Source organism: Stegodyphus dumicola, chromosome 9 (assembly GCF_044657685.1).
Source record: "Stegodyphus dumicola isolate Sdum_Otavi_A_Nest chromosome 9, ASM4465768v1".
In the NCBI taxonomy this organism is placed as follows: Eukaryota; Metazoa; Arthropoda; class Arachnida; order Araneae; family Eresidae; genus Stegodyphus; species Stegodyphus dumicola.
In genome coordinates this window covers 185,027,774-185,099,862 of record NC_140776.1, presented here as the reverse complement: position 1 = coordinate 185,099,862, position 72,089 = coordinate 185,027,774, and positions in this window count along the sequence as shown.

Below are 72,089 nucleotides of genomic sequence, written 5' to 3'. Positions count from 1 at the left end.
CAAACGAAAATACATTTATATACGTTTATAATTGTATACACGTCTATTCTTGGAATATTTTAATTTTATCATTCGGTTTAGTTTTAACGCAGACTATGAAGAAAGATTAAAAGGTCATGTAAAATCTGAAATTTTACCTCGGATGTATTCACATTTTGAATGAACTTGAAAAATCCAAAACAGAATACATTTAATTGCTGTCATTCTGAACGTATAGTAATAAAATGAAAACAAAATTATGTTTTACAATTACAAACAATTTATGTTTCTATACATTTATAAACATAAGAACGAGTATTAGTTTCTGAATAAGACCATTTTACCAAATTAAAGATATAACAAAAACTCATTTAGAAAGAACACGTTATAAAATACCTCTCTGATAAGAGCTGTTATTCAATATTTGAGAAGCATAAATGCTGAAAGAAACTAACGTCTGATGCTAAAGGTCATACTAATATTCTTAAAACCCTTCATCCTGAATGTTTTGCATAGATGAGGTAATCAGATTCAATTTCCGTAAGAATTGGCAGGAACCTTTGCATATTATATGTCTAACTTAAACAACCGACTGCAGGGAAGACTTTACGGATTCAGAAAACATTCTGTGAGAACTTAAGTTAGCATTTGGAAGCAGAAAATAAGAGAGATATTGTGTATTGAAAACCAGAAAGTTAAAAATAACTATAAATATTAAGATCTTTATGGCAATTAATTTTTTGTTTTCTTAGACAATTGCCTATCTTCTTCAGAATAAGATAGTATTTAAAGTTTCAAATCTGAAATTTTGTGATATGACACAATTTCATGCACTCATAAAAACCTGTTAATTTTACATGACAATAACTATACTCAAATATAACATCGAGGGTAAAATATAAAAATTACTCCCTAAGAATTTGCTGAATTTTGTGAAAGCTGGGACGTAATGAGATCGACAAAGTAGCTTCGCCAGAGATGACGAATCGTTTCGGATTAGTGTGCCAGTTAAATTAAAATTCATTATTATCACATGTATAGTGTGCCGCTTGTTACATTTCTTTTTAAAAAATCATGATTAAACCCTGGTGTGAATTCAATAACCAGTAATGATTTCAATAATAATTTCATTTCAATAATCTTTTAAAAGACCGGAAATTTCAAACTCCGAATTCTTTCTCATATTGACAAGGAGAATTGAATATACGTAAAAATGTTTAATTATCAAAATTATTCTTTGTCTCCTTGGGACAGTGTGAAAATTACAGCACTAATATAAAGGTTTTCGGAGACATTTAATTAAAAATTCATGTTTTATATCGTCTAGAACTCTTTTATCTTGTCATTTTTTCTGATTGTTATATTTAAGGAGATGATAGCGTTCATAGGTATTTCGAAAACGATCCATACGCGAAACATTTATCCGTTCTATCTAGAAAGGTCAGGTTTGTTGCATACTACCTTCATTGCCAAATTTAAGTAACCCAGCGCAAAATGCCGCTTCGAATCTAACAGCCTTTCCAGGCTACCGTCCCTTTGCGCTAATAAATTAAATTAACAGTAAATAAAAAAAAATCTTATGCAGAACTAAAAATAAATTAAAAAAATAATCGCTATAAAATACAAGCAAAATTAATTATTACTGTTAAATACAATTTTAATATTAGAATTAAATGTATAAAAATCTTTAAGGAGTCAAAAGTGTTTATCAGTATGATGTATTGTAAAATATAATTGAAATAAAATTCCTTTATAGAAATTGTGCTATAATACTCATCTATAATTTTAAAAAGAAGCACAATTTAGAATTTTAAACAAAAGTTTCAAAAATTCGTTTCTAAATATTTTAGTATTTTTTACTTATTTACACCAATAAAAAGCATAAAAATTGCAAGAGAAATTTGCTTGTTTGAAATTTTCTATTAGTTCAGATTTACAATATTATTTTCTAAAAGAAGTAGCTACAAATCTACTTTCAGTATAGGAAAAGTTAAAAAAATGCCCAGCCCTGAAAGCATGCACTAGCTTTATAATTATATGGAACGTTAATTATGCTTGATAAATATGCTAAATTTTCAAAAATCAATCTCAATTTCAAAAATAAAAATATGTAGAAATTCTAATTTGTGAAATGAGGCGCTACAACCAGCTTTTTCTTGACAATTATACACGCTGTGATAGGCAACCACTGTTAAATTTCTGCAAGTCGTCCCTACTCCTCCGGATGTGATCAAGGTGACAGCCGCCAACGCCTCAGACGAAGGAGAAAACCCGTTTGGGTTAGTCTATTTCTTATAAGGTCCATGGGTATTTTACAGTATAATTCGGTTCTTTCTTTACAATTCATCCCACTCACTTACTTTCTCAAGACAAAGTCAGCCTCACCTACAGCGCTTCCATGGTGGAAGGGGCAGTAGTCACCTTTCCGTTCTGGAAAATGTCATAAAGACGTCCATGATCACGCTCGTCTCTGAATCCGCCTTTGATGGCCGCTACACTTGAAAATGGTGTTTTTTTTTTAAGTATTTTTTTTTTTTTTTTTTTTTTTTTTTTAGTGAATGTAAGTTAACAAAAGTAATTTAATGCTTAGAAATTTGATAATAAATAGTAAAAACATTAATATATGAATAATAATATAAACACTGTAAATAGTTATGTTATGTTATGTAGAAGTGAGGGGGATACCTAATATTTACCCTAAGTAAGCAGGTACTATAAATAGTATTAATAGTATAAATATTAAAAGCATGAATAATAGTAAATAATAATAAAAAGCAATTCAACAATTTAATAAATTAAGCACTTGTGGCGTGCCACGGAAATACCTAGTGTCCCGCGCGTCATTGGCTTGTCATCCCTGTTCTAGGCAGACTGATCACATTGTTTGCCTGACAAGCCCCTTTGGATGATGCGATCAATGGGACCGAAATCAACAGTTCTCACTAATACTGAACTGCCGTGACAAACAGTTAATTTTTTAGCTGTGGTCATCTGAAATGCTCTTTACTTTCTACGTATCTTAGCCAACTGGAAAATAGACCATCTGCGTGCTGTTATAACTATCGATTCTGAAAGAGAAAGAATGCATTAGTTTAAGGAAATGATAATGTATACATTTCACATTTTCAGAAATAGTTTTTGTGCTATTGAAAACAGGCGAAAGAATGTTACTTTGTCAATGAACGTGAACATTACAAGGGAATAAAATTCGTTGGACTTGAATGTAAGGATTCAGTTTCCTTAGGGCAGCTCGTTGTGGCGTAATATTACTTGCAGGAAAATTCAAAATTCTCGCGTATTCAACGTTGGATATCAAGAAATGAACGTTATTTAAAAGAAACCAAAAACATAAATAAAAGTGTATTTGAATAAATTAATTAAAATATTAAATTAAAAAATAATGTAAAAAGATAAAAATTTGCGGTAGAAACATTTTAATATTTTCTAGACAGATTACTATCAAACATATGAAATTTTTATTTTAATAGTAAAGTTAATTAACCATTAAAATTTAAAAATTAAAATATTTTAATTTTAAATGTTAAAAAGTGTGCATGAACTGCATATTTTATGTTTACGGTTTGAGCTTGTATTTATTAGGAAAAAAAAAAAAAAAAACTTATAACCAGTTTGTTACTCATTAGTTTTTCCCTACATTCTCGCGCTATATAAATTTTAGAAACTTCAGAGCCTCATTGTTTTCTTTATAATAATTAGAGGTCTTAAATCAAACTGCTCAGCGTAATTTAGTCAGAGCGGTGGATTTCGCTTAAATTGAAATTCTGCTATTTCCTTTTTATCCGTGGGCTTGTTCATCGAAAAATCTTTTAGGATTTTAGTTAAGGAATTCGATTTAAAGTGTGTGTCAAAAATTTAACATCTAACATGAAATCAAAATAGGTTTGTAGAAATTCTATAATCTTTATCTAGGGATACATTCATTGATGTTTCATTCAGGGTCGCTTTTCTAAAGCCCCGAAGTAAAGTTTAAACAATTAAAATATTTAAATAACAGTTTAGGCTTCCTACTAAACTTTCAAACCTTAACACATATATTGTAAGCCTAACTTGGTATGTATTAATATAGATATGTTAGCAAAGTTTCGTACATTTTATCATCACGAAAATCTATTCTATTTCTTTCTGTGATTCGACCTGAATCAAACTATCAGTTTTCAGCAAATTTAAACCTCTGCTACTGGTGCGTTCGCGTCTATAAGCAGAAAAATACCAAATATTTAATTTTGCACTTGGTCTAATAATAATACACGAAACTGCATATTTACCCAAGCAAATAAACAAACGGACAGAAACCAGACTCGGACACTCCGTTGAATACAGGCATTCAGCAGACAGAGCATATAGAGTTTTTTTCTGTTTGATGATTTGGAGCAGAGACGTTCGAGCATTTAGCCGCCAAGGACCGCACTGGGAAAAGATAATATAGTTTCGAATATAAGTGCCAACTCGTGAGCTTCGAAATAAGCAAATCAGATTACTTGCATATGTTTCATTTAAAATTCTCCAGTTTGCTCAGGTTTGACTGCTGAAAGAATTTTTTTAACTTTCCCTCTAAGAGAGAAATGTAGGAATTTGACTGTGTTATTTATAGTTTGCTTAATGAATGCTTTATATAAGAAAGGCGCATATAACATATCACAGATATAGGAAATGTAAGTGAATCTCTCATTTACGTGACCGATTCGGCGAGTCGACCCCGCGCAATACTAATGATGGCTGATGACATAAAATAACTTAAAACCATATATAATAAATTAAATAATATTTTCAATTTATGATTTTTTAATATAGTGATAGCGAAAGGGAATTATTTTCTTATTTTACTTGACATTTTACGTATAAAATTTCATTGTAAATGTTGGTTGTAATTACAGCAAATCATAAAGTTAAGGTACTATTCGACCTTAAATTTGAGATATTAATACTTTAACTTCTGGTTCGAGTGAAGTGGCTAAATTCTTAGAGATTTCTTAAAACGTTTATCTGATGTTTTGGTTCTAATTTTACTCTTAGTTTGCTTCCCTATTCAAAATATTTGCTCACAAACATGCGTACTGCCAAATAGTGGTGACAAAGAATATCTCGTGACTATGCCTTGAGGCAGATTTATCTCTTCCTAGTCATAATTTATAAAATCCAACAAAGAGATGGCATCCATTTTTCCTTAAATTGAATATCAGATAGCAAATCTGTCCATTATATTCGAAGATTGTTTAAAATACCAATATCGATTTTAAATAGAATCGAAAGATAAAAAAAAAAAAAAAAAATATTTGTTTGTTAAGACATTAGGTATTTTTGTAGCAGGATATGTGAAAAATGAGCAGTGCCCTCGCCGGGAGTCGAACCACGAACGTCTCGAATACCCGCCGGGAGTGCTGACCACTGCACCGAAGGCACGCTAAGAAGGCGGGGGAGAAATACCTTATACAGTCTCCCCTTTTAAAGGGCGAGGGCGATGAGGGGACCCAATCGTCAAATCCTGGTAGTGGAGAATTATCCGCCAACGCTTTTAGTTCAGGCGCCACTGTAGGGTCATTAGGTATTTTTTATAAAGCAGGAGAGATAAAAAATTAGCAATACCCTCACCGGGACTCGAACCACGGACCTCTCGAATACGCACCGAGCGTACTGACCACTACACTACGAAGGCATGCTAAGAATGCGGGAGAAATACCTTATGTCTTTTGATAAAATCTTGAAATTTTTATTATATTCATGTGCAAAATCAAAAAGAAAGGCTGCACATTTCTTACCATTTTTACGGTTACGTTTATCAAACGTGTTGATATGTAAATAATTATACGTGTTTATTTAAGCTTGCTTTACCTGGCCATTATGAATTCATATTTTTTAATCCATTTCGGCGCGCCGAACAGCCATTCTATCAAGTTAGGGTTTTGATATTTCCCTCCGCTTCCTTCTCATTCATACTTTTGATCCGCCAATTACGCGCTCTTCTTTTGTTAGTCAAAAGAAGCGCTGTTAACGCTGTTATCGTTGTTAACGCAGTTTTTGAGTGGGAATCTATGCACCTCTTATTGATCAATGTCTATATCAGGATGATATGGCTTTATTTTAAATTCTAGCTGCCCCTAATTTTAATATAATCTTTAAAATATGTTGAACCAGAGGAAAATCTAACAAATAAAAGAACAATTTTATTGAAAAAAAAAATTTCCAAATTCTCTCCGAAGCAATTTAAAATGTCAGGAGAATTCCTATTAAACTGAATTTTGTTAGCGGCTACCCAGTGAATTAACAAATTTCAGATATATTTTTACTTATTTTTTAATTTCCGCTACACATGATGCCTAATGATTCATGTTTTAATATATTTATAAGTTATGTTAACTAAATTTACAGGGATAATATATTTCAGTGTCTTTTTATTCCAGTCTGAGCCTTAAATCTGATAAAACATTACCTTAACTTTGAATCATAGAAATTAAACTCTACTTACCTCAACTCTCATCAACCTTTAATTTTGGATAACAATTGTGCTGAATTGTTAAACGATCTCCATAATTTTATACGTACTTAGACATTTGTTCAAGTTCATATTATGCGACCCATTGATTCTTCAAAGAAGTGAAGTCTAAGTAGAACGTTTACTTCGGTTGCCTGCGAGTGAAGTCTATCAGAAGGCGGATCTGCCCATTTGTTGACGAATAAATGCTAAGCATTCATTTAGTAAATTAATTGTGTAAATCTTGTCATGTAGATTAAAATCTCTTCGAAGCATATCGTTACTGATTTAAGTGACTGAGCTTTTTAAAAAACAAAAACATTCGTTTCTTTCCGGCTGAAACCTTGCGTTAAAAAATTAAAACTAATACCTATAATATGTTAAACTTTTAGTGGAGCTTTTCATTTAAGTATTTCAAGTATTTGAAACTTAAATACAAGCGTAAACACCCTCCTCCTTGACATACTTCTTTTATTACCTGTCATAGTTTTGAATTTGTGTTATGTTTTTGGTTATAAACCATAGGAATGGCTTAATATCCATAGTTCTTTTACTACTTAGATTGATATTGTGTCTTTGCAAATGTATGAGTTCTGGGAGAACACAAGCATCGACATCGAGCAGTCTCCAGACCTACCCGGTCTTCAATTTTTAGAAGCAAAACCCTTCAACCGTTCTCTCCCCGTCAGGTACTTATCTATTTTGGAGAATACTCTTTACGGTTGTATCACAAGTCAGGCCTTAATGGGACTCTTTTAATAACTGACAAGAGTAGGGATCACTATCACCTGCTCCAAGCCAGTAAACTGACCATGCATCAAAGAATCGAATGACATAATCATTTTTTGTTTGGATTTTCACCAAACTTGCATTGTGATTACATTTAGCAGTTGTTAATTTGCCTAATATTGCAAAAGGTTAGGATAATTTTTAATTTTAACCCGTTATGTTGTGTGTTTACAGTTTCACAGAATTTATTTTCATTGTAAAAACTAATGTAAACTTTCATTGTAAACGCTTGAGTTGTTTTACCCGACTCAAGCGAATATGGTTTGCAATTAGACTCCCTTACATTTTCTGCTATCTGAGGTTAAAAATAGAATGTGATTTCCGAGCTGATCATGCAACTTATTAGACTGAAACTTTCCTAAAAATTAGCATTTCATAGGACGTGTAAAGATCATGACTTATAAAGATCGAGACTTAAAGAGAACGTGAAATATAAATAATAGGACAAGAACTTGCATTTTACGGTGTGGCAACAAGAAGAGGATTCGAAAGATTTTGATATATTTTGTTTTAGAGAGTATTTTTGAATAGTTGTAAGAGTTTTAACTGCAGTAATTAAGAGTTTAAAGTTTTGACAGTTTAGAACTGCAGTATTTATTTTTTTGGTTCTGTTTTAAAATTTAAATAAAGGTATTTTGTTTATTCTAAAAAATTAGCTTTATTCTTCCTACAAGATTCAATATTCATTATATTGAAATAAGGAAAGGATTTTTACTGGCGCAGTCGACAGGATCGGAGTTTCCCCGCATATAATTACGAACCAAAATAACTCAGGTGAGAGCTCAATTTACCTTGGAAACGTAAAATAGTTAATTAAGATTATGGAAAGTTAATTATTGTTTCCGTCATGGAATCTTAGTTTATTTACTTTTCAAAGTAATGAATACGCCAGTGTTCAAATGTAATTTACAAAGTAATGAATACGCCAGTGTTCAAATGTAATTTTCAAAGTAATGAATACGCCAGTGTTCAAATGTAATTTTCAAAGTAATGAATACGCCAGTGTTCAAATGTAATTTCGTTTGACTCGCCAGAGTAGGTGAACAACACATTAAGTATTGATTCTACTGATTGATTTTCGTGTCGAATAAAATTAAATTCATTGTGAATTATATTTAAATAGAAAAAGAAAAGAAAAAAAATAGCTTTTCATAAAACTAAGAGTCTATTGGCTGAATAAAATCGAGACATGGCTTTTATGGGACGTGGGAAAAAAGAGGATTTGCTGGCTTTAGCTGCTGAATTAGAAATTCAAGTAGATCCAAGTATGAAAATCGTGGCGATAAAAAATGAAATAATTCAAAGTGATACATATGATGAAGCATTTGCTAAAGAAGTGTTTTTAACGATTATTGAAGAGAGGAAAAGAAAAGAAGAGGAACAGCGAAGAAAGGAGAAAGAAGAGATTGAGGAACAGCGAAGAAAGGAAAAAGAAGAGATTGAGGAACAGCGAAGAAAGGAGAAAGAAGAGCTTGAGGAAAGGCGAAGGAAAGAAGAATTAGAAGCACAGCAGAAAAGAGAGCAAATGGAGTTTGAATTGAGGAAACTCGAAATTGAATCTCGTGTTCGACTAACACAAACTCCACCAACAAATGAAAATGGACATCATAATTTTGATTTAATTAAGCTTATTCCCAAATTCAATTTAAGACACGATGATATTGTGATTTATTTATCCTTATTTGAAAGACAAGCTAAAAGGACAAAGATTAATCCTAAAGATTGGGTTTCATGTTTATTGACTTTAATGCCATCTGAAATCATTCAATTAATTGGTAGGGAATCTGAAGAAAATTTTGAAGATTATGAGTACATTAAGGCCATTTTATTGAAGAGATTTAAATTAAATCCTGAAAGCTTTAGAAAAAAATTTGTGATGCACCAAAAGAGCGCTGAAAAATCATGGAGAGATTTTTGCTACGAAATTACAAGTTATTTTGAAGAATGGATCAATGGTCTTGAAATCACAAATTTTGCCGCGTTAAAAGACTTGATTATTACTGACCAAATTAAGAAAAGAGTACCCTATGAAGTAAGAGACCATCTTCTGGACGACTGGGCGAAATTCGTTTCTCCAACCAAATTAGCTGATAAACTTGACGAATATGACAGTGTTCGTAATATCTCAAAACAGAATGGTGGTAATCCATCAGCAGACAGAACTAATAAAAAATGGCAACCTCGTTCTCCACTTCCAGAAAGAGCTTTCAGAAATAAATCGCTGTACGCTGAAAACACGCCAAGAGTGTACCCATCCCGTAAGAGTGACGAACCACAAAAGACTAATTTCAAATTAACTTGCTATAATTGTGGAAAAGAAGGTCATACATCTAAGTTATGTACCAAAAATCGGATACCAAGAAGTGCTTCTGCAACAGCACAAAACAACTTAATACAAACACAAGCACCCCTAGCAGAAAAAGAAAAACCAGAAGTGCTAACTGCCAAGATCTCTATTCCTGTCTCAAAATCAGTAGACGTATCTAGAAACATAGATGAATTAAAACTGGTCAAAGTTAAATGTGGAGATATTATTCTAAATGGAATCGTAGACACGGGAGCACAAATTTCAGTAGTCCGTGAGAAATTGGTTGACAACATACCTTGCGAAGGAGAAAGTAAAATAGAGATATCTTCTGCTTTTGGTGAAAACGAAATTACTCCACTAAAGATTTTCCAGATGAAAATTGACGATGATTTTCACGGTAGAGTGTCCATTACGTGTGCTGTTTCAAAAAAGCTAGTTACCGACTTGCTATTGAGTTCTTCAGCTTATGAAACACTCTGTGGAAATATCGAACTGTGGAACTGTGATCGTCATTGGGATGCATCCCCCTTAGAGTACAAAGAGACAGATGATAAACCCTCACCAGTTGAAGACATTACTACAAATTTGGCTGTTGTTAATCAGCTTTCCCAAGAAAACATAGAGTCTGGGAAAACAACGAATAGAGTAAGACTAGAATTCAAGACACATCAAGAACAAGACGAAACTCTGAAAAAATGCTTTGAATGGGCAAATAAAAATCAAAATTCATATACTTTCGATGATGGCATATTACTTCATTCCGAATATATCTGTGGTGAAAACATTAAGCAAGTTGTGTTACCTTTAGAAAAAAGAAGGAAAGTCCTAAGAATGGCACATGAAATCCCTCTTGCCGGCCACCTCGGTGAGAAAAAGACAATTCAACGAATCAAGTACTCATTCTTTTGGCCTACTATTAAGCAAGATGTTAAAAAATTATGTGAAAGTTGTAAAGAACTGCCCTTTACAGAAATAGAGAAAACAGAAATGATAGAAGATAAAATTGTTGAACAGGAAGCACAGAAGGAAGAAATTATAACTGAAGAAACTAAGAGGGTAGAAACAGAAGATGAACTCAAAGAGGAAAAGTTAATTGTCAGCAAAATAACAGATGTAGAAATTATTCCACCTGAAAGTAAAAACGAATTTATGGGTGAGACTGAAATCCCAGTTGAAAAAGAAACTGTCAATGAAAGTGAAACTAAAGTGAAGCCAGTAACCAAAACAGAAAATACTGATGATGCTGAAACTGCAGCTGAAAAAGAAATAATTGCAGATGACAATAAAACACAAGTAAATCTTGATTATGAAAACATAGAAGAGAAAGAATATATTGCTGAAATTGGAAACGAGAAGGAAAAAGTAGATGATAAAAAGAATGACTTAATAATCCATAAGGAAAGTGTGAAAGCTGACTTAGTAACTGAAAATGAAAATGTAAATCACACAGAAGCTGCAGATCTTAAAACTGAAAATAAACTTGGAGATAACAGTGAACTATTACAATTTACTGAAAAAGAAATTCTGGATGATAACAGAAACAAAAAGTACAATAAGGGCAGCATAGATACTGTTGAACTGGGAGATGAAAAAGAAAGTCTGGATTATAGAACAAAAGTTGAAACTGAAAAGGAAAATGTCATCCACAATGAAACTGAAAACCACAGAAACCTTTCAAGTTTAAGGGTGAAAACATGGAAGATTGAACAGAAAGTTATTCGGATGACAGCGAAGAACTGGAAGACGAGAAAGAAACGGAAGGAATTGCTGAATTAATAGAAGAGCCCGAGTCCGAGGTAGACGATCTACATCATGTTGATGAAGAATTATTAGAAAAAGCAGTAGAAAAAATTGCTGAGATTTTTTTAGTTTATAGGACTTTCAGCAAGCACAGAAATCCCATATTTGAAGAAATTGATAAAGCTGAAACAATTGATAAATGGTATGAGCTACTTGACAAAGCCATTGGAAAGATAGAACAGAGGAAAGATGATAAGGAACAACAGCTACTAGGATTGCCTACCATAGGTAAGAATGATAATAAACATAGGCCATTTACAAAAGAACTGCCCATAGCATTATTCAGCAAGAAACTAACGCCCTGTCAACAATGATGATCAACCGTCGAACGAGAAGCATTTTGTGTCATCGAAGCCTTGAAAAAATTTGACACATGGATTTTCGGTGCCAAAGTGCAGATTGTGTCTGATCACAATCCCCTCACCTACTTGACCCAAAGCGACCCTCATGGTGCTAAACTGTCTCGTTGGGCCTTAGCGTTACAACGGTATAACATGACTGTGACATACCGCAAAGGGAGTTCACATGGGAATGCTGATGCTTTGTCAAGGTTAGCTGTTAACTCTTTCTCTCTCAATGAACTCTGAGCAACATTGTCTCTACGGTGACGAATGTTCTTCTTGTGGGGGGACTTGTAAAGATCATGACTTATAAAGATCGAGACTTAAAGAGAACGTGAAATATAAATAATAGGACAAGAACTTGCATTTTACGGTGTGGCAACAAGAAGAGGATTCGAAAGATTTTGATATATTTTGTTTTAGAGAGTATTTTTGAATAGTTGTAAGAGTTTTAACTGCAGTAATTAAGAGTTTAAAGTTTTGACAGTTTAGAACTGCAGTATTTATTTTTTTGGTTCTGTTTTAAAATTTAAATAAAGGTATTTTGTTTATTCTAAAAAATTAGCTTTATTCTTCCTACAAGATTCAATATTCATTATATTGAAATAAGGAAAGGATTTTTACTGGACGAAAAAGCACGAAGACTAAAAGCTAATGTTCTTAATCTAGAGGCCCTTGGTGACATTTTCACGACCAGTCAACACATTTTCCGTTCAGTTAATTCGCATCATTATGATATTAAAAATTATGACAATCATTTGTTGAAATTTTGTGATTTTTAATGGTTTTGAATCCTTTTCCACATTACTTTGGTTAAAGCGTATATGTTAATCATTTATATAGTTTTCTCAGGGAAATGTCCAGATTTTTAAATTTCCACGAAGATTCACCTGATTCCTTCTCTTGATTCGGCCCACCAGCGGCCGAGCGGTAAAGTCGCTGAACACCGGTAGTTCGGTCCGAGGTTCGAATCCCGCGAACGGGCTGGCTGCAGGGGCGTTTTCGTGGTTTTCCCTATGTGTAACGTGTATACGAGCCAGTTTTCCTTAGGAAGTCCTCCACGATAGAGATAGCCTGAGATAGCCCTCGAGGCTTTGCCATAATCACACACACACACACCTTCTCTTGATTCGAGCTGATTCAAACTTGTAACATTCAGCAGTTTTACCCCTTGGCTGATGGTGGATCCTCTCATTATACAAATGTTGATTGAAAAAAAAATAAATTTAGGCACATATTCTTGTTACAAAATGCGGATCGATTTTTTAACACTCAGAATCAATTTTCCTTAGTCGTGGAGGAAATCTCTCAAATACTTCAATTTTGTTTCTACCCAAATGAATGGTGTTCTACTTATCAATTTTTATAATTTTTCTCTGAGAACGTTATAAGAAAGTCTGTGATAACACTTTATTAACTATTAAACAAATGAACGCTGCTTATGCAGGTTGAACTCTCAAATGCGTCAGAAATTTAGCTTTTCAAATTTCTTCATGACATATATGACATGGAACCAATTCGATGATGTCAAGGATCTTTAACCCCTTGCCAGTGTTGCCGGAGTACGGTTGGGCGACTACTGTGGGCAGTATTTGTGCTGCCCCTAACTGACTTTGGTCACTAGATAAATTAGTGTTTCTATTTCGTAAAGACAGAATTGAGTTAATAAGCACTTTTAGGATATTCAATTAAGACGTAATGCACTATTTTCATAATAGTTAGCGCTTATTGGTCCTACGTCTTCACCGATTTCATTTGGGGAAAGGCTTCGGCTTGTTCAACAGCTCAGCTAAACACAGACACGTGTTGGGAATAAAAGTTTCGCGTTCAGACATTTAGTTTCGACTCTTATTTCGGTTGTTTTTGCATTAATTTGATACCAAAATTTGTCTTATTTTGCAATATCTGATTCAAACGTCGCTGAGGAATATAGTTTAGCTCCTTCTGGATCGGATGACGATATATCTACAGACGAACATACGGAAAGTGATGGTCATAGTGATATTTTTTACTGTAGAAATTGGAAGCCGTTTTTTTAGATAAACTTCCTTCTGTCTCTGGAAGGTTTCCGTTCAGGCCAACACAAGTAGGTGCAGTAGTTGATACCTCAAATTTCACACAAGAAAGGGAATATAATGAGTTGTTTTTTTATAACAATTTTTGCACTTTTTTACCACAGAAATTAATAGATATGCCCAACAATGCATTTAAAGCCGAACTCTAAAATAAAAAAGCAGAGTAAAAATGTGGGTTCCAACGAATGAAAACGAAATAAAAATTTATCTTTCCTTGCATATTTTTTTGAAAAATCTCAAGAAAGCCTCTTTGGTAATATTTATAAATAGAATTTCTTCTATATTAAAATATTTATAGGTTTTAGAACTGAAATTTGCAGTTTAGTGAACAAACAACACTCTATTTTTGTACAAGAATTATTGTACTAAAAACAAATGTTGATATTTGGAGCCACATTTATTTGTTTGTTTTTATCGTACGTTAGCTGTTTCTCATTTCCTATACACGTAAATATACAAATCCATTATAATGTAAACTTATCAGCCAGGTTTTAATGAAAATATATGCTTGAAAATTCGGTGTAGCGGATTTTTATATTGCGACATATCGACGATTTTTTGTTCGAGCATTAGTTGGTTTTTAGAATATTCACGATTTACTGAATAAAAGAAATCAAGAAACTTTAAATGCAAGTTTTTAACGTGATCAAGCTACTGACTTCACAAAAGTCGACATCATGGATCTTTTCCTTGTTGCGCAGTCTTCCTATGTATCTATACGAATCTTCTAATTATGAAATTGTGAAAGATGCGTTAATGGTAACAATGCTAACTCCGACTCGTATAGACCATAAGCTTTCCCAAACTGTGGAGGATAGTTATAAATGTTGATCATAATTATAACGGAATTATATCATCCTCCCATTATGCTTAACATGTAACTCACGCAATAATCTGTAAATTTATTTAGCTGACTGATGTCAGAAATTTTTTTAATATTTTCTGTTGATTCGCCTTTTGTCATAAATATAGGGAAGTCAGTCGAGACAGCCTCGGTTTCGTGCTCGAATCCTGAAGAAGGCATGGATGCTCGTTAAGTATATAGACTACTTGCATCACAGAGGCAACAGAACACTATTGTTTAAATTGGTTTTGTTTAGTTAATTATATCACAGTAGGGCTACCTAAGTGAAAGTACGCCTTCGTGGAAGACGTTCTAAGGGAATCTGACTCATATACATGTGATTCTTAGGGAAAACCTAGTAAACGCCTATGCAGCCAGCCTGTTCGCCTGGAACTAACTCAGGTCGAAACTGCTAGTTTTCAGTGATTATACCGCTCGACCGCTGATGGGCGCTAAATACTATCGAAGCGAATGTCTTCGAAAGAGGATCCAATGTCCCATCATCGGATATGGGATGAGAGAGCTTTCCACCCTTTCCCTGAAATATTCTTCAGCAAAACAGGAGTAGAATTTCACCTTTATCGCGATTGAAATTCGCGCAGTCTGGTGTTCCTTTGACAATGTTCTCGGTAATAAGAAAAAGCTGTAGGTTTGCGTATATCAAAACTTTAAAATATATTGAACTTTTCTATTAGGATATAGTAAAATATATCCTAATAAAAAAGACTGCAAACTTATCGAATAACGAACTCAAAAATTCTCTTAGCATTTTTGTGTTTCGCAGATTTTAGAGATTACCTGAGATTTCGCGAATGTAATTTCCTTTCACGGTCAAAAAATTCACAAATTTCAGATATATTTTTCATTATATTTTACTTTGCATCTTATATTCTCTCATACATTATCTTTAAAAACATTTAAAACTTATATTAATTAAACTTACCGGATAATATATTTTGAAGTTTATCTACTCTAATTCTGAACATTAACTCTGTTCAACCTTTGCCTTTGTTTTGAATAACAGAATTTACTCTTAATTGTTAACTCTCATGCAGACACCAATTTCTTCGAAACATATCGTGACTAATTTTATTCCCTGAGCTTTCCAAGTAACGAAAAACATTCATTTCCATGTGGAATCTGTGGTTCAAAAAGGAAGGCAAAGGAATTCTGTGCTTCGGACAAGCATAAAAGAATTTCATATTTAGAGTGTTTATGAATACTATTTATAACTTTCACTACAGTCAACAAGAGCAGTTTTCTGAACTACAACAGACTAAGTAACTATTACGAACTGAGAGGTTTTCCTCCTTTTATACAATTTTAAAATCGCGCGCGAGAATTTTCTAGTACTTTCTCGAAATAAAAAAAAAAATATATATATATATATATATGTATTGGTACATGCACGCGCTCTTGTATTTTCAATTTTCCGGCTTAGCTTTCTTTTAATAATCGTCGCGCGCTGCACTGCGCGGGAAATAAAACCATTTAATTTACAATTCAACTAACATAAGCTATTTAAATACCAAATCCGTAACACTGCCCCCTTCCCAAGGACTGCACGTCCCGGGGAGTACAATTCCTGGACAGGAAGCTAAACTTACAACTGTGGCATAAATGCAATAATAAGCATAACATTACAATAATAAACAACATGAACAATAAATGCAATAAATAAAACAAATCAAATGCTAATTCAGAAACCAAACAAAAAAAAATCAGCGTTATATTTACAAAATTTTTTTCACAGGACTAGTTTCGATGGTTTTACCGAACCACCATCTTTAGCTGCAAAACCGCAAATGAATGCTCAAAAATTCTCTTAGTATTTTTGTGTTTCGCAGATTTTTAGAGAATACCTGAGATTTCGCGAATGTAATTACCTTTCACGTTCACAAAACAAATTCACAATTTTCATATATATTTGTCATTATATTTTACTTTGCATCTTATATTCTCAGTCATACATTATCTTTAAAAACATTTAAAACTTTAATCTATCTTTAAAAGCATTTTAAACTTTTTTGTTGTTTGGTTTCTGAATTAGTATTTATTCGGCGTGTTATTGTGTCTTAAATCAAATGCTATCAAATAAAAATCAAATACTAAATATACATTTAGAAACAAAAAGGACCATGGTCTTACAATATTTACAATTATTTACATTACGTACTATGGCCATAGTAATGAGCTAACCTGTCGTAATGAACGACATTAGGTTTAGTGTTCGAAGACTTACGGATCCGAACCACGACGTCATTCAGTCTGTTCAGCACTGTATATGGACAATCCGAAGGTGACTGTAATTTAGGATTGAGTCCTTTTCGTTGAATCGGGTTCCACAACCCCACCTTGTCTCCTTTGTTGGATTTATGTCTAGTAGCTCTCGTGTTGTACCTTTACTTCACTTTCTCCGTCGCCAGGTTGACTCGCTTTCGTGCGGAACGTTGCACCACTTCAAAACGAGCCTGGACATCTTGGGTGTGTGTGTGTGTGATTATGGCAAAGCCTCGAGGGCTATCTGCCTAAGGGGAGGGATGCCTTCGTAGAGGACTTTCTAAGGGAAACTGGCTCGTATACACGTTACACATGGGGAAAACCACGAAAACACCCACTGGACATCTTGGATATATTCCTCAGGCGATGAAGGCGCATCCGTATGGCGATCACACAGGCGGTCACAAGGCAGACGAAGGTCACTACCGAAGAGCATTTGTGATGGGGAATAGCTGGTAGTCTCGCGTTTCTTTTCGACCCTAGTATGATTTAGGCAGCTTCCCGAGCTGGGTCTTTCGGACAAGGCGTCCGCATTTCCAGGTGAGGATCCCTTCTGAGGATGGATAGTCATGTCTTCAGATGCTGAAAGCAGTTTGTTGTTTTTGAAGTCTAAGGTAAAATTGTATTTTCTTGAAAAGTCCAGTCCGCGTATGCATGGATCTATAATATCCGCCACGTATACCGTGTGATGGTAGGCGGCACCTCCAAACGTGATTTTCACGTTTAACTTCCCAGCTATCTCGATCATGTCACCAGATGCAGTCCGAAGGGTAACACAGGAGTTTATCTTTAAACTGTTCAGCTACATCTTTCCTAATGATGGTAACGTTAGCTCCTCTGTCAATGATCATATTGCAAGCAACTCCATCGATGAGCCCATTGATGGGCAGTCCGTTACTGTTGCCACTCACTATAGAAATCTTGAGCGCTTTAAAACAAGGTTTTCCATTATCTGGCAACCTCCGTTCCTCGATATGGCCATTCATTTGTTTCCTGCGGCGTTGCTGGGAAATGATCATATTTTCCATACCCTAGTGTGTTCTGCAATTCTTTCGTACGTGGGGTTCAGCTCCACAGTACCAGCACTTTTGTTTGTCACTCCTTTTCCGTTCCATGACATTTAATTGCCTGTTTAACCCGCCTTTCTTATTTTCCATGCTTTGGGGTGTTCTGCATTTCCTTCGTATGTGACCTTCAATACCGCAGTTCTAGCACTTTAGGGCTGGTTTCTTCGCACTAGTATTCCATCTCAAGGCATTCACTGGTCTTATAAAATCATTCGCTTTATTATCCGTGCCCTCGGGTGTTCTGCAATGCCGTCGTATGTGCCCTTCAATATCACATTTCCAACATCTTATAGCCACTTTGTTCTCACTCGTACTCCCTATCAAGGCGTTGACTTCTCTGGCTAATTCATCTAAACGAGCCATCAGTTGATCATCTGGCTCGTGGACTCGCACAGCTCTGACTGGGTAGCGATCTCTACGAGTTACTTGCTGGACTGCCTCCAATTTCACGGCGTACAACAGAGCGCTTTTTACATATTTAACATCCGCCATTCGCCGAGCTTTCTGTATTTCGGGATCCCAGATGTCATCGATAAAATATTGCAGCGACAGGATTTTTCTTGTTTCTGTCAGGCACTCCGAAAAGGGGTGATGTGACAGCCTTTCAACATCCGTAGCGAGCTCTTGAAGTGTTTCGGTTTACTTCTGTTGGTTGGATTTTAATTGAAGCCTACTGTAGTCTTTCAGGCATTTCTCCCCAAAGCGCAGCTCTAGTGCGCCGGATAGAGCTTCGAAGTCTAATCTCTGGTTTTCAGGAAGCGTCTGCAGGATATCCGCTGCGTCTGCTCTCAGAGAAGCGGCGAGATGACAAGCCTTAGCTTGGGAATCCCATCCATTCGCATCCGCAACTATAGAAAATTGGGTATTATACACTTGCCAGGATGCCTTCCCACCATATGTGGATAGCTTCAGAGATGGACGAGCAGGCATCGGTAAGAATTTAAAATAATCACTCTTGCTCCCTGCTGTCGCTACGAATTTCCTTAAAGTATCCACTTCTTTCGCAACGGCTGAAACCCTATCATCAGTTTGTTGTTCGAAGGCAGAAACTCTTTCTTCTACACGTTCTTTTACTGAGGAGACTCTTTGTTCTATTTCTTCTTTCACCGAAGAAACTCTTTCTTCAATTTGATCTTTTACCGAAGAAACGTTTTCTTCAATTTGTCCAACTTTATTTTCAACTGCGTCAATTCTGCCTTCCATAACCTCTAATTTGTTTTCTATTACGCTAGTAATTTTTCTTTTTATTTCGTCATGACCTGCTTCAGTCTTCTCTTGAACCGATTTCATCTCTTCCTTAACGAATTTTTGAACAGCATCCATTTTCTCTTTAATTTCTTCTTTAAAAATGTTTGGCCAGCTTCCATCTTTTCTTGGAACGCAGCAAAAGCACTGATGAGCTGCCTCAATTGTTCTTCCATCGCTTTTGTTATTGGCATTCAAATCCCACTCCTGACACCAAAAATTGTTGCGTCCGTACCGGTTCGTTACGAAATGAATGCACAAGTCCGATGAAAAATGAACAAAAATTTATTATTATCACAACAAATATGATTAAATGTCCTCAAATAATCGTGCAGTATCACAATATATCACAGTAGTTATCTTCTAACTACTCAAATGTTCAAGAGAACTTAATTCAAAACAGCTAAAGAAAGCTAATCCGCGAATTCGCTACAGTCAAGAAGAGCCGTTTTCTAAACAACAACAAACTAAGTAATTGATACGAATCGAGAGGTTTACCTCCTTTTATACGATTTTAAAATCGTGTGCGAGAATTTTTTAGTACTTTCTCGAAATCAAAAAAAGATATTTATTGTTACATGCACGCGCTCTGGTATTTTCTGTTTTCCGGCTTAGTTTTCTTTTAATATTCGTCACGCGCGGCAAATAAAACCATTTAATTTACAATTCAACTAATATAAGCTATTTAAATACCAAATCCGTAACATTATTATAACTGAGACATGGAGGAAATCTCACAATACTACCTTTCAGTTTCTAAACAAATGAATGATATTTTCTTTCATTGCTACCGATGAATATTAGCAACTTTTTAAGAAAATCTGCGAAAACATTAAAGAAATGAATGCACACCGTGAAATTACGCCTATTAATAAAAAAAAATATATTTCCAACTTGTTACTTACTAATTTTTTCATATACTCTTGCGGTATATGTATTTTAAAATGACGGACACATTGAGATTGAATAAATTTACTTTTCTTTTAAACAAAACTGCTTGCCTCTTTCAGGCTTAGTGGTGGCTTTGGAAAATTTGCAATTTTTTTGTTTTTACTGTTGGGTTTTGTATTTGAGTTGATTAGATTAAACATGCTGATGTATAAATAGATCGCTGGATGTTAATGGTAACTAATACTATTTTTTGTCCTTTTCATTTTTTCCAGAAACTCCAGACGTAAAGTGTTTCACACCGCCGAAGAAGCATTAGAATATATGTTTTCTAAGGAGATTGAGCCGGGTATAATTACTTTGCCGCCTGATGTGGATGATTTATCTAAAGAAGAGTGCTTTGATGATGGTGAAATGATTATTCCATCAGAAAAAGACTTCTCAGGTAATGAAGAAATTTGTTTACCCGATGAAGGAATAGAGGTAAAAGAACAATGTGAATCAAGAAACATAAATGATTTTAGACCTAATATTATGGAGCATTTTCCATCTACATCTAGCGTCAGTATTGAAAATGAAAATAAAAAACAAGTTAGGTTGAAATAATAAAACAAAAGTGCTTGGAAAAATTAAAACTGGAGCCAAAAGCTATTTGGACATAAATAACTTTATTTATGCTTTTAACGAAGAAGATAATTTCTCTAGTGAAAACCTTCAGAGCATTTCAAATCTTTTAGAAAATTAGAATCTACATGAAATTTTTAAGAACTTTTACCTCCAGAATTTTACGAATTTATAATAAATGAAACAAAAAGATATAGGACAGAGGGGAACACTAAGCCAGAGTTTCCAGTTACAAAGGAAAGGTTTTATTGGTTTCTTGATTTTCTCCGGCTACCTTACTTTACGTAGTTAACGTGATTACTGGTCAAAGGAAGAAGATGTTATGGTACCGATAATAAAAATGCAGTGCCTCGAAATAAATATTTAGAATTTAAATATCTTATCCATTTTGCCAACTATAATTATGCATGAATGCAGAAATCAGACAAGATATTTAAAGTAAGAACATTAATGACTGTTTTAAAAAATTTAGAATTTTAGATAAATTTCTGTCTGTTGATGAAATTATGATTAGATATTACTGTCATCATGTTTTAAAACAATTTTTTAATTCCAAACCCTTACGGTTTCGCAATAAATTTTGGGTCATGCGTGGAGTAGGCTAGTGTCATAATTTTGATTATATTGTGATACGGAGAGTTTTGAGAATAGTTCGAACGAACCGCTTGGAACACGAGCGGCGAAAAAAACGTGCTGCAACCAGTAATTGATCCCAATAGCCTCATCAAATTTTTGACAATATATTTTAATTCTTATCATCTGCTGTTACATTAGAAACCGAAGGATTCAGAACCACGGGAACAATTAGAAACAACAGAACTGCTTCTTGCTCTTTAATGGCTGATAAGACATTAGCAAGAAAAAATCGTGGTACTTATGACAACTTTTTCGACGAAAGGAACGAAATAACTGTAGTTAAATGGAAGGATAAGAAGTGTGTAACAGCAGCAACAAACTTTGATTACATAGAGGCTCTAACCTAACTTTCAAGGTATGAAAAAGGTTTGAAAGTAAAACCACTAATTTTGTAACCTAGTACTATAGCCTAATATCAAAAAGATATGGGTGGTGCTTATCAGCACGACTGGCTGTTAGAAAAACAGACAATTCAAATCCGTGGCAAAAATGGTACTGACCAATATTTGCAAGAGTTAGTGACATGGCTGTCGTAAATACGTATATTCTGTTCAATTTAACAAATTCTGAAAAGAAAGGTATGAAAGGAATCCGAAAATATATCGCGTTTAGCGTACCTCAAGCTGGGAATAAATTCTAAGATAAGCATTGGAAAACTTTTGGGGATGTTATCGAAACCAAAAGACTCTGTACGTTTAGATAGAAAAGACTATGTTACAGGTAAAAGGTAAAACCAAAGAAGATGACCCTTAAAAAATGTAAAGAAAGATTTCGTACGTTTTGTACAAAATGCGATGTAACATAATTTGAGAAATGTTTTCCACTATATCACCTTTAAATATTGCAAATTGCTTGTTCTTTTATTACCAGAAGAACCCAGCGATCTATTTATAGATCACCTATTATCTGAACTCCTAGTTATGGTAAGCGAATAAAACTTCATAATCGCTTTATTTATGGTATACGAAATGTAATTTAAAAATATTTTTCAAAAATTCACATTTTAAAGTAATTTGGGGGTTAACGTGTTATATCCAGTTTCCGTACGAAACAAATTATATCCAATTTTTACATCCTAGTTCTTTCGAAACCTGTTGCCGCTACATATAGTTTAAACACCGTTCACAAGGAGGTTTCGCTTTGATTTTGATTGCCTTTTAAAGTACGGCGAAATTTAATCGCAAATTATTCGTTGTGTTATTTATTACCGTCTCTAAACCTGTCAAAATCTTGTAAAAGCTGCATTTAGTCGGTAGTGTAATCTTAAGGTACACAACTTTATGGTGGCCCAATTTGATGAGCCCTTATTTGTGAGGCTCCTCGTGGGATTTCGTGATAAGCTCTGGTAAGAGCGGAATTAATTCTCGCTGTAAACCAGAATATACAACCAAAGCATCAAACAATGGTGTTTATCTCAGCTATAGAAGGCATTTGAAACAACCGACACAGCCAGCAGGCTTGGATAGACCAGTTTTTCTTCATAACTTGAAAGATCTAAACTTCTTACTCAACTGAGTTAGTCGACACATGGAACCGACGAATCAGGAGAATATTTCAAATAATCATCATCGGCAGCAGCAAAAGAGCGCTAAGTTAAATAAATAACAGGGCTGACGATATGAGCGGAAGGCAGTGATCTAATTGCCGAAATCCAGCGACATCCCATTATATGGATATCGACTAAAAGGTTACAAAAACAAAGTGAAGAAAGAATGCGCTTGACTGATGATCACAGATTGTCTTCATCGGAATAGTAAGCAATTTTATTTTCCAATTAGTACCATTTTTGTGCTTAGTTTTTGAATCTGGAGAACTAATTGAATTAGTGATATCAATGATCTCAGATAACACTATATCTAATTGAAGTATAGAATTAACAATGTAATTAAAAGTAGTGAAAGCGTAGGCAAAAGCGTTAATGTAATATTTTTCTTTCTTCTTTACTTTTTTCATCATAAAATGAAAGGTAGTGTTTATTATGTCATATAATAAAAGGAATCCCATGAACTTTACAAACTCGCGCACTCTCTAATAATTTGGAATGAAAGTACTGATAATGATAGTTGAATTATAACAATAAAACATAACAATGAAACATGTTTTATTTTTCCAGATAATTTTTGATGATTTGAAACTTGTATACTCAATGAACAAATTTTGAGCAAACTTTGAACTTTTTGAACAAACTAGTTCAGTGTTGAAATGATAACTCCTTGCCATACTTAATTAGTCAACCCAGAAAAGAATGATGGTTATTATATAATACTGATATTTAACATCCATTTTATCAAGTATTGATAATTATCTAATTATTTTAACTTTTACTGCTTCGAACTAAGTTCTAAAAACTGCATCTAATTGTGTTTCAGTTAATGAAATACGTCCCTTAAAACATTTCTTAATTTTGCCTCGTAAGCAGTTTGGGGCAACGCTTTCAAACTTTTAATATTAATTTATAATATAGTTGATGAGATTATCTACGGTTGGCAGAATTTCAGAAAAATGTATTCGAGAAATAAAAGAACAGCCAAGAGGGGTGATGGGGCTAACTCTGTTGAACAACCTTGGTCTCTTGCTGCCCAACGCGGCAACGCTGTGCGACGGATAGTTGTGGCAGGAGGAAATGGAGCGCTCATTGATTACAAACATGTTGATTAATAAAAAATTAAATTTTAGAGAAAAAACGTTTACAACAAAATGCAGATAAATTTTTTACAAGTCAGAATTACTTTTCTGTACCTCCTTGAGTCACATAAATTATGTCCGGATATTAATATAGAAGATAGTGGAGATATTAATATAGAAACATTAAAATTGAGACTTGTTCGTGCAGTATCTCACAAAACTTGGTTTCGGTTTCTAAACAGATGCAGGTTATTCTCCTTCTATGCTCTCGGCCAATATTAGCATTTTTTCTGACAAGTAATTAAGAATATCTGTGATAAGCATTTTTTAACTTATAAACAAATGAATGCAGCTTATACAGGTACTACTGTGAAATCCTTCGGAATTTTAGTTCTTCAAATTTCTTAATAAAATACATATGACATGATAACAGGTTTGTATTCGATGATGCTACGGAAGTTTAAAATTATATACACACTGTGAGATAATATGATGAATAAAAGATGTAACTAATTTGTTACGTACTAGTTTTTGCGTATAGTCTTGTGCTATATGTATTTTAAAATTAGAGAGTTGAACGAAATTTGAATCCGTTCTGTATTCCATTTTTCTTAAATTAAACCGCACTGCCAAAATTAGGCAGAGTGGTGGCTTTGGAATAAATTGCTGTTTTTTAGCTTCTTCTGTTCGGTTTTGCATTTAATTTGGTTTTTGTTTCTTGATTGCCGCAAAACCATTTTTCAAACATTTTCAGCAGAATGCTCTCGAAACGTTTATGTGTCTGTAAATGAAAAAAATGTCTCTATGGGCGCAATATAAAATCTGAAAATTTTCCGGTTAATATTTTACTATTATTATTATTATTGTAGTTATTAATATTATTATTATTTTGCCATGTGAGTTTGTGTTTGAGTATCCTATGGAATGCTAGTACGAACAGCGTAATTCTTGATACATCACATGAGAGATTCTCTACACGTAGGGAGCATATCCCGCCCACCCATTTAGTCTATTTCGTTATAACGTTCATGGGTAAAGTTATTAATTATCTTTTACTGATGTATGCAAGTTAACTCTTCAAAACCTACTGTTCAGAATTTAGATTTACTTAGAGGCAAAAATATAGGATTTTATGAAATTAAAATGCACTAGGAAGGCTAAAAGAAACTTCGATTTTACAATTCTAGGTGATGATTTTCATTTATTAAGGGAAAATTATCCAGCATACTGGTACAAAACTATATCTGGTTACTGCATTTTTCGCGACCGAAACAGAATGGAAACATTAAATTGCTTACAACCGAGCAGCAAGCATAAATTCCGGACAAAAGGTGGACGCCTTCTCTGGCAAGGGCAGACTTGATGCTTAATCGAGTGTTATCTAGTAAACCGTTTACCTCTTACCTCTTACCTCTATAACTAAGAAACTACAGAAAACGTTGCCATCAGAACTATTATAAATAAAGTAGCAACTGATGTAAGAAATTTTGGGTTTGTGCGTCATATGTCGTGTGCCACTTGGGCGTACTTGTCATGAGCCGGACACGTTGCATTTAAATGCAATATCTCGACACAATTTATAATGAATGAATGAATGTTTGTAAGTCAACTTCGCGGAAGCGTTTATCTTGTATATCCAACTATCCAAACCATGGCGAAGTTTGCTGAAGCGAGAGCTAATGTGGTTGGATGTGACGTTGTAGGAAATAAGATTGTATTATACGAATGGAAATTGTGTACAAATAATAGAAATCGCTGATAACCCATTTGCTTCAAGAAAATCATTTGTATCTGCTATCGTCGCTCTGTATTTGCTATCGTCGTCGTCTTTCACTTATATCGAAACATTTCCCAGGTGAAAAAATGTTTTTTACCTTATTTCATTTACTACATCATTTAGTAAGAGTAAATGCAGCAAAATTCCGACTGTCCTTCATTCGGGAAACCGAAAACATTTCTTCGAACAAGAAAAAAGTAACAGCAGAAGCATTTCTAAGAAACAAGAAGATTTCAGGATTACAAGACTCTTCGGTTTTCATCTGTAATTGACAAACGCTCTTGCCATATGAAGATACTTAATAAAAATAAGCGCCACTGAAATCCGCAAACATTCTGGGCTGTTCTAGCTGGGAAATCATTTAGTTTTGAAAGCGTAGTGGTTAGAATAGATGGAGTAAGCATGACGTCTAACACTGAAGCCGAAGATATATTGTTGTGTAGAGAATTTGTCTGATAGCGTTTTAAAAACTAGGTGAATGATTTTCTGATTTATGGAAATCTTAATTTTATTTGATTCTGAATTATTTATTTTAAGCCTTTAATTTTGGGGAAAAACAGATGATTCAGGGAATATTATTTAGTTTAAAAGAATATTATTTATTTTCTTTTATTTGCAAATTTTGTACAAGCTTTGATTCATTGTGAAAAGAAGCAGGGAAAGGGAAGCAAATTTTGCTAAGTCATGATTTCCCTCGCTTTGTCCTTTAGAATGTTCTAGAAGGAATTTCATTGTGTAGTTGACTTTAAGACAGGAAGTACGTGACAAAAGGGTCAAAGGTTGCTACTTGACTTTCGATGTAAGTCATTCAGGTTTTTGGCGATTGAGGGTCCGGTTGTTGGCTAGGTGAAGAAGGGCGCGCATGCGCGATCACCCTTTTTCCGCATTCAGGGGTTGAAAACGCAAATTTTGCCAAAATTAAGGGGGTGATAACTGAAGCCATAGTGGGAGCCCGCGTTTGTGAAGGAGACGAAGAAAATTCGAGTTTGAATGACTTACTGGCTTGCTGAACTTACTTTTGGACGTTACTCTTGAAACTTGCTTGAAAGCGATAGACAAGATGTAATTTACGAAGATATATGTTTCCCGGCGGGGAGCGGCAAATATGCTCCCCCGCCGCGTTTTGGTTAAGAGGCGAGATTGAAGAGGTATGAATATTTGCTGAAAGATTTAAAGACTTTACTCACTTACTCTTGGAAAGACTTTTTGGTGTGACTTTTACGTGCGAGACTTGGCAAGACTTGCTTACGGAACTTACTTTGGACGTTACTCTTGAAACTTGCTCTGGGACTGAGTGTTCTAAACGATGTACTTTACGAAGAGAGATGCTCCCCTGCCGCGTTCTCGAGTTTGAATCACTTCTCGTGCGAGACTTGGCAAGACTTGCTTGCGGAACTTACTTTGGACGTTACTCTTAAAGCTTGCTCTTGGGATGAGCAAGAACAGGCGAGCCGTAATTGCCTAGAAAGACGTTTCTGGCCGGGAGCTGCAAACATGCTCCCCTGCAGCGCTCTGGTTAAAAGGCGAAATTGAACCGGGCGAGTGACTTAAGACTTTCATGACCAGGCGGATAGCCGTGCTGGGCTGCAGTGCTCCTGTTTCTGTTTTCCAGAGTTAAAATAGCTTCGTCGTTATGAAAACCAGTTACCTGCGTGTGTGTTTTGCCAATAGTGCCAGGACAGGACGATGTCTTCTGAAACTTCCATTTGTGACCGTAAAGATGAGCCCCGCCGACGTCAACGCTTATTAGGATACGAGTCCTCCACTTCAAGACGTCCTTACCAGATAAGTCTATTTTTTGTGTTTGAACTTTAAGTAAGGTTTCAACGATTTTCTTGGAATGTAAAATAACAGCGTCGAATCTTAATTTAATTCTCAGGCTTTCAATTGTTTCCCTTTCCCCTTCTAAATTACCAAGACAAACCTTAAAGTTTTTATATGAATTAGGATATAATAATTTAAGTTGTTTGTGTAATCTTCCTTAGAACAGATGTGAATTGCAAATAATATGTTTTTCCTATACATATTGTATTGATTTTACATGTTATTTATTCGATCCTCTCACGGCGCGGTCCCGGATGCATTTTCACAACGCAATGCATTACCGTTTTACCTATACCATCACTAAAAGTTTGGTAATTAGCAAACTTTTAAGAGTTTAGTTTCCTCCCTAAGAGGAAGTAGAAACCTCTCACGGCAAGTAGCTATTTAACAATATCAACCATGGACGTTATAAGAGATAGACCAACCCAGTGGGCGGGGCGCGCGTCGCCGACATGTCCGCAAGAAAGTGTAGGGACGATCTGGTTTACTTTAACACTGAAACCTATGGCGTTTGTATCACAAACCTCTTTTTAATTATTTAATGTGATACGTTGTATAGTGATGAGATTATAAAAGCCACAGTTGTTTCCAAATAGGATTTAATATATCTCATTAAATCACTTTTTACTGCATTTCGCGCATTTTTTTCACACGTAATTCTTGTACAAACATCTTAACTTTGGTAAAACGGTAAAAACTGTAAACACAAAATTTATGAACTTTTTTTTGGTTAAAAGTAATGTAAAATTAAACAGGATTGATAGTACGTGATGCTTTCAAATAAATATTGTAAAATTAAAAAAGATCTGATATTTTTTTAAAAACTTTAATGAACATTCTATGCTATAGCTGTTGAATGCCTGAGTATCAGAAGTTTTTGTTTCTTTGATTATTTGCTAGAATAAGTATGCGGCTTCTTGTAATATTGTAACTCGTAGAAAATTAAATGTTAAACCTTTCTTGCTTATAGTAGAGGCCTCACTAGCAGCTGAGGGTGTGTGTGTGTGTGTTTGTAAAAACAGGTAGTATGATCCTTGTCGAATCACAAAAAGAGACGTGCTTAACTTCATGAAGTTAAAAAATGTAAAACATTTGCTATCAAATCCCTATTAGTACTAAACACGTTAGATTTACAATACGTTTTAACATTTGAAAATTTAGCAGAAAGCCTTTACTGTTATTTAAAACTTTAAATGACAAACCCTTCCTGTCGGGGTGTAGGAAATCGCTCCTGAATGAAACAGGAGCCTAAATTCAGGTTTTTAGAGCCTAAATGAATTACTTTTTGAAAAATTTTAAGTTCTTTAAATTGTTAATTTCATTTCACTTGAAGAATGTGCATTTACGCATATACTTGAAAATGTATATCTACACAATGTTTTCAGAAGTGTAGAATCATTGCCACGCACGTTCTAATTAAAGTTTCTAAAATTCCTGAAACATTTCTACTTTCCTGAAAACTGTTGGCGTTAATAACAAACTGAATATAGCCATTTACGCCAAGGAGGTTAGAACTCACGGAGATACCCTCCACGCAGTCCAAGTGAAGCCAGAAAAGGGGGAAAGCATGCCCTTAGTATTCGTGGCTTAGAAAGATTGATGTGCTCTAACCACACCCAAATTTTGTTCACGGTAGTTGCAAAGAATCGCAGATATTTCACACCCTCTTTCCTTTACTTTTCTCGCCATTTCATTTTGTTTCTACATTATGTATCTACAATAATTTTTACATTATGTAATTGCAATAATTTCTACATTATGTAATTGCATCCTGTAATTCATGAATGCTGGCATTAAAAGTATTGTGAACACGGAACAGTAACTATGTACTCAAACTATAATTTGATTATACTTTACTTATTCTAAGTATATGTAATTCCCAAATTTATCATGTTATAAATATTACTTATGTTTCGAAAAAACTTAATTTGAATAAAAAATGATAGAAATATGTAAATTTTACGTTGTTATTTTAACAACAACTAATGTGACTAAAAATCAAATCCAGTTATTATATATTTACTTGAGCGCAAAATAAAATGTATTTAAACTCATAAAAGGTAAGACCAGTAATGCAATTATGACCAGACATTAAAGTAAACTGTTTTGTTTTCCATGAAGAGCTAGCCACGCCCCTCCCCTTATTTATTTATCGTTTTGCCATCACATATAAGTTAATTACGAATATCACTATTATTATTATGAAAAGGTAAATCTGAAAACTATATATGTTTCTTCGTGTACTTTACACAAAGAAAATACTCAAACGCTTTCTTGAAGGACATTCAAACACACATTTGGATTATTCTACTTTTTATGCACGTTCTAAAACATTCTTTAACATGGACATGAAGTCGGAAACGTGTACATTATTTCGCTGTAACAATTTAGTGCATTTCAGGCCTTTCACATCTATGCATACAAAATCAGAAAACACACTCGGAATTTGAAACCAGCTGCGTTTTACCTCACTTCGCTTAGTACATGGACCTTATAAGACATAGACTAACCCAGTGGGCGGGACGCGCGTAACCGACATGTCGGTAAGAGAGAGTAGGGACGATCTGGTTTATTAAACACTGAAACCTATGGCGTTTGTATCACATAACTCTTTTTAATTATATAATGTGATACGTTGTATAGTGATGAGATTATGAAAGGCCACAGTTTTTCCCAAATAGGATTTACTATATGTCATTAAAGCACTTTTTACTGCATTTCGCGCATTTTTTTTCACGCGTAATTCTTGTACAAACATCTTTACTTTGGTAAAACGGTAAAAACTCCAGGCACAAAATTTATGAACTTAATTTTGGGTACAAATAACGTAAAATTGAATAAGATTGATAATACGTGATGCTTTGAAATAAATAAGGTAAAATTAAACAAGATTTGATAATTTTTTTTAATGCGCCGAAAAGGAACATTTTTTAACGTTTTGTGTTTTTCCAATATTTATTGAATATCATGTTCTTCGCCCGTAAACCACATACATTTGAAAACAGTATATCTTTCGAATTTCCGCACTGGAGATAAAACTGTTATTTTCCGTACAGTGCTCTCTCTGAACTCGTTGAGTTTGTTATTCAAAAATTCGTTAAAGTTTTACAAAATATGAAATAGATTAAAACAGATTCGAAATTCGGCCGTCCAGATGCCCATGTTCGGGTCGAGGATTACATTATTCAAAATTTGATGGCTCTAGATACTGTCGTTTTTGTCACAGTGCGAGAAACATACATGTATTCATGCAGATTCTTCATTAGTTAATTTCTTTACATATAATGCAGAACGATAATATTTGGTAACAACAATTTGCAAGGAGACACGGACATTTATAGTAAAGCAGCGCAAAATGGCGCTTCGAAATAACAGCCTGTCTAGACTACCGCCCCTTTAGGCTAATAAATTAAATTAACAGCATAAAAATTAAAAAGCATAAAAATACCTTGCGCAGAACTAAAAATAAATTTAAAAAATAATCCCTATAAAATACAAGTAAAATTAATTGTTTCGGTTAAATACAATTTTAATATTAGAATTAAATGCATAAAAATTTTTAAGGAGTCAAAAGTGTTTATCATTATGATGTATTATGAAATATAATTGAAATAAAATTCCTTGATATAAATTGTGCTATAATACTCATCTAAAATTTTAAAAAGCAGCACAATTTAGAATTTTAAACAAAACTTTCGAAAATTCTTTTTTAAATATTTTAGTATTTTTTACTTATTTACACCAATAAAAAGCATAAAAATTGCAAGAGAAAATTGCTTGTTTGAAATTTTCTATTAGTTCAGATTTAAAACATTTTTTTTAAGATAAGTAGTTACAAATTTCCTTACAGCATAGGAAAAGCTAAAAAAATATCCAGTCCTGAAAGCATGCAATAGCTTTATAATTAGTTGGAATGTTAATTATGCTTGATAAATTTGCTAATTTTTTAAAATCAATCTCAATTTCAAAAATAAAAGTATGTAGAAATTCTAATTTGTAAAATGAGACGCTACAACCAGCTTTTTCTTGACAATTATACACGCTGAAATAGGCAACCACTGTTAAATTTCTACAAGTCGTCCCTACTCCTCCGGATGTGATGAAGGTGACAGCCGGCAACGCCTCAGACGAGAGAGAAAACCCGTTTGGGTTAGTCTATTTCTTATAAGGTCCATGGCTTAGTAAGGTAATAGTTTCCTTGCCCTCACGTGGGGTGGCCTATTTCCTTCCCCTGGCTTCACTTTCTTCGTACTGCAATAGCAGAGATGCCATCTCCGTGTATTCTAACCTCTTTGACTTTCGCACACACGAAGAAGGAATAATGCCATTACTACGATTAAGACTAAAGCCACCGCTCTGTTAAAACAGGCAAAGCAGCTTGATTTAAACAACAACTGCGCATACGTCAATCATAGAAGTTATAAATCAACTCACACTTGCTTTATTTGCCGCGATTAACCTTCGAAATTGCAGGTTGTGTTGCGGCTATCGAACTTTGGTGCTTTTAGGAGCGCTGCAGGTAAAGAAATGCTGAACGTAGTTCTCGTGGAGACAAAATAGCAGATGCAGGGGGTGTGACCAATGTCACTTGATGAGCGATAAGACATCTGGTTGGCGATGAGGTATCTAGGCATCGTAGCGCTGTAAATCTGAAGTTTTACAATAGTTATACATAAAATAGTACTAAATCAGTTCATAAAAGGTGTGTGTTGCAGTCATAAATGCAGAAAATAAAATGCGATTCCAAAAAGTAAAATAGTATATACAGGAAAAATATAAGTAATATCTTGTGGACGTGGCTGTCTGTGTCACATGGTCATCCGGCTAAGATTTCTAAACATAATTATTTACAAGTCAAATAAGTTTTTCAGAGTACTACATACTTAAAAACACAAATTATGTTGGAAAATCCTGGTTTCCACTGAGTAGAAAAGCGGCATATGGACGGAGGTGCCTGTCCTCGTGTAAAATTTCATAGTGAAATAGGTTGAAAATGTCCATATGTTGGCACTCCTTAGCGGCGTCATAAAATGCCGTGTTAGTTCTTAAATATTACACTATTGTATCCATTTTTAAATCTTCATGGAGACGTTTGTTCTTCACATACGGGTGTGCATTTGTGATAATTCTTAAAAATTGGTTTTGCACAACTCTTAATTTTTGGATTTCACCCTTCGTAGCGGTAGTCCATGCTGGCGAAGCGTACGTCATGATGGGTCGGATTGTGGCTAGATAAATAAGTCGTTTCTTGTCCAACGAAAGTTTTGAATATTTCCCTATCATGGGGTATAAACTTTTCATGATTTTAATCGCTTTATCCCTGATTTGTTGGATGTGATGCTGCCATGTGAGCTTGTCGTTGATGGTGATGCCTAGATATTTGGCTTGTTTCACGAAAGGCACAGCCTCATTAAAAAGATAAACACTTTGCCTGATCGGAACATTTTTCTTCCTTTTCCTTATGAGTAGGCGCTGCGATTTTTGAGCGTTAATTCGTATCTTCCAATATCCACACCATTGTTCTATGGAGGGAATAGTGTCTTGGAATTTCCGAATAGCATGATTGATGTTAGCAGACTCGTCTGCATAACAGGGTGGCATAGAATTATGACTTAAATGTAATCTCGGAAAGTCTGAAACGTAGAGTAGATAGAGTATAGGGCCAGTCACAGAACCCTGTGGAACACCGCTAGTCATTATTTTAGTGCTGGATTAGAAAGCACAGCAGTTTCTCAGTCGCAATAGTCGAACTCAGAAAAACGAGGGGTTAATACTGCACCTTCACGTTCAGGAGCAAGCAGTCGAATGAGATGCAGCTCGATGTAGCATACATATTTCGTAATTTTAAAATTTATGTAACAGGCGATTATACGAAAAAACTGGTAAGCAACAAATTGGCTGTCAATTCTTTTCTTAATATATATAATTTTAAAATCTATGGCTTTATAGAAATGAAACTTGTTTCTATGTCAGATACATGTAATGAAGAAATTTGAAATTTTTTAAAACTTGAAGACGTAAATTTCCGAAGTATTTGAGAGTCCAACCTGTATAAGCTGCATTCATTTGTTTAAAAGTACGTAAAGGGTAATCACAGATCTTCTTAAACATATAATCAAAGATAAATGCTAATATTGATCGATAACAATGAAGGCTTTATCATCACGTTTTCCATTTAGAGGAATAGACAGGTTTTTTTTCATCGCATGAGTCTCTCTACTTTGAATTTCAGCATATTTTTATTTTTTAAATTGAGATTGGTTTTTAAAAATTAGCATATTTATCAAGCATAATTAACGTTCCAAATAATTATAAAGCTAATGCATGCTTTCAGGGCTGGATATTTTTTTAGCTTTTCCTATGCTGTAAGGAAATTTGTAACTATTACTTTTAGAAAATAATATTTTAAATCTGAACTAATAGAAAATTTAAAACAAGCAATTTTCTCTTGCAATTTTTATGCTTTTTACTTGTGAAAATAAGTAAAAAAAAAAAAACTTAAATACTTAAAAAAGCATTTTTGAAATTTTTGTAGAAAATTCTAAATTGGGCTGCTTTTTTAAAATTATAAATGTATATTATAGCACAATTTCTATAAAGGTATATAAATTTCTATAAATTCAATTATATTTCATAATACATTATAGTGATTAACAATTTTGACTCCTTAAAAGTTTTTATACATTTAATTCTAATATTAAAATTGTATTTAACCGTAATAAATAATTTTGCTTGTATTTTATAGTGATTATTTTTTAAAATTAATTTTTAGTTCTGCATAAGATTTTTTTTATTTACTATTATTTTAATTTATTAAGCGGAAGAGGCGGTACCCTAGAAAGGCTGTTAATTTCGAAGCGGCATTTTGCGCTGTTTTACTAGAAATGTCCGTGTCTCCTTGCAAATTGTTGTTACAAAATATTATCGGCCTGTATTATATGTAAACAAATTAAATAATGAAGAATCTGCATGAATACATGTATCTTTCTCGCACTGTGACAGAAACGACGGTATCTAGAGCATCAAATTTTCAATAATGTAATCCTCCACTCGAACATGGGCATCTGGGCGGCCGAATTTAGAATTCGTTTTAATCTATTTCATATTTTGTAAAACTTTAAGGAATTTTTGATTAACAAACCCAAAGAGTTCAGAGCGAGGCACTGTACGGAAAATAACAGTTTTATCTCCAGTGCGGAAATTCTAAAGATATGCTGTTTTCAAATATAAGTGGTTTACGGGCGAAGAACATGATATTCAATAAATATAAGTAACACACAAAACTTTAAAAAATGTTATAATAATATAAAATATAATAATATAAAATCTGACTGCTTCTAGATTTTATTTTATCTTTTTTCCCCTTCATTACACTCAGAAAATTTTATTCTCCGAATTTTATAAATTACTAAAATAAATAATCCACTTTAGTTTTAATAATTAAATGATGATATAATCAAATAAATAATCGTTTAGTAATGTTATTATAGTTATGAAAATCGCTTCCTGATTATGTTCATTAAATTAAAAAAAATTATCAGATCTTGTTTAAATTTACCTTATTTATTCCAAAGCATCACGTACTATCAATCTTATTTAATTTTACTATATTTTTACTCAAAATTAAGTTCATAAATTTTATGCTTAGTTTTTTTACCGTTTTACCAAAGTAAAGCTGTTTGTACAAGAATTACGCATGGAAAAAATGCGCGAAATGCAGTAAAAAGGGCTTTAATGAGATATATTAAATCCTATTTGGAAAAAACTGTGGCTTTCTCATCACTATACAACGTAACGCATTTAATAATTAAAAAGAGTTATGTGATACAATCGCCATAGGTTTCAGTGCTAAAGTAATCCAGATCGTCCCTACTCTTTCTTGCCGACATGTCGGTAACGCGCGCCCCACCCACTGGGTTTGTCTATCTCTTATGAGGTCCATGCTGGGAAGTAATTCTCAGGCAGTAGACACTCAGAACAACACAGCAGTATCGCCATGGACCTTATAAGGCCATGCCTAGAATGCACAGAGCAGTTTCATTTTAAAGCACGTTTAACAATTGCGTTTATTTTAGTGTAATCTATGTCTATGTCTATGTCATAACACAATTAAGAGGCAATCGGCCTAGTGCGGCCTTTACCAATATACAGTGTCTCAAAAAAGTGATGGGACACTTGTGCTTTACAAAAGGTTGTGTGGTATATTTTAATTATGGCAAAGCACACTAGGGCTATCTGCCTAAGGGGATGGATGCCTTTCGTGGAGGACTTTCTAAGGGTAACTGGCTCGTATACACGTTACTCATGGGGAAAACCACGAAAATGCCCATGCAGCCAGCCCATTCGCGGGATTCGAACGTCGGACCGAACTACCAGTGTTCAGCGACTTTCGGCCGCTGGTGGGCTCTGCTTTACAAAAGGAAACTGTAGTAAAATAAATTTAAAAAACAGTAAATATTTTTTGTAGGTGTGTTTCATACTTAAATTTAGTAACAATTATTACATAACATACATTTTCTCAAAACATTAAAATATTAATTTAATAAAAATGCAATTGTTTAGAACGGAGCAAAAAATGGCACACATAAGTGATGGGACACTTACTTTTCCATCAAATATTTATCCAAAAATTTTACTTTTTAAAAGGTTTTAATATTTTGTTGGATTTCCTTTTCCTTTTAAAACATGATTTAATCTTCTTGGGATGGATTCCATTGATTTTTTGTGATTTCTGGAGTGATTTTACCCCATTCTTCTTAAAGCACCGATTTTAATTGTGGTTTTGAAGAAATGGTGTGTTTGCGAATTCTTGATTCCAATTCTTGGCAAATATTCTCTATGGGATTTAAGTCTGGAGATTGTGGTGGTTTTTTTATTATTTCAGGACAGTTATACAGCAGCCAGAGTCTAACGTTCAAAGCAGTGTGCTTAGGGTCATTGTCCTGGTAGAATTTAAAATTGTTATGAAGGTTCAATTTTCGTGCTGAAGATTTCAAATTTTGATTTCAAATGTCAATATACTTGTACTGATCCATTATACTGTCAATAAAAACAAGATTTCCAACTCCAGCGGACGACATACACCCCCATACCATAGCTCCTCCTCCACCATGTTTTACTGTTGGCACCAAGTTCTGTTTGCGAAATTCTTCTCTGGGTTTTCTCCACACCAAGATTCTACCATCAGAACCAAATATATTAAATTTACTATCATCAGCAAATATAACATCATTCCAGTTATCAGAATTCTTATTTATGTTGGATTTTGCGAAAGCCAGTCTGAGTTTTCTATTCTTTACACTTACGAAGAATTCTTTCCTGGCTGCTCTACCGTGATATCCAGCAGATCGAATTACTCTTCGAATAGTCTCAGAATTAACAATTACTCCATATAATGCTTGTAAATCAGCAGCAACTTTAGGAGCACTCATTTTTGGATTTTGTTTTAATATTTCGAACGATAATTCGCTTTATTCCATTGGATAGCTTTGATGGTCGGCCAGGTCTTCTTTTATCCTGAATCATATGATTCTTTTTATATCGTTTAATGATATTGAAAACTGTTGAATGACTCATGTTAACTGTTTCAGCAGTTTCTCTAATAGATTTTCCACGTTCAATATGCAAATTAATAAATAATTTTCGAATTTCAGGCAAAGTTTCTTTTCGTTTAGCATTCATAGCTGCACAGAGCTAAAAAACACAAAAATTCCATAACAAACTGGAGTGAAATACTGCAGACGATTTTATAAATTATTGCCAATTGCTTTTGAGTAAAAATAAATACCCCAAAAGATATTTTTATTGGTTACTTCAGACGATTTTTGTTGCATAGTACGTAGTGTGCCATCACTTATGTGAGCCATTTTTTGCTCCGTTCTAAAAAATTGTATTTTTATTAAATTAATATTTTAATATTTTGAAAAAATGTATGTTATGTAATAATTGTTACTAAATTTAAGTATGAAACACACCCACAAAAATTTTTACATTTTTTAAAATTTATTTTATTACAGTTTCTTTTTGTAAAGCACAAGTGTCCCATCACTTTTTTGAGACACTGTATTATAAGTAGGGTGTCTTTAATGATGAGTTGAATCCAGTAAGATGGCACGTACTTTTTGCACCTAGTGCAGAGTCTCTAGAAGAGAAGTAAACGTGGCTCCACGATGTGAGGATCTGCAACTTGAGAATTTCTGCCGCTCGGCTATGCTTGTCTTGAGAGAAGCTGCGAATTAATCTTTATCTGCAAAGTTCAGAATCATCTCAATGGCTTGAAAAGCTAGGCAAAGTTTCTGCATATTTGATTTAGCTGATTTAATTCTCTGAACTATTGTGGTTATTGATTTCATGAGAAAAAGGGTTTTCTGATATTTGAAAATGTTAATGATTGCTGCTAAATTTTCCTGGGGGGGGGGGTTTCTGCTTAACTTTGTCACTGTGAAGGTTTTTAGGCATTTCTTGATTAGTTTGGCTTGAAGCTTGAATAAATTCGGGGAAGTGATCTTTAGTGGGAATTTCTTGTGGTTTTTCTATCTTCTCTAAATGATTGAATCTTTTTCTGTATACCTTACAACCACGATAAGAAGAAACGTGATTTTCGTGACAGTAAATGCAAGTTGGTTTTTCATCTGGTTTTAATTTACAGGTATTGGATCTGTGATTTTGTCCGCACTTACAGCACCTGACCTTTTTAAAAGCAGTTATTTTGGGAGTGCCCGAACTCCTGGCAATTGAAACATTGAACTGGGCGTTTTCTGGGCTGATATTTTTCTATTGTGATATTGAATCCGAACATATTGTTTAATTGATGAATTTTCTCTCCTGCAAAATTTCTTTTTAGTATAAGGAAAAATATAGGTAAATGGATAATTTGGTCTTCTGCTTTCTTCGTGAATTGCTTGACTTTAATTATAGGGAAGCTTCTGCATTCTAAGTCTGCGTGAATTGCTTGCTCTGTGTAGGATCTTGGGATATTCTTATGTGTAACTTTAATTGAAGAGGCTGAGGAAATTTGGTACGTATGAAAACTAATCTGTGCTTTCTTGAATTTATCAACTGTAGCTTTATAATCGGCTTCATTGGTAGTGTAGAGGAAAATCTGTCTGGCTTTGATTGTAACTTTAAATTCGTTTTTACATATCTCTCTGAGCATTTTGTCAATTTCAGGCCAATCAACATCGTTTTCTGGAATGACTAATGGGGAAATTTCGTTTTATTTTTTGCTTTATTCTGTGTTGTAGTCATCTGCGTTTCATCTGTAACTTCCATATCTTCGTTATTTTCGTTAAGAGTTTCAAATCTGCTATTTTGCAGAATAGCTGCTGGTGGGATAGACTCGGAATTTTTCGCGGTTTTCTTTCGAGTTTGCCAATCCTTCTGATTTATTATTTTATCATCTGTTTTAGAATTTGCGAGCTTCGGGGTGTTCTGAAGGCTTGCTAAAATGAATTGAATTTGTTGAATTTCTTCTTGTAACTTTGAACGCATTTCTATCGCTGGTGAGGAGGTTAATGTCTTCATAGACTCAGTACTGTTTAATTTATCAGCGATTTCGTTTTCTAATTTGAGTGAGATATCTTTTGGGTCAGTCGGAAGCTGAGTATTAAAATATTCTTGCGAGATAGCTTCTGTTAAATTAGGAAAACCTTTTCAGTGTTTGTTAACAACTGCTTCAAGATTTGAAGGGAAGGGTTTGAATTTCTTAGTATTATCGGCTATTTCCTTAGGACTTCCTGTGGTTTTCTTTTCTTTTCTCTGGGATTTACTTTTCTTAGTAGAAATTAGAGTAGCAATTATACTTTGAAGCGCCGGGTCATCTGAAGTAATTACAGGTATCTCTTTGGATGTAGTCAATTTTCTTGAATAATTCGAATAAGTACAATCATTATCGCTAACATAATCGCTGAAAAGTAGCATGCCAAGGAATTTTGCCCCTCTCAGGTGGTTCGCTGTTACTGGCCACATCGAGGAGAACAAAAAAATTTATATTTACCAAAAATCAAGAAGAGCAGCCGTCGTCGCAAGAGTCACATTATTCATTTTTTAACTCAGAATGACTCATATTATAAATCAGAATCCATATGATCATTTTTTAACTCAGAATGCACAAAATGTGTATTATTTATCGTATTCGTCAAATTATAACTCTTGACTTATGATTTATGACTTACTTTTTCCTGGACATTAACTGCTAAAGAGTTTTCGCCAGTAGGTCCCATTAAAGTGCACTGGCAAAGATATTTTCAAATAAATGGTACTAAGGAAGTAAGAAGACAAGTACGAATGGCGAAGAAAATTCAGCTGCGTGAGCAGGCATATTTTAATACTTACGAAAGTAGGCGTTCATCATAAAAATTGGGCAGTGATAAGCAATGGCATTAAATTGAAGCATGCAGACAGCTGCAGTGAGTTGTATGGCAAATGCAGATGGTGAGTGCAATATAGCTAGTAAGAGTGCAGGAAGAGACATCATGAAAATGGCGCGAAGACAGTTTGAAGCTGTGAATGGCATAAGAGTTCAAAGTCCTTCAGAAGTATGCAGTAGCTAGATAGGCCGTAAAAAGTTCAAAAGTTCGTAGAATCATACGATAAAGTAAAAATTCATACAAAATAATTTAAAAAAGGAAATAATCACATAAAAGTCTGGAATAAAAATTTTTCTTGATTAACATAAGTATAAGATGCAACACAAATAATAGGACAGAGTCCAATTTCAGAGTTCAAGTAAATTTTAAAATTAAAATTTACAAGTTACCACCATGACGAATTGTGATGAATTGTCCTTGGGCGTTTGACAGTGTATTCAATGGTTGGATCATAATTCAACATTTGTTTAAATGCGTTATACTGACTATGCTTCATCTTCTCGAAGAAGTTGTGAGCTGTCATGAGTATAAAGTTATGCACAGATGGAATATCCAGGTCGTTATGAATTATAGAGTTTCTCACGTACCAAGGTGCATTCACAATGCTAGTAGAATTTTATTTTGAAGTATATCCAATTTTTTGCGCTCAGTTTTATTGGCGATTGCCCAGGCCGGCACTGCATATAGCATGATCGTTCGAATTATACATATGTAAAGCATTTTCTTTATTTTTAGACTGAGCTTCGATTTTTTGCCGATTATAGGATAAATTGCCATGTAGGCTGCATTTGCTTTGTTTAAGATATAAGAAATATGATCTTTGAAGTTGAGAGACTTATCTATGTAAAAACCTAAATATTTATAGGAATTAGCTACAGGGATTAGAGTTCTATCTAAGTAGAGATCAGTATTGACTCTTAATCTTGTTTTGTATCTCCTATAGAGCACAATACAAAATTTAGAGGCGTTGAGCTTAATTTTCCAAGTCTTGCACCAGTGATTGATCGTATTGAGATGCATTTGTAAATTACTTAGAGCGAGCTGGGGACTTCTGGATTCACTCAGTACTACAGTGTCGTCAGCGTATTTGAGTATTTTCGTGTTGAATGGGTGCGGGAAATCATTGATATAAACATTATACAGCCGGGGGGAAAGAACGGATTCTTGCGGGACCCCGCTATGAATTCTTTATCTGACAGATAATCCGTCATCGCAGCGAACTTGAAAAGTCCGGTTTTTCAGATAGGAACTAAGGAGTTTTACGAAACTGTTTGGAAGCATAAAATTATTCAGTTTAATCAGGAGGCCTGCATGCCACACTCTATCCAAGGCCTTTTCGAAGTCGAGATAGCATGCAGCCACCCCTTTTATCTTAGTAAACGCTTGCGAAACAAATTCCACCAAATTGAGAATTTGATGAGTCGTGCAGTGTCCACTGCGGAAGCCGAATTCCAGATCATCTATTAAATTGAGTCTTTCGAGATGTTTAGTGAGCCTTGAGCAGAGGAGCTTCTCAAATACTTTTCCTAATGAAGGTAAAAGACTGATAGTTGTGTAGGAAGTGACAAGTTTATGATCTTTTTTTGTTTTAAGATATTGACAATTATTGAGTGTTTGAATTTCTGACGGAAATAATTATTTCGTATGCAGGCATTAAAAATATTGACTCTGTTAGTAATACAACGTCTAGGAAGGGCTTTAAGTGCTTCATTGCTAATTTGATCATAGCCTTTGGCTTTCCTTGGCTTGAGTTTGTGAATAATTTCTCTTACTTCTCTTGGTGAAGTAAAGGGAATGAAATTTGTTATAGGATAATTGTTAATACTGTCAATGGTAAAATTAACTTTTTCTTCTTGGGAGTTATTCTCAGGCGGGTGAGGTTGAAAGATTTTCTCTAATTCATTAGCCATTATATTAGCAATCTCGTCCTCAGATTGATAGGAGATTCCCATGTGATGAATTGCATGAGTTTGATTTGGTCTACTATTTCTTAGAGATTTAGCAATTTTCCATACTGCTTGATCTTGAGGATCCAGGTTTGATAGGAGAAAGTCCCATTTTTTTTGTTTCTGAATTCCATAATTTCATGCTTGATTTTCCTGTTTAAAACGTTGATGAGCCTTTTGGCACGAGGATCTCCGGACCGCTGCCATTCCTTACGTTTTCTATTCTTCTGTGCAATAATATCTTTTATATATTTAGGAAGGGAGAGAAAATTAGTGCTTTTGCAGGGATAAGTCGCATTATTGATTGCATCTTTCCTTTTAGTGGTGAATTTATAAATTTCATCATCGATATCACCGCAATGATTATAATTATTTCTGCAATTACAGTCTTTCATAGTATCAGAGAATTGCGTCCAATTTATCTTAGTTCTGTGTTTCTTTAATGGGGGATAAAATCCATAAAAGTCGAAGTTCACTGGAAGATGATCAGAATTTAAGTCCGTTATTACTTCTAAGAGAGGGGTATGAGGAATATTTTTAAGAAGTACAATGTCCAAAACTTTGCCGTTTCCGTTAGCACCAAATCTTGTTGGAGAAGTGGGAGCAGCAAAATTGATGTCGTTACTAATTAAATAGTTATGTAAAATGTTTCCGTTGTTGTTAGATCCTCTAGAATTCCAAGCATTATGCTTTGCGTTCAAGTCCTCTGCGATGATAGTCGGGAAGTTGGTGGATGTTAAGATATCCAGGTGATTATTAGTCACCAGATTATTAGGAGGATTGTAAATAGAAATAAATAGGTAGGCTTCATTCAAAGCAGTATAAATGATAGCTGAAGTAAATTCGAGCAGACTATTGTTAGGAAGATCATATTCAGTATGCTTTAAGTGATTTTTAATGATAATTGCAGTACCACCCCATTTACTTCGGGTTCTGTCTTTCCTTATAATACTGTAGCCGTTAATTTTAAATTTATCGCAAGCTTTAAGGTGAGTTTCACCTATCATCATGACATCAATGTTGTACTTATCCAAGTAATCTTTAATTTCTTGATATTGTTTTATGACACCGTTCGCAATGAGTTAGGAAATTTTTAAGAAGCTATTGGTAGCTGAAATCATCGCATTTATATTGCTATGAGGTCTAAAAGTCATAGTCTAAAGAAGTGAAATATTCAATTGCGGCCATTCCGACGTCGAGTTTACCCATGATGATTTTTGCTTTTTTTAATTCTGTAAAGAATTCTTTCGCTTTTAGGAATTGGGATTTATCCACTCAAAAAATGAAACTTCTTTAGTTTCGCTTTCTTGTTTATTTTTGTTTTCCTTTTGAGTTGTCCAGCTCGGTTGATTTTTAGTATTTCCGTTTTTCGTAGCTGCAGGGAGGGTAGGAAAATCTTCTTTATTTAATTGAAACTGTTCCTGTTCATGTTTTTTCTCGTTTTGATTGCTCTTATTGAAGACTCTTTTGGGTAGATTATGCGGATGGTATTTACATTCCTTCGAGTTGCTCGGGTGGCAATCACCGCACAGAACGCAGAGCGCTTTTAGTTCGTCCTTGTTCTTCTGCGTCCTTGTTCCTTTCGTGCGGTTCGACGCATTTAAGGGGACTCATACACCTTAAACCCCTTATGATCTTCGAATATGTGACTGTTGCAAGAATTGGGATATTTTACTTATTTTAAAAGCCATTACTTCCAACCTTTTACAGCTGACTACATAATATAGCTGATTTGGAAACTAGTAACCAGGAAGTTTGTGTTGCCAAAAATAATTTTGTAATTTAATCCTCTTTGTGACAAAATATTTCACCATGTTTCCACCTTGAGCGCATGATATTTTAAAAATGGCTGATGATACATGCTTGAAATTCGATGAAATTTTTTATATGGGCACTATTTTCTAACTGAACCGAAAATCTGATGAATATTTTAATATTGAAAAATTTTATGGACGAAAATATTACAATTTTTTTTAATAAAATACATTTTATAAACTCAACTCAAAATAAAATAAAAATTTAACGTGAAATTTTTAGAATTTTAGGTTCACAATAGTTTCCAAATGTTATAAAAGCTACTAGCGGGCAAGCCCGCCAGCTGAGCGGGCTGAAACCCATTACCTCAGGGGATGGACGCCTTCGTGGTATTCGAAAGTTGAACCGAACTACCAGTGTACAGCGATTTTACATTTGCTGCGCCCGTTTTATTAACGTATATACATGCAGTATCTTCTGCATGCGGAAAATCACGAAAACACACATGCAGCCAGCCCGCTCGCCAGGATTAGAAAGTTGGACCGAACTACCAGTGTTCAGCAATTTTACCACTCAGCCGCTTGTACGAAGTGTAATCGCTAAAATTTTCGGGTGTGATATTCCAACAGTATACTCGTTGTTAAAATTCCTTTATTTAAATTCTTTTTGGTAAACTCCAACTGCTGTCTATATATTTTGTACTTAACATCTCTTTTGTAATTATGTTTCATAACAGTAAATATATACTGGCATTTAAATGCCTTTAAAATAGTAGAAAACATTTAAAAGCATTATTTTACAATTTTTTCATGGTCGGAAGTAATACTTTTAACTGCGAGCAAACCTTTGATCTTAGTCGTAACCAAGGAGGTTAGAATAGAAGGAGGGAAGGTTCAACTCAAACGGTGAAGCTTGGCGGCCATGTTACTGTTATCACTGTGACTTGTGCAAGGAAGTCTGTAATTGTAACATTTTTTTTTTTTTTTTTCCTTTTCTTTTTGAAGCATGTCTGCTTATATTGCATATGGATGCACAAATAGATTTTCGAAAAATATTCCTGGGATTACTGTTTACTCGTAAGTATTGATTTTCTTTTTTTTTTTTTATGTAATTTCATAAATATGTTAAAAAAATGTCACAATGTCATGTTGTTTTCTTTTCAGATGTGACAAAAAAGACTTAATAATAATCGAAACATGTTAAATACATTTTAATGTTTTTGCTTACAGCTAGTATCTTCGTTCCTTAACATACAATGATATATGCTAGGATTTAAACTGTATAATTTGAACGCTTAGATAATTCGTTTTATAATTTTCATGAAAAGTAAGAAATCAATTGTTACTATTTTTATGAAATGTAAAGGTGTTAAATAAAGCAACACTTTTCTTTATGTATTAATTATTATTCATTCTTAAGTTTTATGAACTGTTACGAATATAATTTGTGCATTTGATCAAGATAAACTGTTCCGTTAAAAAGTTTTTTCATAACCTTACAAATTTCTGGGCAGTATAGCGATAAACATAAGTAAAATATTTACACAACTGAACATGTGAAAAGATATATCCAAAAATTTATATAGGTATATTTCTGTAATTCAGCTTAATTCAAGGTAATTTCTTTGAGATTCATAAATATTAAACGCGCATAAACTGAAATCATTGAATTCACATAAATCTGTTTTATTTTATTAATATTTATTTTCTTGTTGATATAAGGTTGTTGGTTGTGAAAAGAATCTATTTAAAACTTTCATTTTTTTTAAAAAAAAGCAACATGTTACCATTTTTTTAGATAATTATCTGCTATTAATTTCAGGTAAAAATGATTCTTTAATAAATTATAATAATATTGCGAATAAATCAGAAATATCACTTCTTAAAGAAACAATTGAAAGTATACCCGAGAAGTTGCTAATAAAACCTAAAAAAATTCTTGAAATTATGCAGAAACATAATTTTTAAAGGATTTAATGTTATGCACATGCATTTAGATTTCGAAATATTTCTTAATGATTTTCTGTATTTAGTATATTACAGATATTAACTTTATAACTATATAAACAAAAAACTAACAATAGCGAAACATTTCATTATAAATTTAACATATTTTTACTGGAAAATTCATGCATAGAACAGCTTACAAACAAGTACGTTTCACTACCGTATTGCAATGTTTTGAAGTAACAAACATGGACGCCGCTTGTTCCGTGGAGTTTCATTCCCCGATAGTGGAGGAAACTGCGAACCCTCCCTCCTTCTATTCTAACCTCCTTGGTCGTAACTGTAACTGCTTTCGGCGGCGTTTGTTTACAATTTTCAAGCGTGGGTTTTCGAGCTGATGAGTTTTCGTCAGTTATCTTTGTTTACCTTCTAAAAATGTTCTTCGAAGGGTCTTCTAAGACTCTTGATAATATTTTAGTCGTGAATTTGTTCTATTTTGATTATACTGGTAAATTTCTTTTTTTTTTTACTTATGCTATCATAATGCATACTATTAGCAAGTAGTATCATAAACCCAAAGCATCAGCGGTTCTAAAATCAAACTCGTGCATGTGTGAAGAATATTCATGGCAGATGGTCATTTGTAGATGCTGTTACCACAGAAAAAATTGCTGACACTTAAAATTTAGCGGATATGACAAATGATGAAAGTCCAGCGTGAAAATCATTTGTGAATTCACAATTCAATTGTGAAGGCAGCTTTGAAAACAACTTTTCAATCTACATCAAATTCTAATCAAAATGTGAGTGAAAAGTGTTCCTATATTTTAATGAACAGCGAAATGTTTGTTGCATAATGCTACAACAGTTCTTCAGATGTAATATGAAAGGGAATGTTTGGCTATTGAACTCATTTGCAAATTGTGTAAGACGGTGTTAATTTTAAAAAATCAAAAATTGTAAAACAAAAACTTGCATATTATAAAATTGCTGGTAAATAACAGAATGTTAAATAATATGTGCAATGCTATGGAAATTCTAAGAACAGATAACAATTATCAAAATATTTTGAATAATTAGGCAACGACCAGAGGAAGTGTCATTTTTACCTCCGTGTGTTAAGTAGTGGTGTACCGTATTCAGCTATGGCAAAGCACTCGAGTGCAATCTGCCTAAGGGAAGGGATGCCTTCTTGTCGGCTTTTTAAGGGAAAGTGGCTCGTATACGCATGGGGAAAATAACTAAAACACCCATGCAGCCACCCCGTTCACTGGGATTCGAATGTTGGGTGTTTGTAAAAGACGCAACTTTGTGGAACATACTCATTTGCTCATTACAGTCCTATCCCTTGAGTACATCAAATATCATGTGAATCATGCCCATGTCTTGCATCTGCTGCACACCTTGTTCCATCATTGTGTGAATATAGCTCATATTGTGTCAATAGTGTTTTATGTGTTCAATATCCCCTGTATATACATTTGAAAATATATATGTACATACATATAAACAAAATTAGTTAGTCGCCTGTTTTTATGGCATTCAAAATAAATAAATAACAGAAAATAATTTTTAAAATCTACCCAGTAAGTATTGCACATGGGCGGGCTGCATCCACTCAATTCTTTGCTTGTGTCAAAAATAATTTCTGTGTGAAATTTGTGGAAATATTTTATATTTAAATGGAAAACAGAAAAATAATTTCAAATCTATGATTAAAATTGTTTTTCTCACTTTCATTATTATTAACACGAAACTGAAGGGACTGAAGTATTTTTTCGTGTTAAAGGATATTGGAAAAAAAAAAAAAACCCAACATATTTTTCAACAAAATTAAGTTTATTAGAGTACATTTTATTTGCACAGATATGCATATAGGCATGTATTTAATAAAAAATCAATGAAACAAAATCATCCACAAGAACTGCATTATTCATTTCATTTTCTTTGTCGGAATCTGCATCAATGATTTTTTTTTTTAGCTTTGAACAAACTCCAAAATGTTCTTGTCTCACATTATTGGGGCTGTACATACATTATCATCAACTACTGCAACTGTTGTTCTTTGGATAACACAGTAGGGCAGTAACTTTTCCAAACGTTTCATAAAATGTCAGTCCTGTGAACCTGTAAAATATTTTACTCTACCTATGTCTATAAAAGACACAACTTTGGGAAAGACATTACAGGCCTATCCCTTGAGTATATTAAATATCATGCAAAACAAAATATTTTATATGAATGAAATCAGTTATTGCGTCAACAGTTCAAAGAAAAACAGAAAATAATTTTTAAAATCTACCGAGTAAGTACGCCAGATGGGCGAGCTACAATCCGTATTTATCTGAAAAGAAAAAATAATAATAATAACAATTTCTTGGCTATAAGTTTATATTAAACTCAAAAACTTGCACAGAAAAAAAAAATGTAAACAGAAAAAATTGGTGGGCTTTTGACGGCATAAACTGCCTGACACCTGGGGTCTCCTCTGCAACCTCATCGACCAGGGGGTTATTTTTTCTCCCAGGTATCAGCCCCTTCCCTGGTCTGCTGTTACAGAATCATAGACAAAATTGCATCACTATATATAAATATGTATATATATATATATATATTAATGCAATTGTATATACATATATACACACACGCACAATTAAGATATATATATATATTTGTGTGTGTTTACAAAAATGCATGCAATGAATAAGAAAAATTATTTACATTTGAAAAGAAAAATTTACATGTTCTATGTACACCTGAAAAGAAAAACATTTTAATTTGAATGAAATCATTTCTATATACACCTGAAAAAAAGTATTTACAAGTTCTATGTACATCTGAAAAGAAATGTATAAAAACATTTTAATTTGAATCAAATCATTTCTATATACACCTGAAAAAGAAATATTTTTATATGATTGAAATTAGTTCCATAAATACCTAAAAAAGAAAAATACATAAAATGTTTTAAAATTAATGAACGCAATTGTATGTAGACCTGAAAAGGAAAATTTATAAAAAATATTTACTACATTGAAAAAATAATACAGCTTCCGATTGCCTAACTACTCCAAATTCCACTTTGTAACAACAGACATAAAAGCCGACTGATGCATCATTCTCAAACTGTTTCAGCTTCATCTTGACTTGCTTCAATTTCATTTTTGCTTTGGCTTGATTAACTTCATTTTGTGTTGCAAAAATCTCACTGTTTCAATGTCTCGAGTAACTTTTTTACTGAAGAACCTCCCTGTAAACAATATTTCTTGTGAATACTTTAGAACATGCGGGTATCAAACGGCCTTGCTTCTTGGTGTCTTTCACTAAAACGTGAACATTCCTCATAGATGAACATCTTGAAAAAGCTACATAAAGCATTCCATGACTGAAAACTGGTTGCGGTAAATAAATTCCAACTTTCTTAAGCGTCTGTCCCTGTGACTTATTAATAGTCATACAAAATGCAAGCCTGATGGGAAACTGTCTTCGCTTGAGCTGAAAGGGGAGGTTTGAATCTGATGGTGAAAGTTCAACACGTGGAATGAAAACTCTCGATCCAGCATTCTGTCCAGAGATGACTTCACAATCTAAAACGTTTTGCATAATTCTCTTCACAATGAGCCTTGTTCCGTTGCAGAGTCCAACCGATGGATTTAGATTTCGTAGAAGCATAACTATAACTCCAACTTTCAAATTCAGACGATGAGGTGGCATTCCAGAAGGCGTCAGGCTGTGGATGAAATCCAGCTGATACGTTTCTTGTTCTTCTTCGTCATCGCAAATAACCGAGTCTGCACTGTAGTGCGTGAAAACTTGACCTGGAAACGTGGAAAGAATTTCTTCATTAAGTTTCAGAGCTTCCTCGTTCTTTGGACATAAAATCGCTTTACTGGCCAAGTCTTGTAAGTCGAATTCATTACCGCAGCCAAACATTTCTTCTACTATTGATCTGTTGACCACACACAAAGATGGAATTTCGATAATGTCTTCGTCCAAGCCACTGTCATTTCTAAGACGACCATCTCCCAACTGCAGAAGCCATTCTGAAAATTCTTGTTCTTCCGGATTCAATCGCATATTGGTGGAAAGCGCACACTGTTTGAAATGTGGCCACAAAAAGGAATTCCTGAGGCAGCTCTCGATCGCAGAAGTTCGGTTTCCGTGTGCGACAACAGGTAATGTTTGTCTCCAGTCACCTCCTAAAACTAAGGTTTTACCTCCAAAAGGAACATCCAGTCCGGTCAAGTCTCTCAGCAATCTGTCGACAGCTTCCAAAGCGTAATGAGGCGTCATGGTGCATTCATCCCATATGAAAAGTTTCGCAGTCTTCAAGTACCTTCCTTCAACGCTATCTTGTCTCACACGGCACGAAGAATTTTCCAGGAGTGGAACGGGCAACTTGAAAGTAGAGTGTACAGTTCTTCCACCGGTCAACAGCACAGCAGCAATACCTGTCCACGCAACGGGAATGGCAACGTGGCCCATTCCTCGAACAGCATGAAGGATCGTCCTAAAAAGGAAAGTTTTTCCAGCTCCGGCAAACGCATTAACACAAAATGTCTTCGGCGTGTTAGTATTCTCATCTCGTACAGCTTCCAAAACAGAGTCGTAAACTAATTTCTGTTCAGGATTCAACATCCTGTTCAACACTTCAGCTTGTTCGTTTTCATACTGGACATCGAACTGCGGGACTTCGAGAGAAACAGCATCAGTCAATGTTGGTTGCGGGAGACCAAGAGAACATAGCGAAACATTGTGCACTTCTAACTGGTCTTCTATACTTCTCAGTGCAAGGCTGAAACTGTCTTCTAAGGAGTAAGATCTCGCAAAATCTTCAGAAAGGGACTCTTTGAATTCATTCCACAAAGCGACGGGTTCCGCAGGGTTGCAGAAAACACAGATGAAGCAAAAAAGCTGTCTTAGCTGCGGTGGCATTTGAAAAGCCGATGCTTCTGCCAGAGTATTTTTCCATTCTTCGTCGTCTTGCAGCAGATGCCTCGCACGGCAGGCTTCCTTGAACGTTGAATACTCCACACCTTCGTAAGTTCTTAAGTCGGCAAAACTCTTCGCTCCTTTAATGTGACACAGCAGCAACCTCAGATGGAAACGCTCAACATCTTTCGGGCTAACAGAATACATTCTTGAAATGATGTAATCTCCAAGTCTAACTCGTGTCTGCCAGGCATGATTCCTCCAGGTGAAATGTTTAGGCACTTCGGCATACAGGTAACCATTCGCTTCGGGAACTGTCCTGTTCAGTTCAAACCATCCGGTGAGCATGGTATTTTTCTCGGCAGCTCTCTGGAAAGCATTCCTTTCTTCAGATTCGGCAAAATAGACGGGCTGCAGGTTTTCCAAATGAACCGGTAGTCGTATGATGGAGTGCGACTTGGAATGCATTCTCTTTTCAAACAGCCTCCACGCTGCTTCAGGGGCAGACACGTATCTTGCATTTAAGAAGCATTTGATCTCGTCCCACATTAAAGTTCTATCTCCAGATTCTTCCAGAACAACTTTAGCTGCATCATGACCCTTGTACACGTATTTGAACAAATACTTGACCGATTTTATGGAGCTGCATACTTCAACGTTTATGTGGGCGTTGTACTTTTCGATAAATACGGATTGTAAGGAACAACCCATCTGTTATCGATGGCATGACCCTTGATCACGATAAAGTTTCCGTCGTCCCTTCTTCTGTAGAGTGGGTAGCCATTCACGTTCTCTTTAGTTTCTGCCTGAAACGGTTTCGGAAATCCTTTCGAACATACACCATCACTCATGCAGGGAGAGTTTCGATTCAGTTCACCGCAGGGTCCGTGAATCATCGATGACTTCACAATGTCGTGTAGCTCCGGATGTCGTATAGCATCTGGAAGTTCAGCACACACCAGCGAGTCGATGCACTCCGCATCTCTTATTTTATCTTCTTCCGCTAAAAACAACAAAAGGTGCATATGAGGCAATCCTCTCTTCTGAAATTCGATGACGTGTATATCTGCAATGGTCGCACCTAAGATGCGATTCTTTGTCAAATCATGCATCAAAGCTGTTTTCTTCAGGTCAAATACCCTCGAAACGATGTCCGGGCGATCGTGAGCCTTCTGTCCTGGGAATAAGTTTTCTGTTATTTCCGGCCATTTAGGGTTGCACGTGAAAGTCAAAAACAGATCTGGTTTACCAAAGTCGCGCACAATGGCCATTGAGTCTTGATAGTTTTGCTGCATGCAGCGAGGGCTTCCTATAAACGTTGACGGAAGTATAACCGGTATTCCAGGGCGGACGCCCGTCTCTTGACCGACTCTGTAAATGTGATCTGCAAGACCCATGTAAGTTTCCACTCTGAGATTCGTCTGATGGCTCCGCAGGTACGCAATCCTGTTGCCTTCCACTTTTACGTATGCATCCACGAGATACTGCTGAAACAATTTCCGGCCATACAAAATCGGGTTGTAGCAATCTCGTCGTACGGACACCCTGTGACTGTAAAACTGCAGCTCTGTGTATTGCTGTCCGACTCTTAATCCTTGGTCGCCGTGAGGAAAGAAAAGCACGTACGTCATGCGTTCCAAGTTGGGATTTAAGGTACTGATGTTGATGAGACCGCCACCTCTTGGATGGATCATCATGTCTCGGTTCGATGGAGGAGCGCCGTCCGTACCCTTGAAGACAACTGCAACTTCATTTTCTTTCGGAGCATTGTAACGTCCTCTGTGCTCGCTTGCAGCACCACTTTCACCCTTGATGTACATGCGGATATCTGCAGCAGTTCCGGCGCCTTGCTCTCGTAGAGTTTCTTCTTCAAATTCCTTCAGCATCTTGTAGGCTTCGGCATATGGATTAACATTCCTCAAAACTGCATCCAACTGTCCCAGCAGTTCGGCATTCAGAGCAACATTTCCAAATACGTTCATTCTCTGCCTGAGCGCTTGATCCGAATCTAAAATGTACAGCTGAGCATACTGTTCTTGACCGGGATGAGGTGGATGAAGATGGCTCGTTCGATGATATATGGCACCATGAATCCTGAAACAGTACGGACCCGAACCCGAAGGCATTTCTATATTGGCACCCAATGAAGCAAAACTGAGCAGGCAGTTGTAAGTGCGTATGTTGGCAAAAAACTCTTCAGAAAACGGGTGGTTTCCATTCATTAGATTGCGCCATTCTTCTGGATATCTTCTTTCAGCTTCGACAATTTTCCCATTGTTACAGCAGTGCATGTATCTTCCTCTTGCATTCCTTTCTCCCGTAAAGAATAATCCGTTGCAGAGATTGCAGGAAGCTTCCATTGAACCGGCGCTGTGTTGCTCAACGTAAACTTCGAGTCCACATCTTCCCGCATTGTGAAGAGTGATTCGCGAACGTTGTGCTGCATTCGTGCGTAGCCTGTCTTCTCGTACTGACATTGTTTCTTCCGATCGGACTTGTCTGTGACGTGCAGCGTCTCGCGTTCTTCGCGTTGTTGCATCCTGTTCCGACTCTTCCGCTCGAGCTTGGCGATGACGATGAGAGTCCAGTCTGTGCCGCTTACTGGTTTCTTCTTCGCTTTCTCGAGCGCATAAGTTTTGTTGTCTTTCCGCTTCCCTACTGAGTCTCATACTGGTTTCTTCTTCGGTTTCTTGAGCGCGTAGGTTTGCTTGGCATTCTGCTTGCATGCTCAGTCTCCCACTGGTTTCTTCTTCGGTTTCTTGAGCGCGCAGGTTTTCTTGGCGTTCTGCTTGCATGCTCAGTCTCCTACTCGTTTCTTCTTCGGTTTCTTGAGCGCGTAGGTTTGCTTGACGTTCTGCTTGCATGCTCAGTCTCCTACTGGTTTCTTCTTCGGTTTCTTGAGCGCATAGGTTTGCTTGGCGTTCTGCTTCCATTCTCAGTCTCCTACTGGTTTCTTCTTCGGTTTCTTGAGCGCGCAGGTTTGCTTGCCGTTCTGCTTACATGCTCAGTCTCCTACTGGTTTCTCCTTCACTTTCTTCAGCAGCACGTAACTTTTCTTGTCGTTTTGCTTCTCTACTGAGTCTCATAACGGTTTCTTCTTCCGTTTCTTGAGCACGTAGGTTTGCTTGCCGTTCTGCTTGCGTGCTCAGTCTTGTAGCAGCTTCTTCTTCGTTTTCTGTAGCTCGTCGTAACCTTTGTGCTTCAGCTCTTCGTTTTCTCGATGCATCTCCCGTAATGCCTCTTTTCCGTTTCGGCATTTCAGTACGTTTAAAAAAACACTACTCTAGTAAAATATTAACTCAACTCAAAAAATTGACTATGCAGATAAAAGAAAAAAACTTGCTTATAAAACTTGTAAACAGCAATACTGCTGGGGAAAAAAAATTAATGCGTTCTAAATGTATAAAACACAAATTTTAAAATAATCCCAGACTAAATGAAAATTATCCACTTAGGAGCAAATTAATTAAAAAATCAAAAATGTAAAACCAAACTTTCCTTAATTAAAAATTGCTGGTAAATAACAAAGAATATGGGTATATGGGTAATATTATGAAAAATTCTAAGCACAGATAACAATTATGAAAATATTTCTAATAATTAGGTCAATCTAAAAACAATGCACATAAACAGAAAATGAAATCCTAAACACAAAATAAATAAAAAAATCAAAAATGTAAAACCAAAATTTCCGTAATTAAAAATATATTAAATATGGAATTAAATTATGCAACAGAATGTCTTAAACTGTGCGCGCAAGGTGGAAAAATGATGAAAAATATTGTCACAAAGCGGATTAAATTATAAAAATATTTGTGGCACCCCAAACTTTCTGATTACTATTTCAGAAAGCAGCTATATTATGTAGTCAGCTGTAAAACGTTGGAAGTAATTGCTTTTAAAATAAATAAATTATCCAAATTCTTGCAACAGTCACCTATTCGAAGATCTTATGGGTTTTAAGGTGTATGAGGCTCCTTAAGACACCTAGGTCTATAATGACATAGATCTGGAGTGTGTCCGTATCTCTGGCACCTGTGGCATTGCACAGGGCCAGGTCTGGATTTGTAAGCACGGACTATGATGTCTAATCCACGAAGTTGCTTTATTTGGCAGATTTGTTTACCCTTTTCGTTTCTTTTGACCTCGACTAAAAATATAGGTAATTTAACAATTTTCCTCCTCGGAACCTTTCGAGCTGACGTACCTTTTCTACAAGAATTCCGTGTCGAGTTCTTTGTGAATTATTTCCACGTTTGAATTTCTAGGCAGCTTGTTAATTACTACTTTGATTGCTTTTTCGGAATTACTTTTGTATGTGTGGAATATCAAGACTTTTCTAAATGAAAATTATTATTCACTAAAATTTTCCTTATTTAGTGGTGGCTTTAGAAATATGTGTGTCGTTTTCAGTTCCAGTTCTGATGTTAGTTTCTGATACGTGAGTAGCTTACGAATTTCCTCGCTTTATTCCGGCTGTCGTCACAACCTTACTTAGTGAAGTGAGGTAAAACGCCAGCTGGTTTCAAGTTCTCAGTGTGTTTTCTGATTTTGTATGCGTAGATCTGAAAGGCCTAAAAGGCACTGAATTGTTACAGCGAAATAATGTCTACATTTCCGATTTCATGTCCATGTAAAAGAATGTTTTAAAAAGTGCATAAAAAAGTAAAATAATCGAAACGTGTGTTTGAATGGCCTTCAAGAAAGAGTTTGAGTATTTTCTTTGTGTAAAGTACACACACACACAAAAAAAAAAAAAAAAAAAAAATAGAGAGGTTCTCAGATTTACCTTTTCATAATAATAATAAAAGTGATATTCGTAATTAACTTATGTGTGATGGCAAAACGATAAGTAAACAAAGGGGGGGAAGTGGCTAGCTCTCCATGGAAAAGAAAACAATTTACTTTAACGTCTGATCATAATTACATTACAGGTGTGTTACCTTTTATGTGTTTAACTACACTTTATTTTGTGTTCAAGTAAATATATAATAACTGGATTTCATTTTTAGTCACATTTGTTGTGTGAGTTTTAAAATAACAACGTAAAATTTACATATTTCTATCATTGTTTATTCAAATTAAGTTTTTTCGAAACATAAGTAATATTTATAAGATGAAAAATTTTAGAATTATATATTCTTAGAATAAGTAAAGTATAATCAAATTATTATTTGAGTACACAGTTACTGTTTTGTGTACACAATACTTTTTAAATTTATTGTTCACAATACTTTTTTACTTTTTTTCATTAATTACAGGAAGCAATTACATAATGTTGAAGTTACTGCGATTACATAATGTAGAAATAAAATGAAATGGCGAGAAAAGTAAAGGAAAGAGAGCGTGAAGAATCTGCGATCCTTTACGACTACCAGAAACAAAATTGGGTGTGGTTAAAGCACGTCAATCTTTCTAAGCCACGACTACTAAGGGCATGCTTTATCACCACGAGTTCTAATCTCCTTGGTCTGGAGGACAAACTTGGAGGACGGGGCGTGACGCGGGTGTGTAACGGTTAAAAGTAATAGATCTGGCTATTGTTAATAATGGCTGTTTATTATTAATAATAAAAACTTTTTTTTCTGTAAATGTGATAAATAACACACATTAACCGGTTAAAATTCCAGATTAACAAAAGGCATAAAACCTGTACCGGAACATAAAGACAGCATTTATCAATCACTTTAAAGCAAAAAATGCACAATTTACCAACATGTAACAAAAAAAAAAAAAAAATGTGAGCTTACCGAAGCAGGTAACAGCAGGACTTCAGAAGAGAAGGGCTAGCTCATAGAGCTTTTCCCCCTGAAGCAGAAAGTGAGAAGTGATGACGTAGCCATGATGACACTGAGCGCGCCAATATAATTCACAGCTTGGAAGTTAGCGTTTTTGAACCAGCGTTTAAAATGAGCTGTGTGTGAAAGATAGCTATAATTTGGAAGAGGCAATGTTACTGCTTTATGCATTTTAGACTGAACCATTAAAAAATTTAATAATGCTTACTCAATTTTAAAATAATAGATAAAATGTGCTACTCTTTTAACATAAAGTTCCGTGGTTTTTTTTATATTTTTATTTGCAGGTTTTTTTTATTTAATGCACGTTTATTTCTAATCATTTCTTTATTTTGCATGCTGTGAGAATTTTTATACTGCTTCTAAGATAACTATAATAGCAGCTATTTAAATTTACTCAAAAACCAACTTTACATTGACATAGGTTTAAACATATATGACATATATGGCAACATTTCTGCTAACCTACGTTTGATTTTTTTGCCTAATTGTAAATTTTACATTGTTATAATTCTCTTCCGATTCAATATAATAGATATTTTTAAAATAATTTTGGAATTTATACTTATATCTATATTTCAATTAAATAAATGTATATAAGATTGTTACCTTAATTTTGACAAAATAGCTTTATTCAGAGTACCTAAAACAGTTATTTAATTTTTCAAAAGTGTGAGTAAAGGAAGCAGGTCTTTTTATGCCAATTACTTTGATGTTTTATACTATTATATTTTATCTGGAATGCTAATCTAGCACAAATTCTAATCAATAATTAGTTACAAAGGATACAATAAGAATAACTTTAACAAGTACTTAACAAAATTAGTTTGTTAAATACTTGTTATTTTTGTTGGTACTATTTTGGTACTATTCATAATACCGAAGATATTATCGATTGACTCATAGAAGTCGGATGCTTTCTGATTTCCTGTGGGGTAGAGTATACATTTTGCGGTACTTTTTGAAAATAATGTTTTCTCTGGAGCGACTTTGTCTCTCGTTTCCCTTGACCATTAAATAATTTGGTTTTAGTTTGTGACACAATTTAATTTCTTCTCAATCTCTATCTAAAACCTCTTTAATAATATCAAAATTTAAAACAGTTACATCTTCTAAAACAAATCCTCTATCTAAAACGCGGTTTCTCAGTAATTTGAGGCAGAGCGCGAAATGAGACCTCTGATTAAAACAAACTGAACATTTTGAAAAGAACCAACTTAGTCCAGTTTAGAGTCATAGCACAGTTTTCAATCTATATGCATTTCGTCGAAACTGAGAACGCATATTTTTTCTACAGAATACAAATATTCGCCTCTTTCCTTCTTTAGAGTAAGAACATTACTTTGAATTCTTGGACTACACTAAAATTTGGAAAACACTATAAAAAATAAAATAAACACAATTTCTTTAATTTGATAATATGTAAAGATATTCCAAATTTTTCTTGATTTTTTTTCTTTCCAAAAATCATAGCTTTAAGATGGCAGAGCTCTTATGACAATGCAACGTGAAATATTTTCACTAGTCCACCTGATTTTTTTCTTCTTTTTCAGTAATGCATTAATCTGCGTCTTTATAAAAATTGGCTTTAGACATTTTTCCAAATTCTCCGATTTGTGCTTCCCCCCCCCCCAAATTTCGCTATTTGAGATTTGAATTTCTGATACCAATTTCTGTCTAGATGTCGTCCACCTTCTTTGTCGCTGAACAAACATTCTAAAATTTTTCTTTTCTCTATTTTTCAATACTTTAATACAATTTAATTCAATTCTCTAAGGATATTATTTTGTTCTTCAAATTATCAATGCATTCTTGTTTATCCTTATACATTTAGGATGATCTACATTTTCATTTGTGAGTTTTATTTCAAAATCATTAAAATTTGATTTATTATTGTCATCATCAATTTCGATTTATTATTGTCATCATAATTTACTTTCGGCACAGCATTCCATTTCAACAGTTTCTTTTTGTGGCTATCCAAACAAGCGATTTTTCATATCATCTTCATAAACACTGCATAGAAAATGTTCGCTGCAGATTTTTCCGCTCTTCACATTAATAGAATCTTCTCTTTGACATTTCTGTATCCATTCTTTCGTCAAAAGCAAACTCTCATTTGGATCCTTTGGTCCCATGAAATAAAATATCTCATCCTTTCGTACTTCTGTAAGTGCTACGGCACGTTACTGCAGCGGAAAAAGCCATATTACGTAAATGATATTTTACAATATAAGAATTTAAAATAAAAACTGACTAAAATTACATATAGTATATAAATTATTTTAAATATATACATTACTAGAAAACAGATATATATATATTATTAAAATTAATTTGGGATATGTAACCCCTAGAAAATCGTCTCGCAGCTCAATGAAACTACTGTTTTAAACGCGGGAAATCAGGACAGGTGGCCTCACAGTGACGTCTGATTATTGCCTGTTACGTCCCCCCATTAGACTCGCGTCGGCGAGGAGTCGAACAAAGAAATGAGCTAGCCCTTCTATTTATCCCTGGGTAACAGAGGGGTTGGTGCAACCGTTTGCAAAGGAAATGGGAGGTACACATCTACATAGCAGTCTCATATACAAAATTACAATGTTCCATAATTACTAGTTCTTGAGGTATGTGAGATGCATACATACGTACGTACGTGCAGGCGTCACGAAAAATATCTCTTCTGAAGCCATTACACATATGCCGTTTTGGAAAGCAGAGTCCTTTATTCTGCACGTACGTGCACATACCACGGAAAAATATCGTCCAAATAGATTCGAGAGAGGACGAAATGGATATTTTCGCCGAAATATGATGACCGAAATTTTTCGAGATTACAATACTTGCTTCACTTCCTACAAGGAATTAGAAAAAGTTAAACATTTTATTTATAAACAATTTTAATAAAAGACTGCTACTGGCGTAGTTTCAGGGGACCAGGATATACAATACATGATTTGGCGGAGCCTAGGGCTTTTTAATTTTTCTTTAACTGTGGATTTTGGAAATACTTTAGTCTCAAAATGATTTGGAGAAAGTGGCAAATTTAAACTCTTAGTAAAATATATTTGATGCTAAATAATACTGATATAGAATCCTCTAGAGTTCTAATTTTGTAATATATTCGTTAACTTTCGAGATTATCATTTAAATAAAGAGCAGTAAATTTACAAACTGCGTTCTCTCATTTTTAAAGAGGGATGTTAAATATTAGCATTAAATCTTAATGTTGATAAAATTAAATCTTTTTTCTCGTTAAATATTATGCTTTTTTATTAAATTCTATTCAAAAAATTTAAACATGAAAGAATTTTTCTGTACTCACTGCTTTATGTGAAAGCAGGGGTTTTAAAATATTTAGAAAACTCAGAGAATTTGGATCGACATATCTGCAGTTTATATCGTAAACGCGAGCACGTCTAATGTATGAAATGTTAGAGGATTCTGAAATTTTGACCCTTATTAGCGTATGTCTTTTACACTTAATGGTTTAACAAACATCAACGCCGTAAGTGAAAGGTAAAGTTTCCGAACACTGGTAGTTCGGTTTGACTTTGAATCCTTGCAAACGAAATGGTTGCAGAGATGTCTTTATAAGTTTCTAAGATGTACACTACACGCACAAATACACATATTTAAAAAAAAAAAAAAAAAAAAAAGACAGCTCTGTATCTCCCAATATACTGGAACGATTGACCAAATTTAAATTGTATTTTTCATGTCTCGAAAGCGTAACTTAGCATATATATTAGATTTATGTGTAATATTAATACAACATAGGTATTTTGACACAAAATAGGACTTTTTCTGAAGTAACATATCAGCTTTTTCCATATTTCGATTCTAAGACTCAAATTATGATTAGATATTAAATTTTGTAACTTTTAGTGAGAAATTTAGGCAGAAATTTAAAAATTTATCTTGGCGAATTTTTTTCAGATTATGACAAGAATAATTCATTTGGCAAAATTCTTAATTTATGGTAACCTACATACTTTCCTTTTTTTTTTTTTTTTTTTTTTTTTTTTTTGATTGATGCACGAGAGGAATAAAAAGGTCCATCGTTAATTCTTTCAAATAATTTTGCAAAGTGTGTAAACCACATTTTCGTTGTTACCGCTTATATTAAATACGGAAAATTTGAAAATGCGCCAACATGTAAATTCACGTACATATTAGGAAATTTTGAATAAAAAACTCTTTTTTTGGAGATATGCTTAGAAATACATCTATAAGATGACGTTAAAAGTTTTATAGGTTATAACACAAATATTTTTTCGAAAAATGTATAAAATTTTAAATACAAATTTTTAAAATGAATAATAAGAAGGTGTTCGAATTATATTTGGATTAATTTTAAATTTCGAATTCTGGAAGAAAGAATCAGGTTTAATAAAAAATAGATATTAATAAATATGTATCAACTTTAATTAAACATTGAGGAACTAAACTTTTGAGAATTAATTTTTAAAAAAGTATTCGTGCGATTTTTACAAAACTTGTCACTTTAGCATAATTTGAGTCGTAGAATCGAAATATGGAAACCATTTATCAAAAACGCAAAACAAAAGTATAAAATAAGAGAACTATTGCTGATCCCTTAAAAAGATCCCGACTTATTAAGAATTCATGATAAGGGCGTTTCGTCATCTCACAGATCTTAAAATCTCTTTGAAATTTTACATATTTATTTAATTTTATAACATTAGAATTAAATCTCAAAAACAGATATGTGAGATAATTGCACGTCACGATTTCCGAGGAATAGCTATCTCACATAACAGGCTTCTTAAGATCTACATTCGGATATTTTAAACTTGAATGGAAATACAAAATTCAAAATGGATTTGTTCTGATATGCAAGATAACAAAACACACTTCTCATAAATCCTAGGTAATTGTATGGAACGGTTCTATTTCGCCGTGATATATCATGATCTTTCTATGAGATCAGCAATAATTCTCTCATTTTATACTGCTGTTTTTTTATCTTAATTAGCAGTTGCAATGTAATTATTTACAAATTCAATTAAAAATTTCCACAATAGTAAATTTTTTTCTGCTTTGTACAACAGCAGTAAAACATATTATCGCATCTAAAAAACCTAATTTTAATGTGACGGCACTCACAAAATCAGTTTTTGGTATCCCTGTACAGATGCAATAATTAAAACTTTTATTCGAGTTTTTAGAGTTTCTCCATAAATGCACTTTGATAGTAGTTTTTTTTTGCCATAGAGACTTCTAAACACGCTTTAACATCTACTTTTTAACCAGCTGATATGGTTTTATTACAGCCTCACTTAGATCACTTAGATCTTAGGTCTTAGGTCTTCGCTTATTCAATAGGTATACGACCCTGAAGTCTTGACCTAATAACTATCCTTAGTAGGAATCCTAAAAGTGAAAAAAAGAAAACAAAAATTCCAACTATTTGGAACAAACCTGTACACTTGAGGTGTTGAATGACATTCAATGTGGCAGTATGTAACAGTAGCATAACTTGGGCAAAATAGCGATTTAGCATCTGAAGCATATCTTTCACATCGTAAAAGAAATTTAACACATCTGTAGCATAAAAACTTTGGCATAACTTTCTCCTCGTGGGTACTAAGGCTGAGTGTCCTCCTTCCTCCGTGCCTTGGAGCAACAGAATAGCGTGGGCATAATAGTTGAGGCATATAACACTAGTGGGCGGAGCATACTTGCACTGACTAAACGTTGAAATGTTATACACATAATACAAATCAAAGTCCTGCCTCCAGGGGCCCAAAGGTCCATATCGCTTTGCAATAATTAAGTAAAGATAAATAAGAGTAAACAATGAAATGTAGAAAAACATTAAATTCAATATGTACATCGATCACCATAACTCGTTATGGTGTATCGTTCCTGGTCTTTTGCAGCGTTGCATGACTGTATAGTCATAATCTCCTATGCTACGTACAGCTCCATTTTCGTGATTATCACATTTGATGTAGAAATTATGTGAGGCAATTAAGATCTCGCTATCTAATGGTTTGATTTTCATTCCACGATGTATTGCAGTGTTTATTACAAACCACGATGAGTTTGTGATAGATCTAAGAAATTTATTTTGCAATCTTTGCAAAATCTGGCGATTTGATCTGGCTGTAGGGGCTCATGCTGGTGCTCCGTACAATAAAATCGGTCTTATTGCTTGAAGACAAAGAATTCTCTTAGTACTTCACCAGACATCTGTTCCTTTTAAACTGGTGGGCGTGCCAATGCTTGTTTACATTTTCAATCAAAGATTTCAGTCTTCTAAAACTTCGCAACGCGTATAATTATATACTTCTAAAATTTTGAAATTTCTGAAACTGCTTTATTTTTTGCCCCAAATAGTAAAAGTGTCCTCTTAAATAACTAGAATATAAGCAAATTTACCGGTACTCTTTTGAGATTTTGGATACCCGCCTGTGTCTCTTTCTTTCTCTCTCCCTATATACACGTATATAGTATTATTATTATTATTATTATACTTTTATTTAGGATTTATAGTTATTTTTGAATTTATTGGCGCTCAAAACGTCAAGTGGAACGAAACGCGCAGTCAGAAGAACATATGTCTACCGATTTTAATGTTTTAAGTTATTACCTATGGATGTGTCAATTTGAAATAATACAAATAATTATTTGCATTAAAATACACATAAATGTTTCGCATTTAAAATTAAAATTTTTATAAGAGATTTTAATATATTCTAACATTTTACTTGGTCCTAAAATTTAATAGCTCATTATGCTTTATTCTTATAATACATTTGAAACTTTTTTGGGATATACTATATATTTACGTATAATTGCTAATATATAAATTGCAGTATATGTATTTAATTACTAATATTTAACGAAAGAGAAGGAAACATGTACGGTTTGCTGAATGCAAAACTGGGCAGATTTATTCTTTAAGATATGCATTTTCACTTTGCATGGAAATTCTAAAATCGAATTTTTCACTAGAACCTTTGAATCGCGGAAAGAAAACGGAGTTTAAATTGAAATGTAATCCAATCTAATAGATAACATAAAACTTAACTAATTGCCTAAATGTTGATCACTAGTGTTTTCATGCGGATTTGTGGGTAAATATCTGGAAACAAGTAATGAAAAGCTACATCTTCCGGCCAAGTATATTAAGGGACGCTGCAATGCTTTTTCGAAGCGAAGCGGTGTTTAGAAAGAAGTTAGGTCTTTGCTTTGTACATCGGTTTTTTCTGTGGAATGGTGTTGGCTGCTGAATGTATTTGCGATATATTTCCTAACTTTAATTTGTAATGTTACTGAAGACGGTTCAGCTGATTTAAAATTGCTGGAAAATCCTAATCTAGACTCTTTTTTGAAAAATTGAATTAAGGTTGACATAAAACTGAGATACGATTCATTATTTGAGGCCAGATGCTACATGATTTATCAAACAGCCCTATTATATACCAGTAGATATTTATATTATTCATTTTTCCCAAATATAAATTCGGATTTCTGATAGCAATTTCTATATTTACTGCGCCGTCAAATATCGACATTTTATTTAACAGCTGCCAATTGTTATTGAAATGCTGATTGATAATGCCAAGAATATTCAATAAGATTGAAATTCTCTAGACTAGCTTGCAAATAAAACTAAAAGCAGAAGCAATGCATAAATTATTACTCAGAATTTACCTCTCAGCATCACATTCAATATTAAGTATTCCCAAACCCTTATCCAATGGGCGTAATAACGCATATAGTAAATAAAAATAACTTCCCTTACCGGAAACATCTCATTTGCTAAAGAAAAGAATCAACTTTCTTCCTTTCTTTTTTTCTTTCTTTTTTTTTTTTTTTTTAATAAATCAGAAGTGCAGTAACGAAATTTAAATAACTGTGCTAGAAACGCCAATGCCGATGGTTATAAATTAGGGAGTGCCTATGGGCAAAACTATGTACCTCCACATCAGAAAAGTATCTAAGTATTCAGCAGAAGTAGGAAAATTGCATAATTGGTTATCATGATGCACACTAGAGGGAACTACATTAGCTCGAGAAAATTTAGGTATAGGAAAAATCAAGTTTTTATGTTTTTTTTTTTAAGTTTTATTATTTAAAACTTTTTTGTATTTTTTAATTTCATATATTTTTGGTATTTTTTTAAAAAATTTTATAACACATAAATACGACACTAAAAAAGCGGAAAGGAAAGATTTTACAGATTAATAGGCTCATTGGCATATGGCACATATCCATGGACCTGATAAGAAATATACTAACCCAAATGTGTTTTCTCCCTCGTCTGAGGCGTTCCCGGCTGTCACCTTGATCACATCCGGAGGAGTAGGGACGACTTGCCGAAATTTAACAGTGGTTCCCAATTGCAGCGTGTATAATTGTCAAAAAAAAAGCTGGTTGTAGCGCCTCATTTCACATATTAGAATTTCTAAATATTTTTATTTTTGAAACTGATATTGATTTTTAAAAATTTAGCATATTTATCCAACATAATTAACGTTCCAAATAATTATAAAGCTATTGCATGCTTTCGGAGCTGGATATTTTCTCAGCCTTTCCTATGCAGTAAGGAAATTTGTAACTACTTCTTTCAGAAAATAATATTTTAAATCTAATAGAAACTAATAGAAAATTTCAAACAAGCAATTTTCTCTTGCACTTGTTATGCTTTTTATTGGTGTAAATAAGTAAAAAATACTAAAATATTTAAAAACGAATTTTTGAAAGTTTTGTTTAAAATTCTAAATTGCGCTGCTTTTTTAAAATTATAGATGAGTATTATAGCACAATTTCTATAAAAGAAATTTATTTCAATTATATTTCATAATACATCATATTTTATAGTGATTATTTTTAATTTATTTTTAGTTCTGCATAGAATTTTTTTTAATTTACCGTTAATTTAATTTATTAGCCCAAAGGGGCGCTAGCCTAGAAAGGCTGTTAGTTTCGAAGCGGCATGCATTTTGTGCTGTTTCACTATAAATGTCCGTATTTCCTTGCAAATTGTTGTTACCAAATATTATCGCACTGTATTATATTTAAAGAAACTAAATAATGAAGAATCTGCATGAATACATGTATGTTTCTCGCACTGTGATAAAAACGACGGAATCTAGAGCCATCAAATTTTGAATAATATAATCCTCCACCCGAGCATGGGCATCTGGGACGGCCAAATCTCGAATTTGTTTTAATCTATTTCATATTTTGCAAAACTTTAACGCATTTTTTATTAACAAATGAGCTCAGAGAGAGCACTGTACGGAAAATAACAGTGTGCAGTTTTTCTGGCTCAATCAAATTTGCCACATGGGTGCGTCACATGGTACTATCTGCCCGTGGTATCCCAGAGGGAGCGGAGGAGGTGGAAAAAAAGGTGGAAGACCGAGACATCGCGCAATCATGGACAGCAAGTGGAACGTCCTAAGTTAATTGAAGAAAAACCTCAATGTCTTAAAGTAACAGTACAATACAAGTACAGAAAGAGTAAAAATATAACAGAAAAATATATACAATATGTACACTATATACAGGATATTGCACTTTATTGCACACTACTAATCATTAAGTAGGAAAGTTAGAGTCATTTGCAAGGTGGGCCGCTAGTGGTCGAATTTCACAGTCCTCGTCTAGAATTGTATACTTTAGTGTGTTTAAATCATACAAATGTGCACAGTTAAGAGCTTTCATGAAGAAATTCCTGTTGAGTTTGTGTAAATGCTGCTCAATTGTACTAAGTTTCAAGTCTCTGTGTAGAGTAGCGTTGCTGACGTAGTAATGAGCATTAGTAATCATTCTGAGTATTCTATTCTGAATTACTTGCAGTATGTATAGGTCTCTCTTTTTAGCCGTATTCCAGGCTGGCGAATTATATGTAATGATAAGCCGTATGTTCATTATATACACAAGCCGCTTTCGACGCAGATCTAATTTTGAAAACTCCTGTGTTACTAATTTGTTTGCTCAACATTATACTATCAAAAGAGATATTAACTCAATACATAGCCCAGATGAAACTGCACGTTAAATTAATGCATTAAATCAGCATCGCTCCCTATATTATTGCACGAACAAAATATGCATTAGTCAAAACGACAGTTGAAAATTCATCTCCTTCTTTGCACTCTGCAAACGAATATCGAGGGAGTACAGGAGAGATTACTCAGTGTTACTCTTTCTACAACTGGTTAGAATACCTCATATTAGCAAAATTTCTGTTACGGAAGTACCTTGAAGTTTTTCAAAAACTAAATTTGTGCTCTTTTTATTTTGAAAAGAGATTGAGATATCAAATTATTGCTACACCTTCTTTTATTTCTAAGCCCCACCTTCAACTGAATTGCACTGTGCTGTGCTCACCATGCATTGATTATTTAGCGAAATCCGATGCTGTATATTCTGTAACTTTGAAAGAGATTTAAAAGCAATCATAATTCTGATGCTTATAAACTTAAAAATGATGGGAAGAGTCGCCTCTTCTCCCCTACACTGTTGACTATGATTGTGTTCTTGCGAAAGGCCTTTGGCCCAGGAACCCGTCCCTCGTGGCTTACGACCTCCTTAGAAGATGTATTGGTATATTCTGACGCCGTTCGAATCCATTACTGACAATAAACTTACGACCTTACCAAAAATGGTCTAGTTAATATAATTCCTTCTGAAAGATCAGAGATTTTCAATAGCCGACATAAATCCTCATTCATCATTTAAGTGAATGGCAAATTTAGTGTGGTGTTAAATCGAGGATATATCGTAATGGGTAGTAAATAAAGTGGCAAGGAGATTGTTGAAGACTTGCATTGCCAGGTTATCAAAAATCTAAGAATAACCGTCCTTCTTTGAACACAAACTTCGGCTTGCTTTAAAAGTGTTCATTAAAAGAGCACAGAAACAGAAAAGAAATATTTTTAAAATGGTATATACACAAAACAGACAAGCTGGAATTTAGAATTAATGTTCGACTGACGAATATTGGAAAATCTATTCTCTGCTCAGCCGTATGTTGTTCACGTCGCTATTAGATGATGTTTAATAAAATTGTTCGGTTACATCCAATTTGCGTACTTTGTATAGTTTTAAAATTTCATCACATTATGACCCGAACAGCACTCTGCACATGCCTCTGAGTTGGGAAAGTTTAATTTGGATAACCCTGTAGATGGAACACAAGACGTGCTCAAGTTTGACGCTTTAGTTTCAGGAGCATCGTTTGAAATGGATAAAAGCTCCCTTGGTTTCTCACGTTTTGGAGTTTCCTTTTCTTTAAGGGACCACTGGACCTGAGGACTGAGTTTTATTGCAGCCTTCAAATGATTTCAAGGTTGCAATATGATATTTGCCGAAAAATTTGTCTCGTTTGTCGGGTAATCTATCAGTGTTTGAGATCCGGTAGTCACTATGACATAGCCACCCTCTCGCCTTAGGCATGAATTTACTTATATATATACATACACAAACATTAACGGATGGGGAAAAAATTTTAAAAGTGGCTTTCATGTAATATAACAAGATTTCGATACTAAACACGGTATAGGCACTATCAATGATTAAATACTTTAATATTAATAACATCCCTCGCAGCTATGTATAGATTTCAGACCCTTTTACACTTTTACACAAGCATATAAATATAGGATAATTTTTATATCTCTTTTCTTTCATTACTAGGTTCAAATACGAGAGATGGATATAATTAAATGACTCTGATACTGAGGTTTCCGTCACTTAAATGTAAAGAATTGACTTTTGGCGCTGTGGATAATAGAAGTGATTTTAATTTAAGTAGAGAAGAGAATATTTGTAAGATGTCGCGTTATTGTGAGGGAAATTCGAAGGAACAGACTGATGACTATTTAGGTAGATTTATAACACACCACTTCCTTAGTTAGTTTCATAATAACCAAATTATACTTGCGGGTACGGAATATAAAAATTCTAAACGAACCAACTCAAGGTTTGAGATTATCCGACAAAGAAAATCATTAAAAGTTATGCAAAACGTTCCGGCGGTCGAATAAATCTGGTGTAGTGTAAAAGGATAAGTAAAGCGTTAACTTCCTTGGGAAATCGATCCATCATAAATTCACTTAAACACGAATTTAAGAGAAAAATCGCCGTTCCGTCATTCCTTTTGCTGTCCCCTCTTTCAAATTCCACACTCTTTTATGCTTTCGAGGATTTTGCATCAGTATAACTACACCCGCCATTCTGAAAATTCGTTCTGTTTTGTAGATAGAAGGTCCCATATATTAATATTTGTTTACAAAATGTAAGAGAATACGGAGAAATAGCAGTTACAAACGGTGTTTGCACGTTTTTAGAATATTTTCGAGGCCACTTAATTAAATATTTAAATGTAAAGATTATTTTTTTAATTGTTTGATCTGATAGCATTTTATTCCGGACTATAGATATGCGTTTATATTATAATACATTTTAACACTGTCGTTTTTTGTAAAACTTTTGCCTAATTTTTACGGAAGTCAAAACTAATAGTTAGACATATGAGCTTTCTTCGCATGCGCATTTCAAAACGACAGCCTTGAAAGAACGCGTCTTTTCAACGAGTACAGAGTGCAATTTAAACACCGCAATTTTTTTGCCTAATTTCTTTAAAAGTCGTCGCGATATCTTGACAGTTACCAGGAGTTTATCTAGCCCAAGGATTAAAATTTACAGATTATCTTTTTAATAAAGTAGATAGGAGAATTACATAAAAGAGTGTAATGAAAAAAACTAGAATGAGCCACAAGCCTCGAGAAAGCTCAGGTAGAGGATGGAGTAATAATCACCCACTTTTGTCAGTTTTAGGTTTTCATAATTATTTTTGTTTTCTTATTTATATACACAATACAAACACTACAGCAAAAAGCGGATAGAATAAAGCGATTCATGATTAATAGCCTGCTTAGACTAAATCGTAAGATCTTACTTAAATCATAAGAGTTGCCAATCATAAATGCACGGGAGGAAATATGCACGGTAGAATTTATTTCTGAGTTTAACATGAGATTTGTAAACCGAACACACTGATCACAGAGAAATAAACCTCTTCTCAGATGGTGGAGATACCTCAGAAGCGACAAGCAAACGTGTCAACATTTTATAATGTGCGTGAGATATTTATGAATAAACTGCAAATTAACCAAGTATTAACCAAGCACGTCGTGAATTAGAGGGTAAACTACGCTGAAAAATAGGTTAATTGATATAGATAATAGGGAAAATTTCGAAATTTGAAGTAAACAGAATTTTAGACTGTGAAACGAGCAGACTATTCTTGCAAATAAACGCTACGTACATAAGATTCTACACATAAGATTTCTATAAACACCTATATTTTAGTGAAATTCAAATTGTTGGTAATTTTCGTTTCGTTTACTCTTTTTCGAAAATCATTTCTTATTCGCGTCATGGACGCAGAGAGTAACGGTGCTGTTGTTACGAGCTCTGATCTCCACAGCGCCACCAATTCGGCGCTGCTAGCAGACGATCTTATTCCTTGTGATGTTAACCAGCCATTACAAGCTTCAACTGCTATTACCGATATGGGCATTTCTGCGCCACTACTGCAATCTCATTCACCTTTGGAACTTTCTATGAGTGCGATCTAAATCTATGCACTTAAAAATGGACATACTGAATTGATGTTTGACATTCAACGACTAATGAGATCTGAGAACCCAAACAAGAAAGCCATGCTCAAGCAAGTGAACCAAGAGAATGAGAAAATTATTTTTTCTTTACAAACCTTATGTGCGAGCCTTGCCGTCAACTTACTTGACCTCCCTGCCACTGAGGAGGAATTCCTGAAAGTATGTAAAACCTCCCAGGACAAATATACTGCTACCACAAATACGGAATCTCAAAATTCAAAAATTTCCAATAATGCATCCCAGCCAAATCCTTCTAAGGATACTCAAAAAAGTGACACTAAAAAACGTACTCGCCCGGTCAATATAGACGGGTTTCTTTAGTAAAGTATACATATTGATTTATTGTTTAGTAAATCAAATCTCAAATTTCAATATGGCATGCTCCACAATTGATCGAACTGTCTCTGAGACCAACAACAAATTCTTATAACCGCTCCTGCTACTGAAAGCAAATGCGGCGTTTTGTTAATGATTGCTGCCAGTAAGTGGGTTTGAATCCACGCCTTCTAGACACTCCGTTATCTCACTCTGCATTACGCAGGAGGAGATAGTGCTAACTGCCAAGGTGGGCAAAAGCCATTAGGCTAAAAGGAGGCAGAGCCCACACCCGTGGCGAGAAACTGGGAGAGTGCAGAATCACCCACTGCTTCACGGTTTTTCAAAATCGCCAGCTTGTCAAAAAATTGCACAAACTCCTGCAATTTTTTGACTGTGCACATCGACCTATTTTCACTTAAAAAACATCCCAGAATTGCACAAACGTGGCACTGCACACTCCCTTGACTCTGCCCATGTACACATCGATACGCGCCATATAAATGGGCGCGCCAAGGGTGTGGAGTCTACGAGGACCCAATCTTGTTTTATTCTTCTAATTTTAAATTTTAGCTTTTACATATGTGAAATGGAATATATATATTTTAATTATTAACATTTAATGAAAGTGAAGCAAGCTTACATTGTTTGGTAAATACAAAACTGGGTAAACATTTTCTTTGAGTTTTAAATCACTATATGCATTTTTACTTTGGGTGATTTCAGCTTGAAATTGAATTTATCGAAACAAGCTTTCATTCAAAAAGGTAGTGGGTTTTAAAATAAAAATAATGCACTTAATATGAATAACTGCAAATTACTGAATACCACTATTTTATTCTCGTGTTGTGATATTAAAATTTGAAAAAGCTTAAAACTGAAGTATAGTGCTTTCTTCAAGATCTGTTCTGAATGAAACTGCATTGCCTCTTATAAAGAAGCAACGCGGTGGTTATAGGCATATATTAGAATCAGTTAATGGTGTATTTAAGGCAAGGAGGTTAGAATACATGGAGATGGCGTCTCTGCTATTGCCATGGACCTTATAAGAAATAGACTAACCCAAACGGGTTTTCCCCCTCGTCTGATGCGTTGCCGGCTGTCACCTTCATCACATCCGGAGGAGTAGGGACGACTTGTAGAAATTTAACATTGATTGCCTATTGCAGCGTGTATAAATGTCAAGAAAAAGCTGGTTGTAGCGCTTCATTTCACAAATTAGAATTTCTACATATTTTCATTTTTGAAATTGAGATGGGTTTTTAAAAATTTAGCATATTTATCAAGCATAATTAACGTTCCAAATAATTATGAAGCTATTGCATGCTTTCAGGGCTGGATATTTTTTTAGCTTCTCCTATGCCGTAAGGAAATTTGTAAATATTTCTTTTAGAAAATAATATTTTATATCTGAACTATTAGAAAATTTCAAACAAGCAATTTTCTCTTGCAATTTTTATGCTTTTTATTGCTGCAAATAAGTAAAAAATACTAAAATATTTAAAAAACGAATTTTTGAAAGTTGTATTTAAAATTTTAAAATGTGCAGCTTTTTTAAAATTATAGATGAGTATTATAGCACAATTTCTATAAAGGAATTTTATTTCAAGTATATTTCATAATACATCATAGTGATAAACACTTTTGATTCCTTAAAAATGTTTATACATTTAATTCTAATATTAAAATTCTATTTAACCGTAATAATTAATTTTGCTTGTATTTTATAATCACTATTTTTTTAATTTATTTTTAGTTCTGCATAAG